Source organism: Neovison vison, chromosome 7 (genome assembly GCF_020171115.1).
Source record: "Neovison vison isolate M4711 chromosome 7, ASM_NN_V1, whole genome shotgun sequence".
Lineage (NCBI taxonomy): Eukaryota > Metazoa > Chordata > Mammalia > Carnivora > Mustelidae > Neogale > Neogale vison.
In genome coordinates, this window is record NC_058097.1 from 197740027 (window position 1) to 197810871 (window position 70845).

The 70845-nt window shown below is 48.3% G+C and overlaps 1 protein-coding gene and 2 long non-coding RNA genes across 5 annotated transcripts in view; 1 reads left to right on the forward strand and 2 right to left on the reverse strand.

The window, feature by feature from the left end:
- Positions 1-485, reverse strand: part of FTH1 (ferritin heavy chain 1) — a 2782-nt gene extending 2297 nt beyond the window's left edge. Inside the window, 2 exon segments of the mRNA XM_044259444.1 lie at positions 91-337; positions 339-485. Coding sequence (XP_044115379.1) covers positions 91-337; positions 339-460 — 369 coding nt within the window. The 5' untranslated portion in view covers positions 461-485.
- Positions 486-31091: 30606 nt separating this feature from the next.
- LOC122912996 lies at positions 31092-51124 on the forward strand. 3 transcript variants are annotated; one of them, XR_006385693.1, is made up of 6 exons: positions 31092-31236; positions 41968-42000; positions 43662-43723; positions 45855-46314; positions 47420-47518; positions 51040-51124. It is a non-coding gene; the product is annotated as an uncharacterized LOC122912996 (long non-coding RNA). The 3 variants fall into 3 exon arrangements; XR_006385692.1 differs by lacking the exons at positions 47420-47518; positions 51040-51124 and having other exon boundaries at positions 45855-46568; XR_006385694.1 differs by lacking the exons at positions 41968-42000; positions 47420-47518; positions 51040-51124 and having other exon boundaries at positions 45855-46568.
- On the reverse strand, positions 49531-50321 carry LOC122912995. Its single transcript, XR_006385691.1, has 2 exons — positions 50059-50321; positions 49531-49811 (listed from the first exon to the last, which is right to left on the reverse strand). It is a non-coding gene; the product is annotated as an uncharacterized LOC122912995 (long non-coding RNA).
- Positions 51125-70845: the final 19721 nt, after the last annotated feature.

The following is a 70845-nucleotide window of genomic DNA, read 5'->3' on the forward strand; positions in this document are numbered from 1 at the left end:
CGCGGAGGCGGGACGGCCAGCGCCTTGGCCACACCCCCGCCCCGCCCCGCCGCCCGGGGACGCCGCCCCCGCCCGCGGGAGAGCGCTCACCATGGACAGGTAGACGTAAGAGGCGTAGAGCTCCAGGTTGATCTGGCGGTTGATGGCGGCCTCCGAGTCCTGGTGGTAGTTCTGGCGCACCTGCGATGGGGACGCGGTCGTCATGGCGGCGGCTGAGGAGAGGCGGCGGCGGGCAGCGGCTGCGCGGCGCTGGAGCGGCGACGGGGGGGCCTTGGAGCGGTCCGAGGACGCTGTGAGGAGATGGCGGAGGGCTGGCTCTGAGCGGCCGGCCGGGGCGAGGGGACGAGCGCCGGGTTCCGTCCAAGCACTGTTGAAGCAGGAACCCGCGGCGACTCTCGGCGGAGATGTGGCGCAGTCGGCGGCGGCCCCTACTTATAGCGGGATCGGGCGTCAGGCTCATCCGGCCAATCGAGCTGCCCGCCCGCCTGCGGAGCCCCGCCTCTTCCGGTGGGCGCGCGGCCCCGCCCCAGAGCCATGGGGGAGGGGCGGCCCCGCCGCGGGAGGTTTTGCGTGTCCCGCTGCGCGTGGGGCTCGGCGGGCGTCCTTTCGAGCCCTGACGTCGTCTGTGGGGCCGCAGGGAAGACGTGGGGACCAACGCGAAGCCCAGCCCCGAGCCCTGGGCCCAGGGCGTCCTGGGTCTCGGAACCGACGGAAAGTGCCCTTGGCCCTGGGGGCGTCGGGGCGAGTCTGAGCCCGCGGGCGGGCTCCCCGAGGCTCTTGGCCAAGGGCATGTTAGGAATCCGAGCGGTAGGGCAGCAGTTACCGCACCCGAGGTGATTTCCTCGTCTTGTAAATTACAAAGTGGAAACCTGGGCCCTACGAGGTCGTGTGAGTCAGAGGTGGAGCTGGGAAAGGGTTCGCTTTCTCTTCCTCAAGGTCTAGCTGGGAGCAAAACGCGGGCGGACTGTCCCCCGCCCCTCCGATCCCCGCGACCCTGTCCGCCTTCGGCTGAAAGCAAATATGGCTGCTTGTGCTGCTTATACAACAAAGGCTGGGCGGGCGTGTTTCCCGGAGACACGAAGAGCGCCTTCCCGGAGGGAGCCGTGGGGGTGAGCCCCTGGGCTTCTGAGAAAATCGGGAGAGCGGGGGTTAGAATCGAAAGGAGAAGCCACTTGGATCTGGAGACAAGTCATGAGGCCTTTCTGCAACGGCCGCCATTGCCCGCCCCAGTCACGGGAGACTCAGCTGAGGGGCCTTGGAGGGAGCCCCCTCCTAGGGTTACCCTTGGAGAGAAGCTGATGGGGCTGAATGTGCCACAGGCTTCCCAGGTGCAAGAAACCCAGGAAGGGCAAGGCCACCGAGCCTGGCTTGCAGCTGCGTCCCAAGCACGGAGTGGGTGTGAATTCGAGGGTGGCAGAATTGCAGCTAGGCCCGGGCTCCTTTCTTCCACTTCCCCCAGTCGGCTGGCTTCCAGGCTCCCTCATTACCAGGCCCTTCCACACAGGGGGGCGACCTGTCCAAGGTTTCAATCATGAAACTGGAAGCTGAACTTCCCAACCTTAAAAAAGGAAGGAACTCTACTAAAATACTAAAAGAAGTTTCTGATGGAATAGTGGTGATTTCTCTTTCTTAGGTCTTTGCTATATCATTTCAAAATGAACATGTGTTGCTCTCAGGGGAAGAAAAAAATTAGTGGGGCTAGAGCTACAAAAAAATAAGCAGAAGGCTGCTGGGAGAGTGTAGACAGGGGTACCTTAGTCTGGGATAGAACGTCAGGAAGGCTTCCCTAGGAAAGTGACAGCTGAGCCAAGTTTGAAGAAAAAGCTGGAAGTGAGGTAGGAGATAGGGAGGGGAATTTCAAGTAGAGAGAACAGCATGTATAAAGGTAAAGGCATGGAAATGCATGGCCTGTCCAAGGTACCTTTAAGAAAATGTGTTGGCCTGGTGAATGCTGGAAAGATGATACAGGATTGTGTACCATAAAAAGGGTTTACATTTTATTCTGGGGAGCCTGGAGACACTAAGGGATTTATAACCAGGGAGATACCACATTTGTTTTATTTTTAGAAATCGTGCACTGTTAAGGTAAGAGTACAGAGTCATCCGATGCAGAGCTCTTCTATATAACCGTTAGAAAATGTAATGAAAGAAACATATTTTTAATTTACACTGGCAACAAAAGCTTCAAATACCTAAGAATGAAGTGAACAAGAAATAGATGAATATAAGAACTATAAATGTTTGCTGCTGGACAGAAAAGACTTGCATAAAGGAAGAAATGCCAGGTTTCTAGATAGCCAACCTCAGTTTTGTAAGGATGTCAAAGAAACTCATACATTCAATGAGATTTCTGTAAAACTTCATGGTGTTTTTTGGAACTTGACAAAATGATCCTTAATTTTTTTTTTGGAAGAGTGCGTGTGTGTGGAATAGCTGACAAGCATCTGGGGGTTGGGGGGGGGGAGAAAAGGTTATGAGGGTAGATCTACCTTCCCTGATTTAAAAAAAAAAGTAGCATAAAGTACTCTAGGCAGTTGGTACCAGCACGGGAAGTGTTAACAATCCTAGCCACAAACTTACAGGAACTTGGTGGATGCTAAAGTGACATTTTGAATTTGGGGAGAAAAAGTGGATTCAACACGATGTTGAAACAATTCATAGTCCTGTGGGCAAAAAATGACTCACTGAATTTCAAAACATATTCCAGACAGTTTAAAGATTCAAGCCTTAAAAAAACAAAGCAAAACACCTATGAATTTACTAGAAGAATGTGTAGAAGATTATCTTTTAGAATTCTGGGGTAGGGAGTGTTCTTTTGAGGTTGTCAAAAGGCATAATTGGGCGGTTGGCCGATTTGACTACTTATAAAGCATGAAAAGTTGGATGACCAGGAGGTTCAGCGACACAGAAGATGGGTGAGAGACTGTGGGCCACACAGGAGCCTGAGTGGTACCTGGCCACCCTGGGATGATGGCAGAGGACAACCAACTGTAGGATTGTGCCAAAGAAAAAAGCCAGAGTCTTCAAAGAGAGAGAATCTGCCAAATAAGAGAAAGTCAATGACACTGCAATTTCTGAAAGAGCTCCAAATCGTAACAAGTTTGCAGAACTGAATTACCAGACCACCTTGGTGACTGGCTGTACTTGATTACCGGAAGGAGGTTAATTTAGAACAGAATCGGGCTGTTGGCAAGAGGAAAATAAAGAATCCAGAATTTCTGGTGTTGAAGTTAGAACTGTTAGTCTTTTTCAACTGGTAAAAAATAAAATTGAATAATACTTTGAGTAACAAAGGCTATTATTACCGTGAATCCTCAAGACAATGACCAAATGAAGGATATGACTGTCACACAGTTTGTGAAAATGAATTAAATTGTTCCTAGTAAGTCCTTTCAGTTGGACAAAGCGCTTAGACAAAAGAACAGGGGGTATGGTTCTACAAAAACTTGATAAGCCCAAGATACATGTAGTTAAATCTTTGAGGGAAGCATACCTAGAAGAAAAATTGTAAGTATAACTATAGGAATATGGAGCAGACTTGAATGAAGTAGGTAAAAAGCCAAAAAAATTGTTTTCTTTGCGAAAATGCATGATTTTTTCAAAATGAATTACAACAAAATGCACAGAATCTTAGATGAGTTTTGACCCTTGAATACAGCTGAAATAAGATACAGAACATTTCCATTATCCTAGAAAGTTCTTTGGTATCCCTTTTTAGGAGATTTCCCCCATACCCTCACCCAAGACAACCACGCTTCTGATATTTTTCGCTATTGATTAACTTTGCGTGTTCTAGAATTTCGTATAAATGGAATCCTACAACAACAAGCTATAGGACAAAGATACCATAAAGCAAGTTAAAATACAGATGATAAACAGAGTTGATATTTGTGTCTCCGTAAGTAGTGAAGATGCATAACTACGCTCGATAATATTTATTTCTATGGGTAATGATATATTCTATACACACAGGTCAGTCTTTGATTGTCCTTCCTGCTACCAGATACCATAAGCTCCCGGAGGGCAGGCGTGTTTCCATGTTCATCATCTTGCACTTTCTGCATTTTTCAAGACGCTTGTTACTGGGGCTCTGTATTTGCTGCGTCAACAGATGGCTTCAGGATTGAATGTGAAGAATGGATTACAGTCAGGCCACAGGCTGGGTACCTGTTGGGAGGCAGCAGCCTTGGTTCTCCACAGAAGAGACAGCACAGACAGGATGCAGTGGCAGACGGGCTAACATGAAGGGTGGAAGTGAGGGGTGAGAGGTGGGCGAGAGAGGCCCCGGGGTTTCTGGCCTGGGAACTGGATAGCTGCTGCATTCACTGAGAAATGCAGGACGAAATGCAGGTTGGGGGGGAAGGTGAGCTTGCTTTTGCACCAGATGTGCTGAGTTTCAGAGCCTCCAGAATATCCAGGTGGACAGAGTCTGCAGGGAGTTGGACCCATCCGAAGGTGGTCATTTGCCAAAAGTCGGTTTCATGAATCAATATTGGCTCCAAGCTGTAGTCGGCCGTTGGAGGAGGCTGACTGAGGAGAATGAAAGAGAAATCTTGTGCTGGGGTGTGTGTGTGTGTGTGTGTGTGTGTGTGTGTGTTTGCTTGGACCATTCCCTACTTTCTGGGACCCCTGGGTGTTAGAACTGCCATTTCCAAGCTTCTAGAGTCTTCCAAAGCTGTGACCTGCTCTTTGGACCTTTGTTGACCAGTAATTGGCCTCCTTCCTCTCCAGCCCCAAGCTCCTCGTGACTTGGAGGAGGCGGGGAGTTTGGCTGGCCTCCCGGGAAAGCCACCTCCTGGGGCCGGCAGGAGGGACTGGCAGGCCAGAGAAAAGCCAGGCTAGGTGTTTTTGCTTGTTTGTTTTTTGTCCCCACCCCCCCCCCTTTTTTTTTTTCTGGAGGACACTGGCTCTTAGAGCTGAAGGGGGAAGAGGCGGGGTGGGGGTGGGGGGGAGGTTGTGGTAGGCAGCCACCATGACTCAGCAGTCTTCTGGGCTGGAGGGTTTTGAGCTTAGACTCCAAAAGTGCTTTGTCATCGAGGGGCAGGAAAGACTGCAAGTCTTGGAGGGCTGTGGTTCCCTGTGAAGGGCTAGTGGGCTAGCACCCCCATTTCCTAATGTGGCTGGCTGCCTAGGTTAGACTGAGAACAAGGGGGTCCAGATCACCCATCCCATTTTTGCTGGAAGGGGGTGAGTGATCATCACTTCTCCTACCTGTTTCTTCCTCAGTGTCTTCCTGCCTCACCGTGAGGTCTCTCCCTCCCAGGGACTGTTACCCCAAGGTTACAATGTGGGATTGCACAGCTGGAAAATCATAGACACTTGCAGCGCTAAGGCTTGGAAATGAGTTTCCACGTCACTATGTTTTACAAACAGAGAGGTGAGAGAACTGTAGAAGGCCAGGCTGGCCCAAGGCCATCGTCATGGGCAGAGACGCAGGCTGAAATGTTGAACAAGGCGCCAGCTGGAATACAGCATGGTTGTTAGAAACGACAAAGTTGTTGCTAGAACGAGGATATCAAATGATGTTATGTGAAAAAGCAGAGCTTGAAATAAGTTCGTGCAAAGCTGAAGACAGTGAAGACACAGTCCAGGGCTAGAAACATCTAAGGTCTGGGAGAGGCTGCGTTGATGTTTTAACTGAACAGCTCGTGTTCTAAGTCTCTGGGATTCGCCCTGAGGTTTGGGAACGTGAAGTGTGCAAGAAGTTAGAGTTCAGAAATTTCTAAACTGGAAAAAATGACCCTGAAACAGATTCAGGTCCATATTTGGATGATACAGCTGTGATTCAGAGAACCTGTCCATAAGCCACTTTTTGAAAACACAGGAGGCAATGTAGACTCAAAGGTAGGGACTCGGGAAACCCCCTTCCCAGGAGATTAAGGTCAAGAGCCATGATCCCGGATATTGAGGATGATTGACAGCGGAAAGCCCCCATGCTTAAGGCAACACAGGCTCTCCCGCTTCTGTGGGAGTTCTGGCTGGGAGAGCCCAACACTCTACTCCTCTCATCCCCGGGGCCCTGGCTGTTGTTTGCTTGTCTGCTTTCCCAACGGACTTTGAGCTCTGTGTTGCACGGTGTCCCCAGACCCCAGTATAGCCCAGGGGCCCTTCTAGTTCTAGCAGCTTGCAGCCCTGGAGCTTTCTTCTGGAATCATCACGCCCAGCAGACAGCTGGCCTCTGTCTTTGGACTAGAGGCCCTTGGAGGTCAAGGATCTGGCCTTCAATGATGTCTTTCCACATGATCCCCTGGGTATCTGCCCCCAATCTAGGCACTTTGGAGAGGTCACCTGGCCTTTCTGAAATTTACTTCCTGTATTTATCGACAGTATCTGGAGCCAGCCGTCCTACATACCACCCTGACTGTCCCTCCCCTCCCTTGGGATCCCCTTATCACCACAACTCATGTTGCACCCCATGACCTGGTACCCAGCCGCATGGGTGCCCCTGTTACCCAGTCCCGGTCCAGCCATGCATACCCCCGTCAAGCCAGGGGAGGCCGTGCTGAGCAGAGGTAGGAAGGGAGCAACACCAGCAGCCTCAGAAAGAGGCACAGAGAAGGGGGAGGCCCTTGCTTTGGTAGGAGCCAAGCAGCCTCGTGGAAGTAGACACTTGCACTGGCCTTGGCATTGGCCTTGACCTTTCATGGTGTCCACATTTTGCTGACCCCTGGAGGAGGCTGTCTTACAGTGACCCTTGAGGAATTGAGGCCTCAGTCTTTCCTGCCTGAGGCTCCATATTTCCTGCCTGAGATCCCACCTGTGGCCTCGCCCTATCTCTTATCTGCCCTTCCCAGCTTTATGAAAGGGAAGCCCCTTTATGCAGGGAAGCACCCCACTCCTCCCCTTATCTCTCCAAGGACTCTCCACTGCCCTAGGGATAAAACTGTGACCCTTCCATCTAAAACTAATACAACAACTATACTTCAATTAAAAAAAAAAAAGAAACGGGAGACTCTTCTGTGTGGCACCCACTGGCTCTCCCACTGCCTGACACTGTCCTTCTCTGGGAAGTCCTCTCCAGCTTTTCCCCATGGCCCCATGGCAGTGCCCTCACACCTGGAGCACTTGGCATTTCTGCCTGAAAAACAACCCAGTGTCCAGAAGCCAGCTCACATATGCTCTAAGAGTCTTCCCTCACTCTTAGTGCTTCCCTTGCTCTTTAGTGCTCCCCATGGGCCTGAAGACTTCTGCCCCTGCCTTGTGCCCTCCGGCGGCTGAGCATTCCCCCAGGACCATGCTGCACGGCAGCGAGCCACTCTCTCTCTCCCTGCCTCTCGCACCTGAAGGGGAGCCCCCGCCCTGTTTCTCCTGGTGATGTTTCTCCCTTGCCCACCTCGGTACCTGGCAAAGCGCCAGGCTCGCAGAACCCCCCCGAGCACCGGCTGCTGGAGGTCACAAGAGGCCCAGGTAGACAGGCGGAAGGATCGGTTCTCTCCGCTAGAAAATGTGCTTGTGCTTCCTGGAAATGGGTCTAGAGCATTCTTGGCATTGTCATCCTGTGACCAGAACATGCCAGAGAACTTACAGAGACTAAGTGGACACCTTATTATGGCTGAAACGGCAACACCTCAGAGGAGGAGGAAGGGGAGGCGGCCTGGTTAGAAGCAGAGGCACAAAGGGCAGGGCAGGGATGGTCAGGGCTGCTCGCCAAAGGTAGCACCGCTGGTCAGAGACAGGGCTGGGGCTGGAACCCGGAGTCTAACTGTGGGATGGTTTTCCAAATCTGGGGCCCTGATGCATCCCTTGAAATTCTGAACATCAGTCTGTGACCCTTAGTCCCAGGGCGTGGAAGAAGAAGATCCATGAAATCACAGTGGTCTGGGCCCTGAGATACCCCTGACGGGGGAGAACAGCTCCCAGAGCCCCAGATCTCAGGCAAAGGCAAGGCAGCCCCCGCCTGTGACCAGCTTCAACGCTTCCACATGGACAGTTGGCACTTTCAAGGGAGTTCCCATGATTTCACCAGCAGCAAACTGGTGATTTTCAAAATCAACAGTTTGTTTAATACCTGGAGTCTGTTTGCTTGGTGGGAGTTTGTGGTTGTTTTTTTTAAGTAGGCCACACCCCTAGCATGGTGTCCAACACATGCTCTGAATTCACAACCCTGAGATCAAGACCTGAGCCGAGATCAAGAGTTAGACGCCCAACCCACTGAGCCACCCTGGTGCCCTGGGTGTTTGTGATTCCTTAGAAGGCACAAGTGGGGATCCTGTGGCAGGCGTCAGGCCGTGGACTTGGTCTTGAGTTCTCTCCTGAGCTTAGCAATAGTGGCTTCCAGGCATAGGAGATGTGAAGCCTGGAGACCCTTGCTATTCAGCAGAATCCCTGAGCAGGGCAGCTGGGTCTAGACCTACTCCTGAGACCTGAGGGTACTTCTAGAGAGTACTATTAATAGGGACCAAGGCTGGGTCCTCAGACCTATAATGCTCCCCATGGGCCTGAAGACCTCTGCTTAGCACTGGTGGACACACTGAGATTGGGGTTTGTGGGTAATGTCTCCTTCAAAGGCTCATCACTCCTTATTCCAATATATGATGTGAGAGCATCAGGCTAACTTTCCTAAAAGTGCCCGGAGCTAAAGCTGACCACTCATTAGGGCACATAAAATGCCCCCCTTCCCAATCTGGGCAATCCTCCAACCTCACCAGGTCCCTGAGCCCATCCTTAGCTTTCTGCTGAGGACTTGCCCACCTTTCTAACAGAGCTTGTGAGCTCTGGGCCAGGTGCTTAGAAGTCAGACCCAGGAGAGCACCCCCCCCCCCAGAGGAAGGCAGCTCACCTGCCCTTTTTCCTTCCCTATTTCTTTGGTTCTAACTGCATAGCTGATATTTCAATGCCCTGTCAAACATCCCTGCCTTTTATAGTTCTCTGGAAAAATTGGTTGGAATTAAGTATCTAATTTGCTTCCTACCTGCCTACCGGTCTACCTGTTCTTTCCATCCTGTGGGTATCTATGTGGTACCAGTGGCAGGAATCCAGATTCTCTGCTTTTCTCTGGAATTGGTGATTCTTCCAAGATTTACACCTACTTCCTGACATTCACCACCTCCCCTTCTGGATAGACTACATCCAGATTCTCCTCTGGGAAACCATATCTTCCTTTCCTGCCCCAACCTCTGTGCCACGATTAGAAAGGCCTCTAGCCCCAGATTCAGAAATAGACCTGTTTTCTGGAAATTGCAATATATTTCCAATCAGTTTGCCTTTGCCATCTTCTCAATGGGAACAGATTCCTTCACGGGTTGCAGAGTTTTCACGCCTGCCACGTGTGCCCTTGAGATTATCTCATCTAATACTTTCATTCTGTCGCTCAGCTAACAAAGCTTTGTTCGTAACTGGTCAGGACACATTCCAAGCGCCTTACGTTTCTAACGAGGAGTCAGACAGAAGGAAGCAAGAGTTGGAATCAAACCAATGAGGAAACCTGTTGAGGGGCCATCCGGGTTCCTCATCCTTCTCCCGGCTCCCCCTTGTCTTTCTGAGTGACATCCACCTTTGAGGGCCAATGCCACCAGCAGCCGCTCCTGTGTGCCAGGCACAGTGGCCTGACAGGTGGTGGAGCGGGCTGGGGCTGCGTGAGGTCTCACTCCCTCCTGTTGTCGCTCCTGCGGGTCCATTAGCTCTGCGTCCTGTGAGGGTCCCAGCCCCGTCCCCTTGCATAAGTCTTTCATTCCCGGAGCTGTCCCCTGCCACATAGCAAAGACCTACCCTTCATGCAAACTCCAGTCCAAATTCTGCCTGTGCCAGGAGTCTTCCAGGATTGGAGCTAATCTCTTTCCTCCTCTCAGAGTGGTCCCTTCAGCCTTTACTGAGTGACGGTGGGCACTCCTGTGTCATCATTCCTCCACTGCCACGGGGAGACTGACGGCTCAGAGGACATTTGAACCTCATTGTCATCTCTGCTCCCAGTACGCAGGCTCAGGTCCTGGCCTGTGATAGGGCCACCAAGCAAACTCTGGGTGGCTGAACTGAGTTGTGGAGAGGAGGACTCCTTGCCCCCAAAGGGTCTTCCTTACACTTAACTAGGGGTAGGGAAGGGCCCCTCCTCCAGCTTCTTCCTAGGAGCCCTGAATGGGAGCCTCAGGAGTCAGAATTGGTCTCTGGAGGGGAGCCTGGGCAGCTCAGTCAGTTAAGTGTCTGCCTTCAGCCCAGGTCATGATCCTGGGGTCCTGGACTGAGTCCCACGTTGAGCTCCCTGCTCAGTGGGGAGTCTCCTTCTTCCTCTGCCCTTCCCTGGGCTTGTGCTCTCTCTCTCTTGCTTGCACTGTCTCTCAAATAAGTAAAATTTTTAAAAAATATTTAAACGGGTGCCTTGGTTGCTCAGTGGATGAAGCCTCTGCCTTCAACTCAGGTCATGATCTCAGGGTCCTGGGATCGAGCCCCACATGGGGCTCTCTGCTCAGCAGGGAGCCTGCTTCCCTCTCTCCCTCTGCCTGCCTCTCTGCCTACTTGTGATTTCTCTGTTGAATAAATAAAATCTTTTAAAAATTTTTTAAAAAAGAAAAGAATTGGAAAAAAAGAAAAGAAAAAAAGAAAAGAATCTGCCTTATGCCCAGTCAGCCTAGTCATCCCTTCAGCCCTGAACTTCTGCATCCCAAGGGAAGGGGTCCCCAGGCCCAAGCTCCATTCAGCTGAGTGGGTTATATTAGTCCTTTCCTTAAAAAAAAGAACCCAATAGTAATAGAAATGAATGCTTAATAATAAAAGCCAACGCTTTTTTGAGCCTTTACTAAATATATGCCCAACATGCCACTTGACAGATGAGGAAACTGAGGCACGGGATCACATAATAACCTGCCAACGACGCCCATGGTTTGAATGGTTGGAATGGTTTCAGAGCCCACAGTCCTAACCATTCCTTGGCCCCCGCCTGGCTTCAGCTCACGCTCGGCTCCTCACCCCACTCTGTTCACCCAGATTCCCCTCATGAGGCAGCCCACACAGAGGCAGGAAATGCTTATGCAACAGGTGAGTGGAATCCGGGAATTCTGCTTACCAGGTTATCCCTAGGAGGGCATGGAAGGCATGAGAGGAGCAGCAAAAATGCTGAAAGCCCAGCTTCCAGGACATTCTGTCACTGTCTACCACATCTAGGGAAGGGATGTTTCTGGAAAGGCCCCAGATTTCTGACTGACTCTCTTGGTTGTCCATGTAAGATCAGAGGGCAGGCGTGTGGTTGCCTCTGGACCAGACCCTGCGAGAGGGAGAGCACCCCAGGGAAAACTACGGGGGAGGGCAATGGCTTTTGAGTTTGTGCTCCAAGTACATGGATGACAGAGCCGGGAGGTCTGCATCCGTCAGGATGACTTTGATTTCAAGCAACCAATCCCCACCCACACTAGCTTAGCAACGAAGGAGATTTATTGGCTCATGTAGCTGAGACATCCGGAAGTGAACTTCAGGCATGGTTTCATCAGGGCTCTGGCCCCATTTCTCTGCAATTGCCTTACTGATCCAGTCCCATCCCCCGTGGATCCTCATCCTCAGGCTCTCTTCCAGCAGCATGGAGGGCTGCAGGCCTCCTTCTTCCGGGGAATGGGGGGGAGGGGAAGGAATGAGAGACACCGCCCCACCCCCACTCACAAACATTCTCTGAAGGAGTCTCGCTTGACCCAGAACTGCCTCTCTGAGGGTCTGATTCTGCACGGCTGCTTAAGCAAACCAAAAAGATGGAGTCAAAGGGTGTTTCTAAGTGGCATTGGGGCCCCAGAGCTCCCTGGAGACAGGAGGAATTTCTGCCAAGCACCCTCTGGTCTGACTTGCTGTGTCTGATTTGACCAAATACTACCGTTATCTCGGCGGCAGGACAGTGGAACTGGGGCACCTGGCCTGTGCCCTTCAGCACTCCATGCTGTATGTGGGTCCGCTGAACACCCACGAGGGGCCCAGCGCTTGCATCCGGGAGGCTCCCTGGCACATGGTGGCAAACATGGAAGCACGCTTACATCCCATAGTCAACAACATCGAAAGATGATCTCCAAAGAGTTGAGTTCCATTGCGATTGAGTAGGCGACAGTGCTAGAACTTGTAAACATTCACTTTTATTGATTTCGCTGTTAAGTTTTTTTACATTTAGGAGCAAGCATGTTTTCTTAGGCCTTTGCAAAGCTCGTGGGTCAGAGGCCGAGTCCAGTTGTGCATAATAAAGGATCGGGCTGGTTAAGGATTTGTACGCGAGTAACCTTGGGCAAGCTGCCAACCTCTCTTGGCCTCTGTGCGGTCAATTGTCCATTTGTTGAGAATAATCGTCGGTTGACATTTCTTCCCTGGGTAGTGCCCCAAGAAGGGCTCTTCCAGCTGGAGGAGCAGAGGGGGTAAGCGGAGTGTTGCTGTAGAGCCAAGTAAACCCGGTTCCTTTAGGGTCTGCTCAACACTTACCAAACTATAGAGTAGTCTAGTGAATTTCCATGTACCCATTGCTCGGTTCCAACAATTAGCCCATAGCCCATGACTACCCCTTGTTCCGTCTCTATGTCCCGCTCCTCCCCTCCCTTTGACCTAGACATGATATGATTTCATTTCTTAATATTCCAGAATGTGTCTCTAAGAGGAAATGGTTGCACTTGTGAAACACAACTCCAGACTACTGTCATTCCTTAATATCATCAACTCTCCAGCCTGTCTTCATGTTTCCCTACGGTCCTACAAAGGCCCTTAAAACAAACAAACAAACAAACAAAACAACTAACTTGTGGGGCACCTGGGGGTCTCAGTCCGTTAAGCATCTGACTCTTGATCTCAGCTCAGGTCTTGATCTCAGCTCAGGTCTTGATCTCAGGGTTTTGAGTTCAAGCCCTACACTGGGCCCCACACTGGGATCCATGCTGGGCATGGACCCTATTAAAAAAAAAAAGTAAAAACCCCTGATCTGTTTATTTAACTCAGAATCCAAAAAAGAAATGTGACTGGTTGGTATGTCTCCTCAGACTCTTTTCACTGCTTTTCCCTCCATTTCCTTCCCCCAACTCCAATGCCGCCACAGGCTGGGTCTCACTGACAGTATCTTTGTGGGGTTATTTAACATGTTCCCTTGTCCCCTAAATTTTCTGTGAACTGAAAGTTAAATCCAGAGGCTTAATCAGATTTTTTGGGACATATCTTCTGGCAAACTGCTTTACGGGTGGTATTTTGTTCTTCCATCAGCAGGCACATAAGAGCTGTTTTCCTGGTTGTTACCAGCTGTTGATTTATTCATTTATTAGGATTTGTGAAATGGTGGTATTCAAATTTATCATTCTTTCTATGTGGACTGTTTCTATAGAGAACAACTTCCCCTTACCAACTACTTGGCTACCCTGAGGTATAGTACTTAAAGAGAAGACAGAATAAATGCTTGGTTCTCTCCCCCATCCCCCCTTTTTTTAAGATTTTAAAAAAAGATTTATTTATTAGACAGACAGAGATCACAAGTAGGCAGAGAGGCAGGTAGAGAGGGAGGGGGGTAGCAGGCTCCCCACTGAGCAGAGAGCCCAATGCGGGGCTCGATCCCAGGACCCTGAGATCATGACCTGAGCTGAAGGCAGAGGCTTTAGCCCACTGAGCCACCCAGGTGCCCCTCTCTCCCTCCTTTATATGCTAGTTTTGCAAATCATACGTGAGCTCTTTAGTGTCCACCAAAGGTGATCAAAGAGTTTTTTTTGAAGACATTTATTTATTTATATTTATAATATTTATTTATTTATTTATTATGATTTATTTTATTAACTATTGGTAGGCTCCACACCCAGCATGGAGCCCAATGTGGGGCTCAAACTCAGGACCCCAAGATCAAGAGTTGCCCGCTCCACCTGTTAAGCCAGCCGGGTGCCCCTCAATGAGTCTTTTTATTTTTATTTTTTTAAAGATTTTATTTATTTATTTGACAGAGATTGCAAGTAGGCAGAGAGGCAGGCAGAGAGAGAGGAGGAAGCAGGCTCCCTGCTGAGCAGAGAGCCCAGATGTGGGGCTGGATCCCAGGACCCCGGGATCATGAAATGAGCCAAAGGCAGAGGCTTTAACCACTGAGCCACCCGGGGAACCCCTCAATGAGTCTTTTTAAAAAAATCATTATGAACTCATGGATTTAAATGTGTTTGACATATTTCAATGAACTGCAATTCTTATGCTTATAGACTTTCAAATGGGCTCTTTGGGCGCAGGGACAGCCCGTCTCTCTCACCCTCAAACCCCATGGACAGCTTCTGTTTCAGAGGTCTTGGATACATTTACTGCTTTCCGGTGTAATGAGCTGTTCCAAGTTCAAGCTCACACTGTACTTTCGCTCACCCAGTTCCCAGTTTTGCAATCTGCCGTTTCCCCATGGCTCCTTGGTTCCTTTCATTTGAACATTGTATTAGGGACCACCACCTGGGTACTGGATGTGCTTGCGTTTTCTAATAATGCTAGGTCTTTTCAGAGATCAGACACAGGATTTTTTTTTTTTTTAATTTTAAGAAAAGCTATGAGTTTGGGGTGCCAGGTGGCTCAGTTGGTTGGGCATCTGGCTCTTGAGTTCCATTTCAGGTCATGATCTCAGGGTCATGAGATCCAGCTCTGTGGCAGGCTCTGTACTCAGCACCGAGCCTGCTTAAAATTCTCTCCCTCCCTCTCCCTCCGGCACCCCCCCTGCTTGTATGCGTTCTCTCTAAAAAAAAAAAAAAAAAAAAAAGAAAAGATATGAGTTCATACTGATACTTTCCATTCAAATTCAGAATTCCAAGGTTTTTGCTTCATCTGATAGTTTTTATATCTGAATTGCCTTCCTCCATGCTTCAAATCTCAGACCTCAAGGACGCTGACATAAATTTAGTTACACTTTCCCACCACATACACAATAGTCTTAAAGATCTCAACACTACCACCAAACAATCATTATTGAAAATAGCTCAGTATTTTGTCTTGTTTTTTTCAGTTTTCTGCTTAGAGTAAACCCCACTAGGACTATATAGTCACATTAATGCGTTTTAGTTTTTAAATTTTTTATTTTATTTTGTTTTTTTAAAGATTTATTTGTGAGAGAGAGAGAGAGAGCAGGGCAGGAGCTGAGGGAGAGGGAAAGAGAGAGAGAGAGCTCCTAAGCAGACTCCCCGCTGAGCAAGGAGCCAGACATGGGGCTCAATCCCAGGACCCTGAGATCATGACCTGAGCTGAAATCAGGAATCAGACACCCAACTGACTGAGCCACCAGGGTACCCAATATCTCACTTTCTGTGCCTGGCTTACTTCACTTAGTGTAATGTCTTTGCGATTCATTCCTATTGTAGCAAATTGTAGATTTTCCTTCCTTTTTAAAGCTGAATAATGTTGATCGTGTGTATAGACCACATTTGGTGTATCCCTTCATCCACCGGCAAACGGCGCAGATTGCTCCGTGTTTAAACTATGGTGAATAACGCTACTATAAATGGGCGTTCATACACCTTTCGAGAACCTGCTTCTGATTCTTTTTAGTAAATACTCAGAAGGGGAATTGCTGGGTCAAATGACAATTCTGTTGTTAATCTTTTGAAGAAACTTCCTCGTTCTTTTTCTGGCTACAAAGTACTCCTTGTGGGGACGTATTATTGTTTGTTCTGCCAGGTCTTATTTATGGACATTTGTTGTTTTCCAGGTGATGGTTTTTTAAAAAAACAGAGCTGCAATGAATAGCCTTATCCCTCCATCTTTTTGTATCATTTCCCGGGTATCTTTAGGTAGATTCTTGGCGGGATCAAACGGCACACTCGTGCAGTTTCTTTATGTATTGCCTAATTCCCTTCCAGGCGGACTGCTCCATTTTGCATTCCCAACAGCGCAGTGTGAGAATGTTTGTTTTCTCACAGCCTGGACAAGAGAGTATTTTGTTAAATTTTGGGTTTTGGCCATTCTGATCAGCAAGAAATAGCTCCCTGGGGCAATTTGCCTTTCTATAACTGTAAGTGAGGTGGAGCATCTTTTCGTATATTTTGGAAACATTAGCCTAGCTTTTTCTGTAAACTGTTCCTATTTTTGGTGCATTTTTCTCACTGGGTGTTGGTCTTTTAATTTACATCAGCAGATATTTTTATACTCAGAATACTAGCACTTTGTCTGTGATGTAAGTTGTAAATCTTTTTCTTAAAGTTTTAACCTTCTACGCTTGCATTTAAAATTTCTTGGGGTACCTGGGTGGCTTAGTTGGTTAAGCACCTGCCTTTGGCTCAGTTCACGGCCGCCGAGTCCTGGGATCGAGTCCCACATCTGGCTCCCTGCTTGTCGGGAAGTCTGTTTCTCCCTCTCCCTCTGCCTGCTGCTCTGCCTGCTTGTGCTCTCTAATCTGTCAAATAAATAAATAAAATCTTTAAAAAATTTTCTTTTTACTTATTTAAAAGTAATTAAAAATTTTTTTTTTCTTACAAAACTTCAATTCTTTGAAACTTAGGCTAATCTTTCCTCTTACTGCCTTTGGGTGTAGGGTCAGAGTTGAGAAAGCTTTCCCCACTCCCAAATTATAGAACTCCCCAGCTGCCCCCTTTCCCTATAGTACTTGCATGGTTTCATGTTTGCCCTTAAATAGCCAGTGCCTTTGGCACGTACCCTGCTATAGGAGAGGAACGAAGGAACATGAGAGGAGGGCCTCCATTCGTTCCTGATTGCACAGGGCTCTGTGGTTACTGGAACATGGACAGTGGAATCACACCCATTCTTCCGCCACGACCTGTGAGGCCGCCTTTACCAAACACGAGCTCTCCATAGGCAATGGTGGGGGGGCAGATTTGGATTGCGTGTTCTGTTCTCCAGAGAAATCACTTCATCTCCCTCACCACAGCTCAGGACCCCCTCTACTGAGGCAATGGCTGAGGAAGGCTGAAAGCTCGTAAAAAAAAAACCCCAACACATCTGCTTCGGGGAATCAGGTCTCTTGTCGGAGTTCTACTGGTGAGAGATTCACGCTCTGGGAGGAGGAGCAGGCCGGGGAGCGGAATGGTGGGGACAAACCCTTAATGACAGGGGAAGCTATCACTCTTTAAAGGATCCAAATGGAGGGGCACCTGGGTGGCTCAGTTGGTTAGGCGCCGGCCTTCAGCTCCTGTCGTGATCTCAGGTGCTGGGATGGAGCCGCCTGTCAGGCTTCCCGCTCAGCGGGGAGTCCGCTGCTCCCTCTGCCCCTCCCCCCTGCTTGTGATCTCTCTCATGCTCTCTGTCTTTCTCTCAAATGAGTAAAATTAAAAAAAAAAAAAATCCAAGTGAAGCAACAACAACAAAAATGCTTCTTAAAAAACAGGCTTGACATTTCGAGGGGAGAGATCATCTCTAGAGTGGGGGGGGGTGTCTCGGGGCAATGTGTTGAATTGATTTTTCTATGAAGCAGAAGTAAATATTTTTTTAAAATGATTTTATTTATTTGACAGAGAGGGATCACAAGCAGGCAGAGAGCCAGGCAGAGAGAGAGGGATGCAGGCTCCCCACTGAGCAGAGAGCCCGATTTGGGGCTCCATCCCAGGACCCTGAGATCATGACCTGAGCCGAAGGCAGAGGTTTAACTCACTGAGCCACCCAGATGCCCTCAGCAGAAGTAAATATTGATGGGGGGTGACAAATCAATTCAATTTGCCAATCCGTCTGCAAGTTGACTTTTGGTGGGTTGGTTTTCAAGGACTTGGTGGGCCTCCAGCAGGTGCTGTGAGAATGGGAGGGTCCTTTGGGAGGGTGGGTGCTCTCACTTCCCTCCAGCACCGGGGAGGCAGACCCTGAAGGTCCAGAGCCAGGTGGGGCCACCGGAAGTGGAGAGCCCCTCTCGCTGGTCTTGCCGGAGGGACACCTGTGTGATGTCAGACCTGCTCTACTCACCTCATGGTGTCCCTATGATGACCGACACTGTAGAATTTGACTTAGAGTCAAGGACCCCACGATATTTTTGTTCGTATAGCCTGGATTTCGTACCCATTGCCCTACCCCCCAATAGCCATTCACAGCTTAGCAGCTCTGACCCCGCTCCTCCCTTAGTACTCTGAGGTGACCTTCATGCCCCAGTCTCCTAGAATCGGACCTTGTTTGAGTTAAAGGGGCCCTAGAAGCCGTGGTGTCCCTCTCGTTGTTGGCACTCTTGGTTTAGGTAAAGAACAGTGGCGGGTGTGGACCCCCAGCACCATGAAGACTTCCTTTCCCAGAAAGCCTGGGATCCTAAGGGAGCCGTCTTGCCCCCAGCTGCGTGCAGAGGGAGGTGGCACCCAGCTTGACTGGTTCTCATAGAGCCTGCCCCCCGGCACAGTTCTCTTCCAGATCCAGGATCGGATCTTCTGGACTGAGCTCAGCGTGGGTGGGGTTGGCTGCTCACCACCTTAGCCCCTTTCTCCCCCCGGGCTGCAGGGGAATTAAGCTGTTCTTAGAACAAAGTGACCTCTGCCCACTCCTCAACCCCGGGGGAGTCACACCCAAGTCCTCTGAGAGAGAGACACTATCAAGAACCTCCCTGAAATGATAAAACCAAGTAGACACCACCCTGTGTCTTGGGAGGGGGCTAAAGTCTTCTCCCCCCTGCCCGCCTGGTAAGCACGATGATTCTTTTCATAGAGAAAACCAAGTCTGTGGGATCGGATCTCACAGTCTCGGTGTCTGGAATTAACTGGGTGTGTCAGCTGGAGCAATGGTAGGGCGACACTGGGGCTCAATGTTCCTAAACGCGTCTGACCTACCCCTAAGGCCCTCGGGCATCTTGTTGCCCGAGTAAGTGAAATAGACCATTGCGAACCCTACCAGCGTCCTGGCAGCTCAGAGGTGGGAGGAAGGAGGCCAGCGCTGGGGCTGAGCTGAGCCCTCAGTGGAGGAGGCCGGTGGGAGAAGGCCTTGGCAGGGAGCCTGCTGGAAGGTTAACCCTCACCTTGCCTGGCTCCACGGCTCCTGGGAGAAGAGATCGAGGCCCCCCGGGGGCCTACCTTGCAAAAGGATTGTTTTGGTTTATAAGTTTCCGAGGCATTTGTGTCCAGAGAGCGGGAAGTGGAAGCGTGTGCACACAGACATGAAGTTTGGTCAACTTTACCCCTGGCCTGTGGGAGTTGGCAGTCCGTACCAGTGCTCCACGAGCTCCTAACATGAGAACACAAGGCTGTCCTCTGTCCTTCTGAAAGCTTCAGGTGACAGTTGAAACAGCCCGCTGTGTGGAGAGAAGCTAGCCCCGCAGGAGCTCTGCCTTGTCAGGCTAGCCCTCAATGTAAATGTGTTTAAATCTCATGCAGATATAGAAGATTTCTTGCTTCCATCGTGATCCCTGCGAGGAACCAGATGGAAGGAAAAATAACCCCAAGAGCCTCCCCTGAGATCTCCCTGGATCTCCCAGCCTGGGTGTATTCTGTGCCCCTGAGCCCTCGCGCATATGCTGTGCCCTCTGCCTGCATGCTTTGGCCCCCCCGATCTCACTGGGCTGGCCTCTTGGCACTGATTAAGACCAGCTCCTACATGCCTTCCCTAACCCTTATCCAAAGTGGCCCAGCCGCCTAGGACTCCATCTCTCCCTATGCCACTACAGTTTCTTCTTTATAGCTGTTAGTATCATTTCTGTTTAATATGCTGACTCCCTTCTCCAGCGTCCACTCACAGGAACGTGAGAGCCAGCCTGCTCCATGGCCATTACTGCCATATCCCAGTGCCTGGAACAGCGCCTGGACCAGTGCCTGGAACAGCACCTGGCACCCGGCGGTGCTCACTCCGGAGCTGCAGAAGCGGTGGGTGGTACTTGGGTTGAGGGAGAAAGGAAATGCAGAGAGGTGATGCCTTTTGCTTTCCATCGGCTTTTTTCTTCGTGTGCCTCTTAAGGGGCTGATCATTTGAAGAAAGAGGCATCCCACGGCACCTGTCCCTTTGAGTGCCCTCACCAATGGGGAGGCTGGGGACAGGCTGAGGGATTGTCCCCCGACAGTCTGGGGGAGCAGGATCCGTACCTGCTACTGCTCTCTGTCTAAACAAAAACACATGTAGCCCTGGGAGCAAAGCCACTGGAAATTTTTTCTCTGTGTGACGCTGGAACCGGGAGCCCCGTGCTGGAAGAAATGGGGTGCGCCCCTCTGACTTGCTGAACTTTAGAAGTAAAGCGACGCAGATGGGAACGGGTGGAAAGAACCAGGTTTCCACAGGCTCCAAGCTCTTCCAGCAAGAGCGGGGGTCCCCTTAAGCCTGCCTCATGCTGGCTCCACCTGCTGCTTGGGTTGAATTCCTTAGAGGCGGAGTCCAGAATCTGGAATCCGAGCTGGAGGTTCTGTGTTGAGGGGGAGCCCTCGGGATGACCGGTGGTGTGGGAGGGAAGCAGGATGGGGCAGGTGAAGAAACCAAGCAAGGCTTTTTTCAGCTCAGGTCTGACGGCTTCTTGATCCTCCTGAGTTCTGGGCTGGGAGCGGCGCCGCAGAGCTGGCCCACCTTGACACAATGCGACAAGGGGACGGGCCCCCATAGTCCTGTGCCGCACCGTCCTCGCTACAGGTGGCCCCCAGCGGGGTATCATGACTAAGTGGCTCCTGTCCACCGTGGCAACTCTCTGGAGAGGCTACGGCTATGGGCCAGCAGCTGACAGCATTCACGGCTGGGATTAGAACCCATGACACCCCTCGAACTCCCCCCTTGCCAAGTGCAGGCACAGGAGAGGGTGTGCATTTTCTAATGTGCTCGCCCGGAGTCTGTGTTTTTGTGTTTCTCCGGGTTGCTTAGCCTTGCTGCTCTCCGTGGTTGGAAAGCTCTCACTTTGTTGACCCGCTGCTCAGAAAACCCATGAACCGAAACTCCCTGGGGAAACACACAGACACCCACGGCAGCAGCCTCAGAGGTCAGGTGCGTGGGACTTCCCGAGGAAGTGAAAGCCAGCCACCCGCGCCCGCTGGCCAGAGCCCACCCCTGCCACTTGCTTTGCCCTGGGACCCAGAGCGAGCCTCTTTGCCCTGAGCCAGTGCTCACAAGCCCCACAGCGGAGGGCAAAGCTAAGCCCCTTATTAGTGCCACTGCCACCATGTGTCCCCTCTGGGCCCGAGAAGTGTTGGAAAGGCCCGGCCACAGACTTCGCACTTAAAAGCAAGGAGGGTCCTACTCCCTCCTCCTCTCCCTCTCTGTCTTTCTCTAATAGGCCGCTGCCTGAGGACCCAGCCCCAGGATACCCAGGAGTGGAGAGAAGGACAGACCAAAGGGGAAAAAGACATTCCTAGGACAACTGGGAGGCCGGCATCGCTGCCGTCCTAACAGTACCGAGAAAGGACGTGCCCGTAGATGCCAAGTCTGAACGTGAGCCAAGGCAGCAGCTGGGCCATGCCTGCAAACCCATCTGGAGGAAGAAAATAGTACAAAAAAGATGTTATTCAGGCCACAAATGGTCTGTCTCTCCTGCTCAATGTCTGCCTCGCCCTCTGAAATTTTTCTTCCTACTCACGGGCTCCAGCCTATTCTGTCCTGTGACTGGTACTTGCGGGGGAACAGGAGAACGGGGGTGGGGGCAAACTCTGCAGGCCAGATGGTGGACACCGCAGGTCCTGGAGTACACAGGGATCCGGGCTCAGTGCCACGCCCCGGACACCAGCGGCCAGCCCCTTGGTGTCTTCCGTTTGCTGCCACCGAGGGGACCAAAGGAATCTTCTCTTCCTCAAACTCTACAGTTGGACTCAGAGCCTTTACGTCCAAGCGGGCTTATGGGAGGCCTGATGGGAAGGGCCGCTGACACAGAGTATGGGGGCCACCAGCTTCCCCAGGGAGAGTGACTTCTAGGCCAACACCTTATAGTGTCCATTTGCATGTGCCTGGCGTGGACAGTTGGTTGGGGTGAAAAATAAGGACACAGTTTTGAGCACGTGTCTACTCCTGGGTGACAGAGGAAGGAGCTATTGGATAAATCACAGAGGCCTCACACTGAGTGAAAACAGCACGTCTCCAGAGCTTACATACCTTCCGATCCCATTTCTCTGAAGCTGTGAATGGGTGGGGGAGGGGGGGGCAGAGGGAGAGCAAGAATCTTAAGGCTCCGTGGGCGAGCGCGGAGCCCGATGCAGGACTCGATCTCATGAGCCTGGAATCATGACCTGAGCTGAAATCAAGAGTCGGACACTTAACCGACTGAGCTGCCGCACACCCTTATATGATATTCTTGAGGGAAAAGCCAGTGGTTGTCAGAGGTCATAAGTGGGGAAGGGAAAGGCCTGGCAGGAAGGAGGTTTGCGGGGGAGGCGTGATGGAACTGTTGTGTAATTTGCTTTTGGGGACAGTTACATGAATCTGTCCATGTGCTAAAATTTAAACAGTACACCCAGAGAAAAAGTCAATTTTAAGGGGTGCCGGGGTGGCTCAGTCCATTAAGCGCCTGCCTTCAGCTCAAGTCATGACCCCAGGGTCCTGGGATCGATTCCCCGCATGGGGCTTTCCTCTCAGTGGAGGGTCTGCTTCTCCTCACCCTCTGCGATCTCTCTCACTTCCACTTTCTCAAATAAAGAAATAAAATCTTTTTTTTAAAAAGTCACTTCTACTGCAGTAACATTTTTTCAAATTAGAAAAAGCTAATGGTGCTAATAATTCCTGACGTTGGCTTCCTACGGCCCCAGCTCTGAGCTAAGTGCAGTACCTCCCCTCCCTCGTTGATTCCTCTCGAGGAGCCCACTTGGTGCTTAGGTGGCACAGCTTGCTTGAGGTCATGTAGTACGTGTGGCAGAGCAGAAACTTGAACCCATGTCTGTCTGACTCAAGAACATGAGCTCTAATTGATGCGCAAAACAAAGGCAGAAGAAACATTATTAAATGTCCTTGCTACCTGCATCCCATTGAGGAGTCCTTGAGGCGGGCGGACTGACATTCTTCTTGGGACTCAATTGCCGGGATGTTAACACTTTCCTAAGGGCAAAAGGCAATCTTCTTCGCCCACCCCCAGGATCCTGTAAGTCAACTTTAACAACATAAAAATTCCTTTGGAAACTTCCTTTATCTCTAGCCCTCCCACCCTAAAAATACTTGGCAATCATCCCCCAAGGATATGACCTGTCGATATTACATCTAAAGGGTCTCATTGAGTCAGGTAAGGGCTAGGTAGGGAGGGATAGGTAGGAGGCTTTGGGATCCAGCTCCCAGAAATCCCAGAAATGCTGAGGCAGCAGGAAACCAGAGATAAGGGAACAAAACAGACCATCCTGCCCTGGGTAATAGAGGTGGGGTTTTTTAATGGCAGTCACGGTAGTCACATTGTGACCAGGCCCCAAAGAAATAAGCCAGTAAAGATGTTTTCACCAGTCCTTCCTCAAACCAAGGCATCATGTGAATGTTAAGGTCACAGGCTTTGTGGTCTATCCCGAATAAAAGACCGGAGGCGAACTGGTCAGAACCCCTCTCACTCCTGAGAGCTTTATCTGTATCCCTGTGTAACAAAAACTCTCTCGCTTTACCCTCTCCTTGGTCTGCAAGATTCTTCAGCTCGATGAGAGAAGAACCTTGCGCTCCTGTGTCATAACCATGGTGCCTCATTTGAGCGGGAGGGCAGCAGTGGGAAATGATCACAGAGTCGGACAGGGGTGAAGACTGGGCTTGCAGAGGGTTCTCTTCTAATGACAGAAACTATCAGGGAAGTGGGGAAGGGCTGGTCCTGGTTAGGGAATAGGCCCCAGGGTTGAATTTGCACCTAGCTGCTTAAGATAACTCTTTGGGAGCCCACCCCATTTTGCCAAGTATTCCCCCAGTGTCGGGGGCCGGGTAGCTAAGTGGAACCACAGTGCCCTTGAAGCCTCCCTCGAGCTGAAGGGAAAAGTGGCAGGACTGGTTAGAGCCTTCTGCCCAGGGCCAGGGGTGGGAAAATGGCGATTGGGAGATAGGGGGTCCTTGTCCAATTTTCCCCCCTATTTATATGTCCCATGAATTAACTTCTTTTCCTGTTTTGCTAAGGAATCTTTCATCTGTTGGTTGATGCAGGAAGGGAGGGATGACTCAGAGCCTGCCATCAGATCACTGAGGTCCCACCGAAGTCAGTGGACCTGCTGAGCCCTCCATCCTGCGGGGTGAGCAGGGGTGACTCAGGGCAGGCTGGACCCAGAGACACCAGAAGCCAAAGCCCGAGGCTGGGGAGGAGCAGCACCTGCTCAGCAAACTGAAGATGTCCATGATCTCAGGATGCTGAGCGTTAAGCTCTAGGAACAGGATGTGGGAGCTGAGCCTGGGGGAGGGGGCCAGAGCCCACCGGGATGCTGAGCTGAGGGCAGTGGGTAGGCAGGGGTGGGGCTGGAGACCCTTAGAAGAAGCTTACTGGAGCCTGGCAGACGGCATGGCTTGCATTCCAGGTGTGATCCAGGTGTGCAACTGAGTGGCCTGGAGTCTGCGTGTGGATAGGTTTGGAAGGTATTTAGCAGGGACCGATGGGGCTTGGAGGCAAATCACATGGGAAGGGGGAGGAAGACGGGGGAGGAAGGGAGGACTAACAGAGGTCCGACTCAATAAGGATGCTTGTTCTTGAGACGGGGATGCAGGAAGAGGTGGGGCTGTGAGCATGAGTTTGCTTTTGGAAACTTTCTATTTCAGGAGCTCCTGGGTGGTCCAAGCCAAGGTGTCTCGTTGGTGGTTAATTGTGACATTCCGGAGCTCAGGGGGGCGGCCCTGCAGTGTGGGCTTGGGGCCCACCAGCATATAAGGGGTCTAAGAAGGCTTCGAAGTACACAGCCTGACCAGGAAAAACTGGGAAGAGAGACAAGAAGGAGGACCAAGGCAGAACCCCAGGAGGGCCCCACGTCCAAACTCATTGACGTATCACCCTCACTGTATGGGCCCTGTCCGCACACTTCTATTGTCTTAAAGTTCTTTACTTCTCTCATTTTCAACGTCATGGATTTATCTCAAAGGAAAATTTACATAATGGGTGAAAAATCAACAGCGTAACCATGAATAACATTGATGATAAATAAAATACAATGGAAACAGAGCCATGCTTCAGGATGCTTAGCTAGAAGAGAGGAAATATGGAAATATTCATCCTGGGTTCGCGACCCCGCTGCCCCAACTGAGACGTGGTCCCTGGAAGAAACCAGGATTGGGAGAGACTCAGAAAAGGAAATAACTTTCTTAGCAGAAAAAGTTCACTGCTATCAGCTCTCGTGACCCCAGCAGGAGGCACGCCCTTTGTTCAGGGAGGGGTCCTCCACCTTGTTCTGTAAAGGACCAAAGAGTCAAAATTTAGGACTCGGAGGGCCACTTACATCCCTGCCCGTAGCCCCTCCCCTTCCCAGCCTTTGCTAGCCATCGTTCCCAACCGTTCTTAGCACAGGCTGGGTAAGACAGGCCCAGGGCTGGGTTTGGCCCATGGGCTGTGGTTTGCCACCCCCTGATTTAAAGGATGGAGAGAAGAAGGACAGCCCCCCAAAAGAGACAGGGTGCTACAAGGGGGTTCCTAGGCGCTCAATTCCTGACCACCAATCAGAGTCGCGGCCCCAACCACACATGACTCTTCTTGGCCTCCTTTTTTTAGGCTCCCATACAGGGTAATTCCTTATCCCCCACGAGTCTAGTGGGCGATGTGGCCACTCCCTCCTTTGCTGATGGTTGCACAGGACCGGAGACCCCTCAGGACCCCTCAGGACCCCTCCTTCAGAAGCCACTCCGGGGCTCGGTCAGCATTTTAGCATCAACACCTCCCTCTTCCGAGGTCACTGCTTGCTTACTTCCCCTTCAGGGCCTCTCTGCACCTCCAATGAAGGCCTCACTGTTCCTCCCTCCCTCACTGAAGATTAGCCACCCTGAGGTCACCTCCAATGCCCCTTCCCTACCTTGGGTCTCCCTTCTGATATGGAAGTCATGGTCTAGGTCTATCAGGGAAGGCCCTAAGAAGCTCAGCACATTCTCCTGGAAACTGTATTTGGACATTTGTTTAGGGGGATGCCAGCTGCCTTGAGAGAAGCTTGATGATCCTAAGACCGCCATGTTGTAAGGACGCCCAAGCGAGTCACACAGAGAGAACTCGGGGAAAGAGGGATGCTTGGCACCCCAGCTGTCCCAGCTCAGGAGCCAGATGTTTAAGCAGAAAAACGTGCAGATGGGCTCCAGCCCGCAGTTAGCCTCATGAGACCCCAAGTAAGAGCTGTCCCACTGAGCCCAGTTGACTCCTAGTACCTGAGAGATAACAAATTATCCTTTTTAAGCCACTACATTTTGGGGTGGGTTTTTTACACAGCAATAAACTTCTGGGACACCACTGGAAAGTGAGGGTTCATCCAGGAAGTTTTCTGTCACACTGAGGCACAAGATTTAAACTCTTAGCCAGTCCAAACCAGAAGAATTTTCCTCAGCTTTGCAAGTCAGTGTCTGGTGCCCTCATCAGAAAGTCGTATAAATTTTGCACCCAAGTGAAGTTGCTCACTCTTGAGCAACAGGAGCTGATCAGTTGGGACAGGTATTTTTGGTAAGCTGACTGAGTCATACCCCAGTCCTTTTTTCCTGTCTTCCTCTCACTGCAAAGCCCGGGATAGCCAGATACACACTTTCTGGCTTTCCTGCAGAAGGCTTTATAAGCCCTGTGGTGGCCAATGTTGTGAAGAAAGCTGTTGAGATATTCAGCTGTTGGGTTCTTGAAAACAGTCTGCTTGCTGGTAAGGAAAAACTCTGCCTGGTATCACCTCCCATTTCCTACTTCTGAGCATGGTGTGTAAAAATGTGGTATATGGAGCTGCTGCAACCATCTTGACACCATGAGGAGAAAGCTAAGAGAACCAGAAAGACCATGGTCCAGAGCCCTGTCATATTATATGAAAAAAATAAACAACTATTTCTATAAGACATTGTTGGTCAGGGTTTATTATTATTATTATTTGTGGCTGAATACTTTTCTAACTGTGGCATCAGTCAACTCCACTTTAGGGACACCTGGGTGGCTCAGCTGGTTAAGCATCTGCTTTCAGCTCAGGTATGATCCTGGGGTCCTGAGATCAAATCCCACTTTGGGCTCCTTGCTCAGCAGGGAGCCTGCTTCTTCCTCTACCTGCTGTTCCCCCTGCTTTGTGCTCTCTCTCTCTCTAATAAATAAATAAAATCTTAGGGAAAAAAATCATGTCTACTCTAGAGACAAAAGGTCTCATTCTGGGACGCCTGGGTGGCTCAGTTTTTTAAGCAGCTGCCTTCAGCTCAGGTCATGGTCCCAGCGTCCTGGGATCGAGTCCCACATCGGGCTCCTTGCTCGGCAGGGAGCCTGCTTCTCCCTCTGCCTCTGCCTGCCTCTCTGTCTGCCTGTGCTCGCTCTCTCTCCCTCTCTCTCTGACAAATAAATAAATAAATAAAAGGGGAAAAAAAAAAAAAGGTCTCATTCATTCTTCCCTATAAAGAGGGTCTGTCTTGGTCTTTCTAATGAGCCAAATTTTGGTCTCCAGCATCCAGACACTCAGGTGGAGGGAGAAGGAAGGTCCCTTTACCTGGGGCTTGAGCTGGGGATTGGTGGGGAAGTTTCTGGCAGTGAAGTCTTGGGGTACAGTTGTGTGCTCTCCCCACTCTAGAGCCTAGGGACCTTCCCTAGCTTCAGCCTGGAGTCCTGGTTATTGGAGGAATCAAAGATGCCACCCTCCGACCTGAGCACCAGGAAGCTCCCCCCGATCCTGGTGATGGGCTGGGGTGGGGGCAGGCTCTGGACGCAGCCATGGAGAGTGGATCAAATAAAGGGATTGGGCTGCTGTCCCAGCTCTGCCACTAACCGTCTGTGTTTCCCTGTATCTCACCCAACTCCTTGAGGGCAAGTGCTCTGAGCCTTCATCCGTGAATAGGATACTCTGTGCTCACAGGGAACTGGCGAGCTTCAGGTCCCTGGTCTCTGAACCTCTTCCCAGAAACAGGTCATCCTGGGCAGTGAGAGGCCCACGGCTAGCTCTTAGCAATGCCATTCTGGAAGCCTCCATCTTCATGGGTCCTTGGAAATGGGAACCTGAGACCCATGAGGGTTGAGAGCAGCTCAGAGTCCCGAGGTTTCTGCAGCACCAGGTGCAGTGGGGAGCCGTGGGCAGGAGGGAGGTGGTGATCTCACCTAAGCAATGCAGAATAGGGAAAGGATCCAAGTTCCTAAGCTCCCTGATCTGCCATCAGCCCCCTCGGGCTTGCTTCCTGATGCAAGGACAGAGAGATGGATGGGCGCCAAGCTACGCAGTGGTACAGGAGATCCCAGAAACCTGGGAGTCTGGCCTCTGGAAAGTTTGGTTTTTGTCCCCCCTGGTTCCCTGGGAGGTTGAGCTGCAGGGAAGTTCCCACCATAGGCTGTTCCTCTGGTTTTCCTGGAACCTTCTGGAAAGCCAGCCAAGAAAGGGTTCTGCCCACAGGGCCCTGGAGCTACAGATCCTCTCTTCCCTGCACTCAGGGAAGGCTGTTCTAGCTCTCCCTGGGGGAACGCCCTCAATGATAATAATAACAGAAGTACCGTCGTGGCCTGTGGGAGTGTTTTCATGCTCTGGGCAATTTCTTCATATCTTATCTCCTCCAGTTCTCCCAACAAGTCTAACAAGTGTTCTGTTGGTCTTACAGATTAGGAAACAGGAGCAAAGAGGCCATCCTACCAGCCCTCCAGAAGCCCGCTCAGCCAGCGCTCCCTCCAGCATTGCAACCAAGCGCCCTCTCTCTATTGAGCATCAAGGAAGGGGGTTCCGGACATTTAGGGGGCCATCAGCTACTTCCGTCCCCCCACTGGCCCTGATGCTCTCTGAGCAGGATGGTGGCCTGTGTTGGAGGCGTGGGGTCACAGAAGCGTCCTGCAGCCGTTCCCGTGGTGTCACACCATCTGGACATGCAACTGTTTTGATTTCAGTGATTCGAGCTCAGCAAAAAAGACACTAAAAGGAGAAAGCTATGAATGCAGATGCTCAGGCCAAATTTAGAAAAATGCTTGAATTCTCTTGAAGAGAGGAGATGCGTGGGGAAGAGCGATGCTGGGGCTTCTACTGAATGTGCAAGTTATTGTTCTGATATTGTACTTGAAAAATGGGAGCCACAGATGGTATGACGATGAGGCTGGTGGTTAGGTCCACCAGTTTCTAGCACATCATTACCTGTCCTTTTCCGTAAACTTGAAATATTTCACAATTAACACTGTTTGTCATGTTTGTCCTTCTGTGGGACATTGGGGTAGGGTGAATAAGGGCCCCCAGAGATACTCAGATCCTTATCCCAGGACCTGGGGGTATGTTAGCTTACCCAGCAAAAGGGACCTTGCAGGTATGATTATGTTGAGGAGTTTGAGACAGAGGGTTATCTGGGTGGGTCCGATATAGTCACAAAGGTCATTAGAAGAGAGGGCCAGTTGGAGGAGACCAAGAGTCTGGAGAGGTGAAGACAGAAGCATAAATCAGAGGGATGTGGCTACAGGTCCAGGAACGTGAGCAGACCCTACAAACCAGAAAAGTCAAGGAACTGATTTTCCCTGGGGATTTCCAGAAGGAACATAGCCCTATTGACATCTTTCTAGCTCCTACAGGACTCATTTTAGACTTGACCTCCAGAGCTGTGAGATAACAAACTTGTGTTGTTTGAAGCCACTTGAGTTTATGGCAGTTTGTCACAACAACATGTACTTGGACGGTCAACAATTCCACCAGTGGGTGGTGGTGGGATTTCTCGAAGTGGGAACAAGACAGACGGGAGAGGCACGCCTCCCACCCAGGATGGCACTGCTGGGATTCCTGAGTCCTGAGTCCCCAGCCCTGTGCTTTTGCTAGAGTCCCATCAACTCTAACTTCAGCAGGAGAGCAAGGATGCCAATTGTTTGTGGAATGAACATCAACACTCTTATCGTGGCCTCAAATACCTAGTTCCTCCTGAGGTTCCAGTGCCAAGTTACAAAATACTTGGTCCAAGGTTTAACTGCCTAGGGCTTCTCTTCTGGGTCTTAACAAACAAACAAACAAACAAAAAGACTGAATTTCCAGCAGGTGGACACCCAAGTGCTTCTAGTCCCTCACCCCATGCCCTCAACTTCCTTGTTCTGTGGCTGCTCTGGAGGTCACTGGGCAGGTGGCTTCTGACCTCCAAGCCAATTCAGTAATTTGTGAGCGCACCGTCTGCAATGGTGTTGGGTTCTGGGGGTAGGAGAGAAGGGGTCCTTTTGGAGATGCCCTGCCCCACTGACCTTAGTCGTTCACAGTCTTTTAGGGGAAACTGTGACACATACCTGGACAGTCGCAGAACAAGGCACATGTGACTGGTAGGAGGGAGGGCTCCAAGATCCCCCATGTCCTGACTGACCTAATGGTTAGGACTCCAAACTCACTGCCCATGGCCCTCCCAGACTTGAAACTCTGCAAATGGGGTCCTTTGTCCTGAAGGGGCACAGAATCTTACTAGAGAGACAAAAACACAGAGAAATAAAACAATCACTCGCAGTACCCAATAGTATTGGTAAGGACGTGAGTACCCTCTTAGCGTCAGGACAGCTCTGGGGACTCTGAAAGGAGTAGTGAAGGCTTTTCCGGGGAGGTGGGATTCCACTTGGGTCCTAAAGGCCCTCAGAACTTGTGGTGGGAAAGGCAAGGAGGCATTTGCTGCTGTTGGGGGGTGCGGTTAAAAATGTGAAGGGAGGGACACCTGGGTGGGTGGCTCAGTTGGTTGAACATCTTCGGTGCAGGTCATGATCCCAGTGTCCTGGGATCGAGTCCCATATTGGGTTCCTAGCTCAGCAGGAAGCCTGCTTCTCTCTATGCCTGCCATTCCCCTTGCTTGTGGGCTTTCTCTTTCTCTCTCTGACAAATAAATTGAGTGGGGGGGAAGGACTCTGAAGGGAAAGGGACAGAATGAGCAAAGATGTGAAGGTGCTGACAACAAAAGTTCCCAGTTGTGAGTTGGACAGGAGGGGCAGGCGTCAGCTGCTGGGAAGGTTGGGTTTTGGGGAGGGAGGGGGGGTATAATCTATGCTCATTCAATGAACCCCACGTCAAACCCAAGTGCGCCTTTAGTGACGCCATCAGTGCCTCCCTAGTACCTTCCCTGGTGAATCCGTCCCCAAGCGTGGAGGGAACCCAGGTATTCCTGAGCTTTGGCCGGAGCAAACAGGATAAGGAGGAAATCTCTGAGAGGGAGGGACAGTCTTGTAACTCAAGGTGCTCAAAGACAGGGTGCGGGGTAATGTGTTGAAGTGATAAGCGTTAACCGAAGAACTCAGTAAAGGAGATTATTCCCGGGAATAATGAGAGACGCTGATTAGGTTTCAGGCCAGTCACCTTCCCTGCAAATCAATCAGAAGTGCCCCAGGAAGCAGACGGGCGGTTCTGTAGCTCACATGCAGATCTGGCCAAAGGATGACGGAAAGCCACTGCTGCCCAGCCAGACCGGACAGTTGGTAGAAACAAGGTAAAGCAGAGGGGCTCCCCACAAGTGGCTGAGTCCACATGGGGGATGGGGGACTCTGGAGCTGGTGGGGACCAGGAGGGAGGGAGGTGATGTGACATTGCACAGAGCCAGCTCTGATTGGGCTTAATATGAAGTGTTAGAGAAAAAACAAGGGGGAAGAATACACCTGCGGATACGATGCCACTGGAACGTGAGAGGGAATGGGGTGGAGGGAACCGGTGAGAGCTGCAGGCCGGGAGGTTGGGGGAGCCATGAGGATAATGCACGGTAGCCAGGATGGGTAAAAACAAGATGATTATGCAGAAGGCAAAGGCTCTGAGAACAATAGGTCATGGGAAAGAGGAACAAAGACCCCAGAGCAGTCCTGCTGTAGTCCTCAGGATTCGGTTACACAAAGGGGACTAAGAGTCTTTGCCAGACACAGTGACAAGCACCCTGCTGTCTGGCTGGGCTGGGAAGCCGGGCTCCATGGAAAGTGTGGACATACAGTGAGCCTTCGTGGATCGGATGGACTTTCTTTGTGGAGTGAGACATGTGGGGTCTTGCAGTTCAGCAGGATGACTATAAGTCCTCATCCAGGCCATTCGGGGCGCTGGAATGTTCCATGGCAGCATTGCTATGACAACGCTTAAAAAAAAAAAATTAGAGCCTAGCTCAGTGGCCAGCATTTTAATTATTTCTGATAGTTCTCCGTGATCTGGATGGTAGGGGTAGGGTATCTCATGGGGGACAGTATGACACAGTGCTTGAAGTATAGTATTTTGGGCTTGTGAGCTCTAATAAATCCTACTTAACAAACATGGGGCACCTGGGTGACTCAGTGGGTTAAGCCTCTGTCTTGGACTCAGGTCATGATCTCAGGGTCCTGGAATCAAGGCCTGCATCCAGCTCTCTGCTCAGTGGGGAGTTTGCTTCACCCCTCTCTCTCTCTGCCTCTCTGCCTACTTGTGATCTCTATCTGTCAAATAAATAATTAAAATCTTAAAAAACAAACAAACAAATGTCAATAAGTTGAAGAGGCCCTAAAATGAGGGAGGAAAAGCTGCTTTTGGGTAGACTGCAAGAAGAGGGAGAATCAGAGAAATGGGAAGGGGCTTCCTACTGGGGGTCTGGGTGTGACCTGTCCTGGGTTCACTGGCCTTTCCTGTTGAACCAAATCTAAGAGACAGAGCCAAAGGCTTCATCTGTTCTCTAGGTGACCCATAGTGCTTGCCCTGGCAGAGTTGTGTGCGGAGCACTGGGCTTTATTGCTCCGGGCCCTGGAGACCCATAACATGATCCGGCTATTTGACACCTGAAGAAACAAAATCAGAGATTGGGCTTCTGCCACTTGCTAGCATTTTGACCTTCTTTGCCTTGGGTTTCCTCCTCTACCCCAGAGAGCCGTTGCAAAGATCTCTAAAAAGTGAAGTCCGCAGAGACAAACAAAACCAGGTCCCTCTTGCGCACTGTTGACAAAGCTCGTGTGCGGATAGACTAGAGCCCTAACTAAAATAGAAACGATGAAATTGAGAGAGACTCTCTGTAAGATAATATCCTTACAGACTTGTTTCCAAAACTTCAAAAGCACAAAGGACTCAACATTCATGCGATCCCTTTGAATAAAGGATTTCTGTAAAACGAAAGACACAATGGCCAAAGATAACGAACAGATAACAGACTGGGCCAGGGGAGTGCAGGATCAACATCTCTAAACCAAGAGGAGACTCAGATCTAGAACAAACAGGACCTCCTGCTCATCCACAAGACAGAAGAACTGAACGGAAACACCGGCAAAGCATGATGGGTAATTTTCAGGATAAGAGACTAAAGATCGGAACAAACACATGGAGAGAAGTTTACTGGGTACAGCGTAATGGCAGGTTGAACTAAGGATATCTCCCTTTCCACCTGTTGGGCAAAATTTTAAAAGCTGAGTGACACCTCCTGGGTCAGGGATGTGGAGCCCTAAGTTCCCTACATGACCAGGAGCGAGGTGTAGGGGGTGTAGCTTCTGTGCAGAGCAATCTGCCCTATTTAGCCAGACTATCTCCACCTACCAGCCGATAACCCATAATCCGCTCCTGGGACTGTGTGTGTGTATCCTGAACCCTCTCGTGCAGGGGGCACGTGCATGTGATGCTCATCATAGCCGAGGGCTCTTGTGGGGGCAAAGAGCAGGGTACAGTCCAGGCTGCTTCGGGGCAGGCATGGACAGGTGTAGGCCTGGCGGTGGCATTCTAGGGCTCATCACACAGCCGCGAGGTGGGAGGGTAGGTGGGTCACACCAACACAGGGCCACGGGAAGAAAGCGCGCATGCGTCCTGATTTACAGGGACATAGCCAGCAGGACTAAAAATGCAAATACATGTGTAGAAAACAAACAGATTCCAACAACACAAAGAGGGGCAAACAGGAAACATGTCAGGGTGGTTGTTTGTGGGGGAAGGGAGAATGGGAATCGCGCTAAAAGGAAGACTTATTTAGAAAGAGGGTTTAGCCCAGAAACTGGCGCTCCCGGAGGGTTCATGATTATTGGCTCACCAAAAAAGAACAGTGCATTGTGTCGACTGTATCTTAATAAAACTGGAGGGAAGACAAGGAAAAGTCTAGACAGTGAGTGCTATTCCCCAAGGGCATAGTTTGGTAATAAGCTCCAGGAGGAGACAGGGTTCGATGAAAATGCACAACTTCAACAATGGTGCAGGCGCTTTGGAAGATAGTTTGGAAGTTTCTCACACAGCGAAACATCCTCTTACCATACGATCCAGCAGTATGCTCCTTGGCACTGACCCAGGGGAGATGAAAACACGTTCCTAAAAACCCTGCACACGATGTTTCTAGCCCTCTGATTCATAATGACCCCAACTTGGGAGCAGTCTGGATGTCGGTCAGCAGGTGACCAGATGAATAACCTGGTCCATCTGGACAACAGGATATTGCTGGTGCTCTCTAGCCATGGAAGGAAGTGGAAGGAACTTCAGAGCATGATACTAAGTGAGAGAAACCCACCTGGAAACCGCATACTGTAATAATTTCAACGAGGTGACATTTTGGAAAAGGCAAAGCTGTGGAAATAATGGAAAAGACAGCGGTTTCCAGGCGTTGAAGTGGCGGCGTAAACCTACAGGGTGCAGAGGGTTATGAGGGCAGTGAAGATACTCCGTATGCATGTCCATATACATTCGTCCAAACCCATAGAATGTACAACATCAAGGGTGACTCCTATAGTAAACCGTGGATGTTGGATGATCGCGATGTGTCAATTAAGGTTCCTCCTTGTTTGTTTTTTTTTTTTACAGTACCATTCTGGTGAGTGAGATGGGTAATGGGGAAGGCTATGCATGGGGGCAGGGCCTGGGGTGTGAGGGGACATCCCCAAAACTTCCTCTCAGTCTATTTGTAAACTTAAAACTGCTCTTGCAAAAATGAGGTCTTAAAAAAAAAAAAAAGAAAAAAGAGGCAATGCGGTCCACACCTGTCTTGTGTCTGCCATTTTTCAGGGGCCTTGAACAGTGTCTGGCAATGAATATGTCTTGAATGATGGAGCAGAAGCGGGTGAGTGTCTCAGCAGAATGCTTGAGTCTTCTACACCACCCGGAGGAACATTCTGGCCCTGTCCTCAAAGGGCTGAGTTAGAGCTGACCACGTTTTTGTATTACTACATCTCGTCCACCAAGATCTCAAAGCCTGCACCTGTCAGCCAGCTGTCCCTACAATGCCACCTCCCTTGAGTTAGACCTCAAGACCCTTGCTGGGAGCTCTGGAGGCTCCCACACCTTTCCATGAACCCTGCTGGAGGAGCCATCCCCTGGGTCTGTAGATCCAGGAAGCGCTAGCATTTGGTTGGCTCAGGGAAATGAGTCAGCCTCTTGCCGCACGTGGATCCAGACGGAAGGGACAGCAGACTCCAGGGCGTGAAGAAACACATCTGACAACTTTGTTATTACATCAAGAAAGCTGGAGTCAGCAGGGGCACTCTGCGGTCAGCAGACCAACAGGATGTGACAGGGTCTGTTCTGACCGCACCCCTCCCAGCACTTACAGGACAAGCCAAAGGGGAAAGCCCAGGCAGCATGACTGGCAGAAAAGTGGCCGTTTGGGCATCTGTTTTTGCTATTTTACAAAACCACGTCTTCAACAGATAAGGTAGGGCCTTCTTCGTGTTACAGCGTGTGCGCCGACCAAAGGCTTCAGGAGAGTGGCTCCTGACCGTGAAAACACCTGCTCGGTGACCCTCACACTTGACACCATCACCTCCTGGTGGCTGGGATTCCTTAGCAACCTTTCTTTCTTTTTTTTTTTTTTTTTAAAGATTTTATTTATTTATCTGACAAAGAGAGACAAGCAGGGGGAGTAGGAGAGGGAGAAGCAGGCTTCCCGTGGAGTAGGGAACCTGATGCGGGGCCGGGATCACGACCTGGGCGGAAGGCAGACCCTTCACCGACTGAGCCCCCCAGGCGCCCCTTCTTAGCAGCTTTTAAGGGACATTTGCTTCTGCTCCCATTTTGCTCATGGAGGCCATGGGCTTCCTCTAGGAACTTCAGGGCAGCGGTGTCAAATGTTGGCTGCATGTTAGAAAGAGGTAGAGAGCTTTCTAAAATCCCAGGACCCAGACTGCACCCAGATCAATTAAACTAGAACCTGTGGGAGTCAGGGGATGGGCATCAGTGCTCCCTAAACTCCCCACGGTGGTCCCCGCGTGCTGCCAAGGCTGAGCAGCACCGTTGTTGTAAAGATCTGTTAAAGTGTGAAGAACCATTCCATCAGTGAAGGCTGGTGCCCCCACTTTCGTCCTGGGCATTTCCTGGGCCAGACTGTAAGGAAGAATCCTCTGTCCAAAGCCCATAGTCTGCTGGCCCTCCCTCTGTGGGTCCCAGGGGACGTGGCTTTGCTGAGGGCACAAGTGTGACCAAAGGCCTTCAAGCCCTACCAGCCATCAGAGCCTCAGTATCTCTCCTCCTAGATCTGCCATTTGCCTGGTGCTGATTGGAGGGGACTCTGGGACCCACACTTTCTCCTCCAGCTCTCCTCAACTCTGCCTCAAGACGGTCTGTCCCATAGTTCTCCTGCCATGGAAGGGTGGGACTAGATTTAAATGGACAAGATAACAGATGTAACTGAGAGGGTGTGAGAAGATTTGACCCTATCTGCCAGAGTTAGGGTCGGCACTGATCCTGGCAACCATTTGGGCTCTCCTCCTAAGAGAAACTCTCCAGATAGCTAAGACTAGAAAGGACAATAGCTAATACTTTCCTTCCTTCCTTTCTTTCTTCCTCCCTCCCTCCCCCTCTCCCTTCCTTCTTATTTTTTGAGAGAGAGAAAGAAGGGGAGAGAGGGCATGTGTGAGAGCAGAGGGGAGGGGCGGAGGGAGAGGGAGAGAAGGAGACTCCCCGCTGATCATGGAGCCTGCTGTGGGACTTGATCCCACAACCCATGAGATCATGACGTGAGCCAAGAGTTGGACGCCCAACTGAGCCACCCAGGCACCCCAGCACTTTCTTTTTAAGTGGTGGTAAAATATATGTGGCCCAAAATTTACAGTTTTCACCATTTTTAAGGGCACAGTTCAGCGGCATTAAGTACATCACACTGGTATGCCAGGGTCACCACCGTCCTTCTCCAGAACTTCTCCATCTTCTGGAACTGAAACTCTGTCTCCATTCAACAAAAATCCCGACTTCCCCTCCCCCCCCAGCCCCTGGAAACCACCATTTTGTTTTCAGTCTGTAAATCTGACAACGCTAGGTACCCCGTAGATGCAGAATCCTAGAGTATTTGTCCTTTTGTGACTCATTTATTTTCCTTAACATCACGTCCTGGAGGTTACTCTATACTGAGTGATACTCCTCTGTCTGAATAGACCACATTTCATCCATTCCTTCATCAGAGATGGACGCGTGGGTTGCTACTACCTTTGGGTTACACAAGAACTAACACTTTCTGAGCACTCTCCACGTGCCAAGCGCTCTGTGAAGTTGTGCGCTCATTTTCACATTCACCTGGGGAATCCTCCCGACAACGTATGAGTTAGGTTCTGTTATCTTTGACATGTTTCAGACGAGGGAACTAAGACACAGAGACGTAAAGTAGCTTGCCTGGGTAGCCAAGCAAGTCAGGACTCCAACCCGGCTTGTGAGGGCAGCAGGTTTCGCTGGGTCGCCTACCTGCGCCAGTTGTCTGTGATATGACAACAGGAGGGCACTGTGGCCACCATGTGTTCAAATTATTTAACAAGTAGGAAAACTGAGGATGTAAGGTGTGAAGTGACTTGCCCTGTAGCTATGGTGACCATATTATCTGAACCCACACACCAAGATGCATGGTTTCATTTTTTTTTTTTTTAAGATTTTACTTAACTTATTTGACAGAGAGAGACAGGGCAAGAGAAGGAACACAAGCGGGGGAATGGTGAGGGAGAGGGAGACTTCCTGCTGAGCAGGGAGCCCAATGTGGGGCTGGATCTCAGGACCTGGGATCATGACCTGAGCCAAAGGCAGACATGTAATGACTGAGCCACCCAGGCGCCCTGGGTTTGATATTTTTAATACATTTTGGTTTAAAAAAAAAAAAAAAAGTCGAGGTAGGAGGTGTAATTTGAACGAACCCTAAACTGTCAGTGGTGCTGAATCATCTTGAAGGTTTATAATGGGCTCACCTAGGCAGAACATTCTGGATCAGCGCTGTTCTGGAGGACTTACGCCCCTCCCACTGCAGTCCGAGTTCCGTCTTCATTTAGAGCTCACCAGACATGGCTGAGGGAGCCCTGAGTGTGACTCCTCCTGGTGGACGTGGGTAATATCAGGAAGAGCTAATTTCTGCTCCTGCACAACACGGCCCAGGGTTTAATCCCGCCTGGTCGCAGCCTGGCTCACAGGACACGGAGTCTCACAGGGAGACCAGGGAGGACAGAGGAAGTTAGATTAGCCCAGTCCATGGGAAGGATGCACAGCAGGGTCTTGGGTCGGAGAGGACAAGGAGACTCTGTTTCCAAGGACTCCTGAGTCACACTTTCCACCTTCAGATTTCATCACGTTCACGGTTCGCAGCAGCCCCCTGGTAATTCCCACCTCAGGTCCCAATGAGCAACTCATTTTCACATCGCTACCACATAGATCTTCTAAGACGGGAGGTTACTGTCCTCCTCAGAAACCCACAGTGGCTCCCCATTGCCTGCAAAGTAGAATTAGCGTGACCCCACCCGGCTTAGGATGTCTTCCATTCCTGAGCCCCAGACTTCCTCCCCAGCCTCATTTGCGACCTACTTCCTTCCCATGCATATGCTCTAAGACACTCTGTGAGCTGCCATGCCTCCCCTGGATGCCTTTTCCTGCTCATCCCACACCTTGGTGCCTCCTCCTCTGCAGACCTGCCCCTCCCGCTCCTTCCTCAATGCCATCACTGCAAATAGCAGGTGGGTCTACGCAGCCCTCGTGGGGTCCTGTCTTGCCTTCCCGTAAGGTGTTTGCAAGCATTTCATAAACACAGTAAGTTCCTTGAGGGCATTGACCATGAACTCACCTTTGTGAGGGCAGAAACCCGAACTCTGCTAGTTCTTGGCAATATGATATCCTCTCTGGGTACAGCATCCTTTCCCAACCACCATCTCTCTGTCCTTTTTTGTGTTACAGCAATTCTTAAAATGGAATTGGAGGAAGGTGAAGAGTGTTGAACAGCGGTCATGGTGAACACTGTTCCTGCCTAGAGTCCAAGGCACTGATGACTTAGGGCAGGACAGAGTCTCGAAAGGAGGAGCACTCAAACAGGCAGCTGCATAAAAGAACAGCCCTGTTTTGTCTCCTGTTGCCTCGACCCATTGCAGATGGAATGTGGTTCCCAAGGAGTCACCAAAATTCCTTTCTCTAAGCAGATCCCCTGGAGCAAAAGCCCAGCACATTCTACTCTAGGCCTCCAGTAGCATTTGCTTCATTCAGCATCAGCCTCCTTCCTTAGTCCTCTCCTCTTGTCCTCAGGCTGGTCCTTGCCTAAATCCCCCAAACTGGATTGTCCTCTTGGGATCAACTCACGTCAGCGATGCTCTGTCTTCATCTGGGTGTGCTGTCCCCAGACCCCTCGGCCCCCCACAGGAGGTTGTTTGCTACAATAATGCAGAAGAACTAGGCCTTGGTCTACATCGGAGATCTTTCTGAGCTCCAGATCAGGATTTCTGACTCCTAACTGAGTCATCCCAGCTGGGCATCCCAAACAGCCACGATGTCCCTCCTAACTCACTGAGGCTCTTACTGGGAGGCATAAACTTACATTATTGGCCCCAATTCCTTACCGCTCTGTCACCATGCAGGCAGAGTAGATTCCCCCAGCCCTTGATTTTGGGCTTGGCCATATGATGTCCTTCAGTCAAGGGCAAAACACTGCCCCGGATGAGCTTCTCACAAATGCCGTGAGACGAGCTTCCTCTGGGTAGCTCCTGCCTCCTGAGTCAAGCTCAGAATGAACACACCTGATAGGGCTTCGGTGGCCGATGTTCAAACCTCGTGTGAGGAGCAGACGGACCAGAGCCAGGGGCCCTGCTGACCCCCAGAGCTGTGAAAACAAAGGACCCTGGTTTTAAGCCCCTGAATATTGGGCTGGTTTATTACACGGCATTTTTGTAGCAATAGCTGACCCATACCGTCTTCCATACAGGTGAATGTATAAAATAGAGGCACACAAATTAAGATTAGTTTCACAGGGAAAACCCACGACACTGCCACCAAGGTCAGGAAGTGAAACATGGCTCGTTGTACCTCCATGTGCCTCTCCCTGATCACCAGCCCCCATTTCTCCCTCAGCCCTTGAAGGGATCACAGTTTTGACTTCTTAAAAAATACAATTTTTTACTTTTCTTCATACCTTAGGGTCAAGATATGCCTCCCTCACTTAGATAGTTGGCTTTTGATTGTCTTTGTTCTTGATATAAGAGAAATCTTCTGGTTTGTGCATTCTGTCCCCATTTTATTGGCTCGATAGGCTTCATCATAACCACCCTTATTGCTACACAGAGCTACGTGTGTTCATTTCCATCACTGTGTGATGTTCGTTATGGGAACAAGCTATACTTTATTTATTCTGTTGATGAGTAGTTCAGATGTTTCCTGTTTTTGTTATTACAAGTAATCCTGTGGGAGCATTCCTATGGATCAGGGGTTGGCAAAACTTTTTCTGTAAAGGACCAGATAGTAAACCTTAGAGGCATTGTGGTCACATATGGTCTCTGTTGCATGTTCATCTTTGTCTTAAAATACACTGAAAAGGCGAGGTCTGGATGTAAGAAAACCAGTGGAGGAGGTGAAGCAGGGCAGTGACAGGGCTGAGCTCTGCTTTAAAAGGATCACTTTGTGGTTTGAAGTGGCGGGGGGGTGGGAGGTTGGGGTACCAGGTGGTGGGTATTATAGAGGGCACGGCTTGCATGGAGCACTGGGTGTGGTGAAAAAATAATGAATACTGTTTTTCTGAAAATAAATAAATTGGAAAAAAAAAAGGATCACTTTGTGGATTTGGGGAGGACAAGAAAGGAGGTGGGGAGACATAACAGAAGGTTACTGTTGGGGTCTCACGACAGTAGTAGGAGCTCAGGCCAAGCTGCCTAAGTTGCCGATCCTCAACCTCCTTCTCCAGCATCAGCCTCTGCTTCTCCCCCTTAGGTGCCCACAGCTCCAGCCACCCTGACCTGAGCCAGTGTCTGGGTCAGCCTGCTCTCTTCCCTCAACTCCTCACACGCCACTTCTGCAATCCCTCTCTGCTAACCCAGCAAGCACTGTTCAGATAGCCTGTGGATCCTTCCAGGGCAGATCTGGAAGGATCTGTCTATCCCACTAGACTCTTCCAGCAGCCAGTGAGGTCATCCCATACCATAACATGTAATGATAAATGTGATACAGACCCTAAATCTGTTTCCTCACTGAACTTTAGACACCTCTTATCTTTGGGTTTTATCTTTATAATTATGCCTACCACAGGCCATTGAGTAGGCACTATAGACAAGAACATGGAGCTCATCCATTATCTGGTAACCCGGTTGGAGATCAGCAGGGGAGATAGAAGGCTGACTATGGCGATTAGGAAACAGGGCCACGCAATGAGCCAGGAGGCTGGGTCACAAGGGAAGAGACAGTTTGGTAAAGGGGTCAAATCACGGGAACTTACAGGGTATGTGGACTTCTTGAAAGAATTGAGGAAGGTAGGGATGTCTAAGCTTGGCTTCCAGAGCAATGGGCCCCCAACAATGCTGGAGAGAGTGAAGCTAGAGGTGTCCAGGGCTGGAAATTTCCTAAAGAGGAAGCTAGGAGCATACCTAATTGCGGCTTAACAGATACATCTCTCTTATCTCTTGTCTTGCCAGTTAGCAAGTGGTTTACAGCCGCCCCCATTGTAAGATGTGACCACAGGCACCGTTTCTGTTCCGTGGTGGTTCCTGGCTCTGTTCCCACCTGTTCTCCAGAGAAGTTGCAACACAGGGCTAAATTAGTGCATTAAAAAAAAAAGGAAAGTCAAACCCTCCAGTTAGTTGGCTATTGAGATTCTAGATAAAGAAAATGGAAGGACAGAGGGAGGAAGAGAGGAAGAAGGAGGTGGAGCTGAGCCAAGGGGAGGGACAGAGAATACTGGGGAAGGATAAGTACATTATTTTGCTTTTTTTTGTTGTTAAATAAACTTTTATATTACTTATAATAGTATAACAATGAGTGTGTTTTACTGAAACACAGAAAATTATTTCAAGATGGGGTTGACCATTGTTTCCCAAACTTTCAGGAACTGATCCATGTATTACCAGTTCAAAAAGAAGTAAGTATAAGAGTGAGGAGAGATTTTCTAGAATGTTTCATAGCAATCTGAGAGAATGATTTTTCTTCCTTTCTCCCTCCCTCCTTCTCCCCTTCTTTTCTTTTCTCTCTCTTCCTTTCTCTTTCTTTCTTTCTTCATCCTTTTTAAAAGATTTTTTATTTTTAAATAATCTTTACACTCAACACAGGGCTCAAATTCACAACCCTGAAATCAAGAATTGCATGCAATCTGAGGGTTTTGAAGGGGCGGGGGGGTGGGAGGTCGGGGTGCCAGGTGGTGGGTATTATAGAGGGCACGGATTGCATGGAGCACTGGGTGTGGTGCAAAAATAATGAATACTGTTATGCTGAAAATAAAAAATAAATTAAAAAATTTTTTTAAAAAAGGAAAAAAAAAAAAAAAGAATTGCATGCTTTACCAACTGACCCAACTGGATGTTCTAGAGAGTGATTTTCTCATTGTTGAGTCTAATAATGACAAGAGAATTTATGTTTTGTTCTTTTTAAAATTTCATTTTCTTGATGCAGGGCAAACAAATTCCTTCTCTAGGTTTTTCAGCTATCCTGTGGGTTACACTGGTTTAATACGGAATAACAGGAGAAAAGTATGCACATTTATTTAATATAAGTTTTCTGCAACCTGGGAACACTGATAAGGGTTCCATAGTAATGAAGACCCAGAGAAGTGACAAAACCTACATGTTTTGACACCAGGTTGAACAAAGAGAGGCAACTGTAGATAAGTCACTAAAACATAGGGGAGGCTAAGGGAAGAGAATTATTTTAATAATGTCTGTACAGAACTTTCTCAACTTCAAATTCCTGCCCTTGATGATAAGAAATATTAAAAGTCTTAGGAACCAAAATGCAACTCTCTGAAGGGGTTTTCCCCAGAACCACATCTGCCCTCCAGGTGACTGTCAAGATCTCCATGGGTGTCAGAGCTGTTGAAGGCAGTTCAGAATGTCCTGGATCCTGCTGAGAAATGTCTGCCACCTTAAGCTTCTATCTCAACATTTGAGGCAGGAGGCTATAAACCAAAACTCAAAAGAAGCACTTCTCCTCCTCCTTCTTCCTCTTCTTCTTCTTCTTCTTCCTCTTCTTCTTCTTCTTCTTCTTCTTCTTCTTTTTAAATATTAAGTACAATATCTTGCATATAGCAGACATTTAGTATTGTTTTTAAAGATTTTATTTATTTGAGAGAGAGCGCAAGAGGGGGGATGTTCAGCAGGAGAAGCAGACGCCCCGCTGGGCAGGGAGCCTGATGTGGGACTTGATCCCGGGACTCAGGATCATGACCTGAGCTAAAGGCAGATACTAAACCAACTGAGCCACCCAGGCATCCCAAAAGAAGCGCTTCTGAAGGAATCCATAAAGTCCACCCATCTACTTCTTCAGGGAGGCCAAGAAGCAAGTCTTCAAGGAACTCTGAGTCCAGCTGGGAAAATGACACAGCACTGAACGTGCCAAATGACAACATGGCGACGGGTACAAATATGGTATAATACATTTGTCAAAGCAGCATGTATGCATGTGGAGTTCAAATTAATGAGAGAAATTACTGTGTGAAGAGAAGCTTCTTTGAAGACGGTGAGATGGGTCTAAAAGGCTGGTAGAAGTTTAATGGAGAGGAAGTGATTTGTTGTTTTGCTTTTTGGCTAGAAGGCGGAGGAGAGAATGGCAGTAGAGTCATGCTGGCCGGAAGTCACCTGCAAATGACTCAGGTCTGTATCTTGGGGTTATCTGCATGCCAAGGAGTTATAAAACCAGACTCAGAGAGCGCCCATGGTGTTGCCTATAATTGCATGAATTGAGATAAGGAAGAGGTAGTCTGGAATTAGGGCTGGCTAACCAGGATGATGACATCTCTGGTCATATATAGTGGAGGAGAAGCAGGAAGCTCGGCATTTCCAAGGAGAATGGACAGTGTCATCTAAACATAAAATGAATGTGAGTGTGACTGTCTGGAATATGCAGAGGGACCTGTCCCCATCCCAGCCCCTCTATAGTCAGCGTGATCTGTGGGTACCTCTCCCGTCCTGAAACCTTGTGCTCTAGGTATGTTCCCAGACACACGACGCAGAGAGAGGGTGGGGGGCTGCAAGGTAGAGCTGAATTCTTTGCCCAGAAGAGAGGCCCCTGGAACACAGCCTGGGTAGCTTCTGGCAAGGTGGGACCATCAGCCATGTTACACCACCTGGTCTCTTTCCAGAACATTCTCTTGCACCCTTCAGTTCATAAGTTAAACCTCTCTCTTTCTGGGAAAAAGGTGAGGTGGTTATTTTTCATTTTCAGAAATCCTCAAGAGACAAAACCAACATTTAAGGACCAGAGGGGAAGCAGAACAGATGTCTGCCAGCTCTCTCTTGCTTAGCACTCAGAGTGGGCCAGTCCTGCAGGAGGCTTGCGAGCCCTTGCTGGACCCCACTATCCAGGATCCTTTGCCTATTCATGTAGTAGATACCAGTGTAGGGAACTGAGAGGTAGGGAGCAAACAGCACAGCCCCCACAGTCCAGAGAGCCTCTGCTCTCCGAGCTCATCACGTTCCTCCATACTGGCTCAGCTCCTGAGTTCTTGCTACCCAACATGGTCAGAAGCCTAGGATCATCTAGATTCTTCCATCTCTTTTGCACTCCTTCCCCTCATCACCCTCCTCTCTCCCTCATCATCTAACTCATCTCACACTCTCCATCTCACATACGCACGGGTGCTGGGTATGGTGGCCCTCCTTGTGTGCAAGTCTGGATGTCTCCAGAGTGTTAAATTTAACAAAAGATAAATAAAATTTCTCAAATTGGTCCCATCGGCTCTGTTTGGAACCCAGAAGCTCCCTGCGTCTTTACTGTCTTGGTGCCTCCCGCCCTTGCCCTGCTTAGCCCCCAGCCTCCATCCCCTCTACCAGCCAACCTTTGAATGACCAATGTTCTTCCCTCCATACTGAATGTACATGGTGGTGGGGGGGTCCCCTCCTTCTACACAATGATTTAAACTGCTTTCAACTCAAGTTGCCGTGAGATGTAGGGCAAGGTTAAGCCCTCTGCCAGGCATGAGTTCTCCTGGGGACCAGGGCTTGGGACCCCGGCTCTGGTCCAAGTCCAGTGGCCCAAGGTGTAAAGAGGAGCCATACCTGTGCTCCAGGTCCTTCAGAATGACAGGCACAAACATGCCACCGATCCTCGCCAGTGCTTTCGCTTTCACTTGTTTGAACCTCAAAACAGACCCATGGGGAAGACAGGGCATGTTTTTGGTTCTTTCCCTCTGCGTGTTCTTGGTAAGGCATGAAATGCACGCTTCCCCCAGAGGAAGGCTGACACATGTCTGCTTCCAGCAAATTAACCAGCTCCTCTCAACTGACTGACTTGTCTGAAACACGGTTCCAGTGCCAAAGCAAATAGAAAAGAGAAGCCCTGTAGGAAAAAGGAAAGCAGACACAAATTCCAGCTCACTAGGATGTATTTTTTTATTTGTTTTTTATTTTTTGTTTTTTTGAGATTTTATTTATTTATTTGACAGAGAGAGACAGCCAGAGCTGGAACACAAGGGGTGGGGGGGGTGCGAGAGGAAGAAGCAGGCTCTCTGCGGAGTAGGGAGCCCGATGCAGGGCTCCATCCCAGGACCCTGGGATCATGACCTTAGCTGAAGGCAGATGCCCAACAACTGAGCCACCCAGGTACCCTAGGATGTATTTTTAAAGGCATGTTATTTTATGCAACAACAACAACAAAAAAACACTGATTATTTGGGTGACCAGCCCGAAATCCCGAGGTGAGCTAATGGGCCCAGAGTGATTTTAGTGGTCAGAGTGGGAGTGATAATAGCAGCGGCAGACTTATCTCCTGATTCTCTTGTACCAGGAGCGGCAAGAAGAGGTTTTCTCATTGAATTCGCACAATGACCTTGACATATGAATTGCTCACCCTGCACATAGATGAGGAAACAGAGAATCCCAAGTCCTGGAACCAGAAATGGGTTACCTGATCCCCCGACTCCGTGGCCCATGTCTCTTAACGGCTGCACTAGAGGTCCCCTGGCTACACCAAATGGTTTCCTGGCTAGGGTCAGAGCTGGGATGACACTCGGGCCGGGGATCTCTGCATCATACCCGTTGTCCTCTCAAATAGTAGCCAACGGCTCTCCTGGACCGATGGGGGTGTAGCCGGCAACATCCAGATGGTGGGAAACTCTTCACGTCTGCTACAAAGAAATGGTAGTGAAAGGAAGGATCCAGAAGGAAGTTCAGAAATTTAAGAGACTGAAAAGACACATGTCATTAAAGATGCACAAGCCTAAATAAAATATAGGAGGCACATCTGGGTAAGAAACTGCCAAAAGCTGAAGTCTTGATTGCTCTACAAGGCAGGAGGAGAGCTCCCGTTGGGGGAGGGGTGTGGTTGGCACGGGGGCCCACAGAAGGGACCCAGGGAGTGCTGGGAAATCTCTCTTGACCTGGGTAGCGACTACCGCCCCGTGTTCACCTTCCACTGATCTGTTAAACCGTATGTTTGCTTTGTGTGGTTTGTTTTATTTTAAAATTCATTTTATTGTTGTGTGTACTTGGGTTTTATTTGACAGCAAAATGAGTTTAAAAATTTTCCCCAGGGCTAGTCCCAGGGCTGCCCCACGAAGGCCCCTCCTTCTGGTGTCTGTCCTTCCATCCTGCCTCGGCCATAATCTTGATCCATTCAGAACTTTTCTAGGGCAGGCAAGGTCCAGACAGACTTATTGCAAGCCCATCTGTGTGTGCGTGTGTGTGTGCGCGTGCGCGCGTGTGCATGTCCCCTTCTCCCATCACAGATGTCCCCGCCTCACTTCTCAGATACACTTTTCTGGGTAGAAGCCTCTCTGTTCACAAGTCCATTTGCCTCTGTGGCCACTTTCAATCTTCACAACTCAGGCGTGAGAAGATCCCCGGGGAGGGAGTCTGACCGGAGTCTCTGCTCTCTGGGAGGTCCTTAGTGCTCCCAAATTGCTTCCTGAATGGAACTTCCCGACATGGCTTGCAGAGACCTTCTCTCTCAGTTGCTCATATTGGTTTCATTGCCTACCTGGTTGTCAGGTAGGCTTCCTGTTTTTTGGGGGGTGTTTTATTTTTTTTTTTTAGATTTGTTTATGAGAGAGAGAGAGTGCACCTGTAGGCACACACACACAAGCGGGGGGGGGGTGCAAAAGGAGAGGGAGAAGCAAACTCCCTGCTGAGCAGGGAGCCTGAGTTGGGGCTCAATTCCAGGTCTCCGGGATCCTGACCTGGGTGTAAGGCAGATGCTTCACCGACTGAGCCACTCAGGTGCCCCAAACCTCCTGTTTTTACCACAGAAAGATCACCTTCCCATCTGCATCTGCTCTTTTCCTCTCTTTCTCTTCACTCTGGTTTCACACTAATTTTTGCTTCTTTTTCTGCTTTTGGGGAAAAAAATGAAAGGAAAGAAAAGGAGCAAGAGAAACAGAAAATAGACAGACCTCTACTGGCTCCGTCCAGGATGCTGTCCGCTTGGCCACACGTGCCCTCCACTGCCCCAGGGTAAGGAAGTCACCCCTCCCTGCCCCCATCCCTCAAACAGGCCCTGGTGGGAGCGGGCGCTGGTGTCCTGCTGTTGTCTGTGGGGAGGGGTCCTGTGTACCTCATGGGGCATTTGTACCGTCTCTTCTCTCCAACAAGGCGAGAAGAACCTCCCTACAGAGGAGCTCAAATGTCCCCAGAGAGGCCTGGGCAGAAAAGATAAAGTGGAAAAACCCACAGTCAAAAAGGAAAGAAAAACAGAGGTGTGGCCTTAGGAAAGGACAAATGTCTGTGTTTCCCAAACATGGCTGCCAGACGCTAATGACACACACAGGAATTCTGTCTGCCTTTGGTGTCCAGGGGGCCATCATCTTTTCTTTTTTTGGTCCGGAACCAGTTTTTACTGGCTAACCAACTCTGAGGTCCTTGCGTTTTCCTTGGGTCTGTTATTTCCCCTGCTGCCTTATGGGCTATTTTGTCCTCTCTGTTTTCTCTCCTGCTGCCCCGTCCTCCTTGGCCTAGAAAGATCCCAGTGAACACCATCGGACTGGGTGTGCGCCAAGAGATGGAGCGAATGAGGGACTGGGAACAGAGTCCCTTCACTTTCCACCATCTTAGCGGTTCCCCTTCCTGCTTTCTGTCATTTTGACAATCCTAGAAGTACCAGTCGGAGAACAAGCCTTAATAATAAGTCTTTGCACTGTAGTGAGGCTCAGGGGGACCAAAGTAGCAGGAGCTAAAGGTGGAGTTTGAGGGATTGCAGACGAGGTGTGGACAAGGTCCAAATGATACCCAGACCTGTATCAACTCAGGGTTTCCGCACGCAGCAAAGCTTCCTGGATCCACGATGACACCTGAGCTGTGGCTTTGTAACCCCTCCCTGTGCAGCGGACGTGCAGATACTCCCCACTGGGGATCAGTACCCCCTGCTGGTGCCTGCTCCGACCCCAGCCCCCTGTGTGGGTGGCACTGAGAACTGGGCCAGGAGCTGCCTTCCTTCAGCTCGCAGCTGGTGGAATCTGACAGGTTTGCGGATGGAAATCACGTCCTGGCTCATACGGGTCATTTAGCCTCAACGTGAACACACAGCATGCCAGAAAAATCCAAAAGAAAGTAAATTTGGGGAGTGCATTCGTGTCCTAAGGCAGCTGTAACAAATTACCGCAAACTGGGTGATTCTGAACGACAGAAATGCTCCGTGTCCCAATTCTGGAGGCCAGAGTCTGGAATCAAGGTGTTGGCGAGGCCGTCCTCCCTCCTAAGGCTCTAACGGGGGAGGATCTTTGTTTCTTCCAGATCCTGGGGTCTTCAGATGTTCTTTGGATTGTGGCAACATCATTCCGCCTCCGCTCCTATCTTCACATGGCTATCTCCTCTATGTCTGTGTCTTCTAGGGACATTTGTCATTGGCTATCCGGCCCACCTGGGTAATCCTGGCTGATCTTACCATGAGACCGTTAGCTTAATTATATCTGCAAAGACCATGTTTCCAAGTGCATGGACCATGGTTCCGCCACTCAAGCCTCTGTCAGTGATATTCCCAGGGTTTGGGAAATGCCCTTGACTCCTTCATGTTGTCACCCCTGTTGTGCACCTACTATGTGTCCGGCACCGTTCTGGATGCTGGGGACACAGGAGTGCAGGTTCCCGCTCTTCATGGAGCTTCCATCCTAGGGGGAGGCGACAGGCCATATCTCATTAGATAAATAAACAAAAAATATTAGGGAATGGCGAGGGCCCTATGGGAAATGCAACGAGGCCCCATAATGGAGCAGCAGGGTGGCCTGTTCCAGACTCAAAGGAGGGGCTTTTGCTGCAGAGGTGATGTGAAGCTGGTGTCCGAGTGTCGGGAAGGTACCACTGTGCGAAGACATGGCAGAGAAGCCACACAAGCAGGGGCCCTGAGGTGGGAGTGAGCTGAGCACTTTTGAGAAGCAGAAAGACAGCCAGTGAGGCTGGAGCTCGGTGATCAGGAAAGCAAGTGACACGCGATGGGGCTGGAGAAGCAGACTGAGATCACAGAAGCCAAGAGGCCAGGTAGGAAGCTTGGCTTTTATTCCCAGAGCCAGGGGAATCCGTTAGGTTTCAAACAGGGGGACATTGTGAGCTAACCTAGGATCTGGCTGTTCAGTAGGGAATGAACCAAGGAAGGGGAAGGTCTACAGAAGAGGCAAGTTACAAGTTAGGAGGTTCCTTCTGTGACAGCCAGAGCAGGGGGACAGGAGTTTGGACCAGGGTCTGGTTATAGGGGTGGAGGGGACGATTCCAGAAGCCTCCTGGAGGTACAGGTGAGCAAACTTCCCACAGATTGGTCCTATGGGGTTAGAAAAAGAGATACTCAAGAATACATCTTAGGTTTTAGAAGCAAGCAATTGAGTTTCCTTCCCCCCGCAAAAAACTATAGTGAAATATGTATAACATAAATGTTACCACTTAATCCATTTTTAAGTGTACAGTCAGTGGCATTAAGTACTACCATGATATTTTGCAAACCATCGCCACTACCCACTTCCAGAATTTTCCTGGGTTTATTTTTGTGGACCGAATGATCTGGTACTCACTGAATTCCATGGAAAGCGGAGACCGGGGATTTTCTTGGCAGTTGCTGCTACTACATGCAAGGACCTGTCTCTGATGTTTCCTCCAATTGTTTCCAGTGGGCTCCTGGGCACCGGGAACATGATGTCATCTTCTATTTTTCTCTTGATTTTGCCTCAGCAAATCCTAGGAACAACCCTGGGCATGGTGCTGAACAGTGAGTTCCTCTTCACCTTGCTGGAGACCAAGCCCTGGGGCTCCATCCTTTCTGCCTCCCTCCCACAATATGCGCAGGGGAGTGTTCTGAGCAGAGCCGGGGTTAAAGTCCCTTTAATATTAACCTGAAGTCTTGCTCTCTCTTGCCCACAGCAGGGAATCGGTTACAGAAAGGTAGGCCGAAGGACAAAGAGGGCAGATGTCTCCAACTGAAACCCTAGAGGAGGGAAAACAGGGTTGCAGAGCCCTGCAGAGAGGGTGGGGAGAGTGGGGAGCCGGAGGGCCTGGTTTGCAAAGACATTTTGGCCTCTAAGAACTGGCTCTAGAGAAGTCTCTAACTATTAAAAAAAGCAAAGGCCGCCTGTGGAGAACTCTCACTTGGGAATGCGGACTAAGGTTGTATGCGCCCTTCCTCCCCGGGAAGAAGAGCTCCATGGAGTTATGTGTGTGAAGCAGTAACATTTTCTTCTAGGGTTTAACTCAGGATTAAGACAGTGCAGATCTCTTGTTTTTGAAATGGTTGCATTTTGATAGCCATCTGGAAAGATGCTTAGTGGGGTATCCTGTAGATACTCCCGGAGAAGAACTGTCATATGGTACGTTGGCAAACTAGTTCAGAGACTGGCACAGGGGAAAACCAACTCATCTTACCATCCTACTGCTCTAAGGAACTTACATAATTTAATGTCTGTATCAGGTTTCACCCAGCCTTTCAAGTAGAAGCAGAATTTATACTGTGTTCACAATGGTCACCAGTTACAGAAATTCAGGTCTGGTCTGTGTTTCAGATCAATTATAAGAGCAAGCGAGGCCAGGCCAGGGTCTTACAACTCCTGCTCCCACCACCGCACGTGAGCTCGATGAGGGTAGTCGTTCATTGTCGGGCGCGTCTGTCCCGAGCACTCTCTACGTGCATACTCCTGGTAAAGACTTATGCAAAAAAGAAGATAGCTTCTGCTTTGAAAGGCGGACAAAGACGCAGACATCATGTCCAGCGTAGGATCTCATCTCCCACAATAATTCGAAAGGTAAACCCCCGGAGACAAATGCAGGGCGAGGGGAGGACCTCAGAGCCAGGTGCACCCCGAGGGGCTTTTCACAAGCCCTCTCAGAAGACCCTCCTCTTAGAGAAGTCTTTCCTACCTCTGCAAACCACTGACTCCCGTCTTCATCTGGCATCAAACCATCTACCCCTAATTCACTTTATAATATTTGGGCAACAACTTCGATCATCCTTTTTTTTCTTTCAAATTATTTTTGGACACGTGACGGATGAAAACAAGCATGTTCATCAACAGCCTTATTTCATGCTAATGAGGATCCGTGGGTGTCAGAATGAGCAACAGCTCAGCGAGAGTAGGTTTCCATCACCCCAGGGATGGGGAGAACCACTACACCCCAGACTCAGTTCTCAAAGCTCTAAGCATTCAGATGGAAAACAGGCTGCATTTCAGGGGCTCCGCAAACCATTACTATATCAAGCCAAGGCCAGTAAAGACACCATGTGCTATGTCCTCCCAAGTCACCCCAGGGGCAAGAACCCACTACTGGTTTACTTGTTAACCAGTGTGGAGCAGGTAAACCTAGCCCAGCCCGTTCCTCTGGGAGAACTGGGGCTCAAGGGCCTGATCTGTCCTCTAGGATCACCAGATGGATATTTAGGGTTAATCATATATAGGAAGTTAAAACCATGCTTAACACTTTGGATGAACTAAAGACTTTCTGCCTCAGTTTCTCTACTAATTCATTTGCCTTCTCTTTATTTATTTTTTTAAGATTTTATTTATTTATTTATTTATTTGACAGAGACACAGCAAGAGAGGGAACACAAGCAGGGGGAGTGGGAGAGGGAGGAGCAGGCTTCCCGCAGAGCAGGGAGCCCGGTGGGGTCTTGATCCCAGGACTCTGGATCGTGACCTGAGCTGAAGGCAGAAACCTAACGACTGAGCCACCCAGGTACTCCTGCCTTCTCTTTAAAGTGACAGTTCACAAAACCAGGATACTCAGAGCAAAGTTTCAGACAAGGGAGTCTACTGTGGCTCTAGAGGGTTAGTCCCCAGAGGAAATATCTAATTTTTAGATATTGTGATAGTTTTTATAATATTTCAAAGCATGCCAAAGAAGTATAGAGGATGATACAACACTCATTTTTTTTTAAGATTTCTTTTATTTATTTATTTGACGCATGGAAGAGAGAAAGACAGCAACAGAGGAAATTCAAGCCCTGGGAGTGGAAGAGGGAGAAGCAGTCTTCCCACTGATCAGAGAACTTGATGTGGGGCTCGATTCCAGGACCCTGGAATCATAACCTGAGCTGAAGGCAGACACTTAACGACTGAGCCACCCAGGTGCCCCAACACTCATGTATTGATGACTTTGCTGAACACCCAAAACATTACAGATTTATTTGTAGCCCCAATTCAATTTCCCTTTCGTCTTGGAGGTAAAATAAAACTCAGGATAGTAATTTGCAGGTCCACGTGTGTATTTATGCTTGTACAACTTGTGCAGGTATCCAGAAGCACAAATAGTACTGATTTGTGGGTATTCAATTTTTCAAAAAACTTGGTGTCATAAGACATCATTCTGAAGGTCTTGCTGTTATTGATCAATGTTGTGTTTACGAATTATTCATACCAATACATACACACGTCTCAACATATTTACATGTGTACACGTTAATACATAGTTGATCCATTTTTTTTTTTACTACTGAAATGTTACTTGTGTAACTCTGCCCATTTTATTTATCTATTCTCCTTATAATGAAGGCATGGTAAGTAAGTAAATAGTTCATCTTTTCCTGATTAAGACATCTGCATTCTTTTTACATTCTGAACAGTAATCCTTTGGTGACATGATTACCAAATTACTTCCCAGTCTGTGGCTGGTCTTTTCTCTTCGTGAATGTTGTCTTTCCAAATACAAGATTTTTACACTTCAAAACCAAGTGTATCAATCTGTTCGTTTATGGTTTATCCAGTTTTGACTCTTTCTAAACCCTTCTCTCTCCCGAGGTTAGAAGGTAGTTTTCTATATTTTTAGATAACCATAAAGATTCGTCTTTTACATTTATTTTATTTATTTTTTATTTTTTAAAAAAGATTTTATTTATTTATTTGACAGATAGAGATCACAAGTAGGCAGAGAGGCAGGCACAGAGAGAGAGGAGGAAGCAGGCTCCCTGCTGAGCAGAGAGCCCGATGCAGGACTCGATCCCAGGACCCTGAGATCATGACCTGAGCCGAAGGCAGAGGCTTAACCCACTGAGCCACCCAGGCGCCCACCGTCTTTTATATTTAGATGCTTCATTCCCCTTGGTTTTATTTATGTGATTGGTACAAGGTGGTATGTATGAATTTCTGGCAGGGTGCACAGTAGATAGCATTGGGAGGTTTTTAGAAAACCGATTTCTGGGCTTCGTCCCCAAATTGATGAGGTCGTAACTTCTGGTGGGTTGTCGAGGCACCAGGATTTTAAAACATCAACTCCCCCAGGTGGTTCTAATGTCCAGCTGGGGCTGAGAACCTGTGCTCTCAGGTCAGACCAAGAGCAGAACTGCTGGGGTGTATATTATATGATTAGTTATATTGGATATTGTCAATGTTCTGTAATGTGGATAACTATTTAGGGTCCTTCTAATAGGACAGTTCCAAGCACTTGACATCTTTGAAAATATCTGGGCATTACCATCCCATTAAGTGATAGGGAAACCGATGCTAAAACAATTTAGGTGACTGGACTTTCTTGAATTCACAAGAATTGCTCCCGTGATCTCCACCTTCTCTGCCGTCCTGCCCTTCTGTTTACCCACATCACCCCTCTTGAACATACTACATTCACTAGCATCACTGGACTGAGACCCCGGTGATATTTTTGGTTCCATGTACCCCAAACTGGCCAGACTCTAAATTCAGCCTCACCTGGAAGAGAGTCACCAGACAATTGAGCTCTCCCTAAATTCTGGGGTCAGCCACTCCCGAAGCCCAGGCTTTCAACACACATGGAAACAACAAATGAGGGGAAGCTGGCTATTGACTAATGAGTTAATCTTCAAATGGCCGTCAACAGCCAGGTCTTTGTCATGTCTACAAAAATGTACGCATTGCTAACTATGGGTCAAGGAGCAGGCGACATGTGCTGAGGGTTTCAGAAGTAGGAGGCACGTTTCTGCTCTTTGGAGATACTGAGACTCTAATGTAAATGAAGCAAGGTTTACAGAACTCTGTCCTAAATGATCAGTAGAGGGGTGCCTGGCTGGCTCAGTTGGTTAAGCGTCTGACTCTTGATCTCAGTTCAGGGCTTGACCACAAGGTTGTGATGAAGTCAAGCCCAGAGTTGGACTCTGCACTGGGCATGGAGCCTACTTGAATACAACTATAATAGAGAATTTTAAGTGATATAATATTTAGAAAGTGATTCACATGAACTAGATGCTTGGACTAATTGATCTTGGATTTTGTTTCCCACTCTGCATCTTTAGGGATTTATGAGATAAGGAAGGCTTTGTGGCTGAAAACAAAACACAACCTTCTCTCTGGTGGCAGTAGCCAGTCTCCAAAATAGTCCCTAATGACCCTTGTCCCCTGGTATTCATGCCCACGTGTAGTCTGCTCCACACCAAATAGGGCTGACCTGTGTATCCAGTTGGATGTTGTGGACAAGATGGGATGTGACTTCTGAATTTAGGTCATAAAGGACATCAAGGCTTCTGCCTGCTCTCTTGTGAGCTGCTTGCTCTGTGGGAAGCCAGCTGCCACGCTGTAGGGACACTCAAGCAGCCCTATGGGGAGGGCCCTGTGGGGAGCAGTGAGACTTCCTGCCAACCATCAGCGCTAACTTGCTAACCTTGGTGCACAAACCACCTGGGGAGCAGATCCCCGGCCCTATCCGGACTTCAGATGGACCCTACCCATGGTTGACATCTGACCACAGCCCCATGAGAGACTTGGGGACAGATCTACCCAGCTAACCAGCTCACCAATTCCTGACCTACAGACATTACATAAGATAATAAAAATTTTTAATAGATTTTGTTTATTTGAGAGAGAAGGAGAGGGTGAGAAAGCAGGGGAAGGAGCAGAGAGCGAGGGATAAGCAGACTCTGCACTGAGCGTGGAGCCCAATGTGGGGCTCGATCCCACCACCCATGACATCATGACCTGAGCTGAAATCACGAGTCAGGCGCTTAGCTGACTGAGTCACCCAGAAGTCCTAAGTTTTTTTTATGTCACTAAGCTCTGGTGTAATCTGTTGTGTGGCTAGAGACAACGAATACAATGGCTTTCATATAGATGCCTCAAAAACTTAAAAACAAGAGAGCAATTCTAATTACTTGAAAAGCATTTAAATATTTTTATTATTCCTACAAACAGTGAAAGAGACAGAGGGTGAAATGAAAGTCTTAGAGAAAATGAATTATTTCTTTAAGTATTATGGGGGTTAGGTCACAGAGATAAAGAGATGTCCCAGATTTCAATGCATTGTGTCCTGTGCTTGTGCTATCGGGTAGATTATAACTATTTCAAAAACAGTCTGGCAAGTCATATGTGGCTTCATAGTGTTAGGGTGGAAGAGCAAACAGAGCATATGTGTGAGTTAGAAAGAAGCCTTGCACCATTTTAAAGGACTGGAAATACACTCACTAGCTGTTCTACGCATTCCCATCATTGCCAGTCTGTGTTTCCAGTTTTATTTTTTTTTTTAAGATTTTATTTATTTGATAGAGAAAGGGAGAGAGAGAGCACAAGCAGGGGAAGAAACAAAGGGAGAAGGAGAAGCAGGCTCCCCACTGAGCAGGGAGCCCAATGGGAGGCTCAATCCCAGTATCTGGGGTCATGACCTGAGCTAAAGGCAGACGCTTAACGACTGAGCCACTCAGGCGCCCCTGTTTCCCATTTAATAAACTGTCACGATTGATTCCTAGAGAAAGGGTCAATATGTGGGTAAATTCCTGTTTGATAGGCCTCCTCAGCTCCAAATACAGAAAAGGAGGAGTGGGTTTAAAATAATAGAAGAGAAAATAAAACGACAACAAAAAACCCTCCAAAGATGGTTTCCTATGGTTGCTTTAACAAATTACTGAAAACCTTGTGGCTTAGAGTGACACGAATTTATGATCTTGTAGTTCTGGAGGTCAGAAGTCCAAAATCAGTGTTACTGAGCTAAAAATCAAGGTGCCATCTGGCCTGTAACCATTCTGAAGACTCGAGGGGAGACTGCTTCCTTAAAACCTCTAGATGCTGCCTGGCGGCCTTGGCTTACAGCCCCTCTCTTCTCCAAGCCAGATTTCTGTCTCTGTTGTTTCCAAGGTCACATCTCCTTCTCCGACTCTCTTGTCTCTCCCCCGGCCACCACATGATCACATCAGGCCACCCAGAGAATCCAAGAAAATCTCCCCATCTCAAAATCCTGAACCCATCCCATCAGCAAACTCCCTTTTGCTGAGTCAGGTAACTAGAATATGGACATCCATCTCTAGGGGCGCGTATTATGCTGACCCCAGGTGGCCTCAGAACCACAATGAAAAACGGAATGGAAATTGCACTGTGGTTAAGTGGGATTCCAGAGCTCCAGGCCCAGAGGGTCCATAGAAGCCCACATTTTCATTCCTGGGTGGTCATGGGGACTGAAGTTCTCAAATTAAACAGAGCCGGATTCCTGCACGAGGTTGTGGGCTGGGCCAGGCCAGACCAGGCCAGGAGCAAAACTTCATTGCTGCCAAACACTATCTAGGCTAAGATGTATAACAAGCTTCCAAGTCCAGAGAAGTGGGAGGACCACTGGCTCAGTGCTTGGATCTGCATCATCCTTAGTCTTGGTAGGGGGTTAAGTGGGGGGGGGGCAGAATTTCCCAACTGTCATAATGACAGCCTGTTCTGGACTGGAGCCATTGAGGTTGGAAGTGAGGCAAGTGCAAAACCATAAGACTGGGAGAGGTGAGCACCGAGCAAGAGAGAGATGAGAAGAAACAAACATACAATAAACTCTGAACCTAGTCCCTAAACATAAACATAATAAAACCCTGACAGAATGCAATAGTAAGGCCATCAACAGAATCAGTCATTAGAATTCGAGTTTATTCTGGTGAAATGGATCTAATAAATTAATCAGACAAAGAGTTTATGGTAAGTATATTTAATTTGCCTGAAGAGATAGACAAAGTGGTTCTGGGTGGTTCTGGGTGGTGGTAGGTTGCTGAGGTGTTGCCTGTGTTTGGGAGAAGACCAACACTACAATTTGTACTTTGTGAAAGGAGTGTGTCCCTACTGTGGAGGCCTTTTGTGAGGATCTCGCAACTGGGATATTAAGGCCCATGCTTGAGAAGGTGGTTCCTTTGTCAAGTGTATTGAAACATCATGGGAGGCCATGAAGACCCAGAGGTGTCAAGTTCAGATGGGGAAGCAGTTCTGAGACCACAAGACTGACATTTCCCACTACATATTTTATCCACAGCTTATTGGCTTTTCTGTAATAAAAGAGTCTTTCAGAACAGCAATTCTAATGTCATTCAGGTCATTCTAAAGATTTTTAAAGTGCTCTAATCCACTACCCCCAATGTTCAGCTAAGCGAGCTTATAGTTTGTAGGCAGGCAGAGAAATGGCCTCATTTGGAGACATAAAATCTTTTCCATGAGTAACCCCCTTTTTGGTCAGTGGGTTTCTAATAAGCAACTACTGTATACAAATGTTGGGCCATCTTGCCTGACATTTAGGAATAGAGTGCTTTTATTCATAGCCTCTAGGGTTAAACTGCATGTTGGTAGAGACATATTGTGGTTGCTCTGGAATCAGAAGGATGAGCGTTCACGTCCATATTGTTCCCTAGGGGCCTCTTCTGGGTCCAGAGCAAGCTGGCTTTTGTCTTCGGGACTCAATATCCACATTTGTAAAATGGGGAGTACAGTAACTTCCGGATAGAGTGCTTAAAACACTGTCTCACAGCACCAACCTTCACTGAGTAATGCCCATCACATATCCAACAGGTGTTAGTGACATAAAGCAAACATAACTGATCTGCAAAAGAATCTACAGTGCCAATAACTGAAAAGATGAAAAAAAGGGACAATGTGGCAAAACAGTAAAACCAGTCAGACAGCCTTCCAGTTGGAGGTGGGACATTTCAACATTTCATTGATAGGAAAGGACCTAAGCTTACACATTTGGAGTCTTTGGATATGTGAATCCTTTATTCTAAGGGGCCCTTGATTAATCGCATTGTATGCAGCTGCTTTCTGATCTTCACTTACTAGAGGAGGAGTTAGACAAGGAGATATACCGAATGTCAAATACATACGCTGAACCAAATTACAACAATCCTCGGAAAGAAGAAGGAGAAGTTCTAGTCTTCTGTTTTTAGATGACATTTCATTTACTTATAATTTTATTTTTGTAGAATATTTGATCATCACAATGGAGTGTTTTGCCCCTCTCGCATTCTCTGCAGAATGCTCCCCCTTTGAATAGTTACTGCTCATCTCTGAATGGTCATCGATGGGAAGCATCATTCTAACTGGTTCGGCCCGAAGGACTTAACCAGGATGTCACCAAAACAGAAGGTAGAATGAAAGGCTGGGGAGAAGTGTTTAATTTCACTGTAGACAAAAGAAATAGATATAAAGATGAGCTGCTGTTTGTATCTGTTCAATTAATAAGGATTTTGAAACATAACGATGGCCAACATAGGCAAGGCCTTGGCAAAACGGACACATTTTGTAGATTTCTAGGCGGTAACGACAAAACAAAAACCTCATTGTCCTCAAACTCATCAAAGGGAATATTTAAGTAAAACATGTTACCCACAAGAAGGGATTCCATAGCCCATAAAAGGGAGACTCGTGAAGTGGTAGCATGATAAGACACACATGCATTAAAGTAACGAAAGAACACAAGGTTGTTGGGACACCCTGATTACGGCTGTGTTTGAAAGAAACAAAGACACAGAGCCACAGGAAAAAAATATAGCCACAGTGCCATCAGGTGGTGAGAGTCTGGTGATCACCATCTAGTTCTATATTTCTCATTTCTTTAATAAGGATATATTGTTTTGACATTTTCTTTTATTTCGAAGTTTATTTATTTATTTATTGTAAGTGATCTCTACACCCCATGCATAACTCGAACTCATGACCCCGAGATCGGCAGTTGCACACTCCTCTGACTGAGCCAGGCAGCAGCCCCTATCTTATTTTGAAAACTGGATGTTTATGATGTAAACATCCAGAAGGGGGACCGTCACAGCTCTCACGGTGATGAAAGCCTAAACTGCAGGGCCGGTGGAAGTCTCCACAGCAGTCTCCTGAAGGATTCTAGAACATCCCTAAGGGCCTCAGAGCATACGAACCCTAGTGAAAAAGCCTTTGCCAGTGATCCACACTGAAATAACCAGGGCTTTATTTTCTATAAGATACCAAATAATCACTTTGATGCGATTCTTTTCAGCCACTTGTTCTGGTGCCACTTGAACCCAGCATTTTCTGTTCTGTTGCCCGACTTGTGTGAAGCCACAGAGCCTAGACTCCCAAGCTCCTGCCTCTTGAGGACAAAGAATAACCACAGTTTTGGAGAAAACTGTGTGAACCCACAGTTTAATAGCACATAAAGTCCTTAAACTTTTCTTTGTATTTTACCTTCTCCCCCTCGTTCAGCCCATCTCCAGCCAAACCCAAGTTCGTCCACCTGATGCACCGCAAGCAAACAAAAACCGACACCAAGCTTTTGCAGTGAGGAAGGTAGGCTGTTTTGTTGCTGTTGTTGTTGTTTTAAAGATTTATTTATTTATTTGAGAAAGAGAGAGAGAGAGAGAGATTGAGAGCACAGAAGGAGAAGCAGACCTCACTAGTGCAGAGACCCCGATACGGGACTTGATCCCAGGACCCCAGGATCATGAACTGAGGCAAAGGTAGACATTCAACCGACTGAGCCACCCAGGTGCCGTGAAATAGGCTATTTACTGGTATGGTACCACCCAGGAGAATGGGGAGCTCATACTCAAAAGTCCCAAAGGCCCCGATGACTTACAAGCAGGGGTGCAAATTCATGGTGAGGGTCTTGGATCGTGCTGATGGGTTAGGGACCGAGTCAGTGGTAGTATTTCCTTTCTCGAGGCCCTGGTGCCTGGCAACTTCTTGCTGGTTTCAGTGTGATTGCAGTGAGGAGGCCTTTCAACTTAGGGACCTGGGAACTGCTAACCCTCCTGGGCTGTTTGCATTCATGACGTCATCTCTAAGCGGACAAAGGCAGAAGTCCTATATCCTGGGACTATTACTAAGCTACAAAATTACTATTTTTTTTTTCTTGCAAACACTGCACATTACATTTGCTATTTCAGGCAGGACGGCATCGTACAGACCTCTGGGAAGGCAACTTCGGGTTATTGCCTGAGGCCGGTTTGCCGCTTTCTCGGACAGTGACTAGAGGCTGAGCCCTGTGTCTAAATTGTGGGGTCTGCAGGGGCGTGCACCCCCCAGTTTCACACCTAGAATGTTTTCTTTCAGCTTTTCTGGGGACAGGAGATCTTTGGGTATAACTTCAAGTCCAGGAGTGATGTCATGACAAGAACCGCTCTAGCAGTTAGGGTTCCAAGCAGTTCCAAGCAGTTAGGGTTTCCTGTTTTCCTGCAGAAAGCCTAGAGTTCCTAGTTTTCTCAGGAACCCGCAGTGCCTGGGGCGTGCCCTGAATGCCCCTACCATCAGGAAGAGCTCTACATTGATTTTCTCCTCTTAGAAGAAAAGGAGCAGAGTATAGTTAAGAGATAGCAAAATGCAACATTATTGATAAAAACAGAACATGGGTACAGTCTTTTTTTTTTTAAAAGAAATTTATTTATTTATTTATTTGAGAGAGCGAGAACGAAAGAGAGAGAGAGAGCAAGAGACAGAGCAGAGCATGAGAGCAAGGGCGGGCGGCTACAGAGGGAGAAGCAGACTCCCGCTGAGCAGGGAGACTGATGCGGGACTCGATCCCAAGACCCTGGGATCATGACCTGAGTTGAAGGCAGATGCTTAACTGACGGAGTGACCAGGTGCCCCATGGGCACAGTCTATGACTAAAAGGGAGTTATACCCTGACTCGTATGTACCTAGTAAATCCCACAAGGGGATAAAGTTTTGTTTTTTTGAAGTATATCTTTTCTCAGATAACATAATGTAAGAGATGGAGAAAGTGGAATAAGTGGAGAGCCTGAATTGCTGTGAGGAACACTGATTTGCAAAACTGTCACATTGTTTAAAAAGAAATTCTAGCATTATCCAAGTGGCTATTGCTGGCAACCTTATAGCACCCTTTAAAACCTTGGACTGGGATTAGACAGTCTGCCAAAAAGCCACTGAGTAAATAAAAGCAGGAATTCTGGCTTCTCAGTTCATTGCGGAAGGGGAGTGTGAGCGGCCCACAGGGCGGCGGTCCCCAGTCTAGTTCTAGGGTACGACCCCCACCTTCCTGGTCCAGAATGTTCTCATTCACAGAAGGAAATATTCTTAGGCCTCAAGAGTGCTTTATCATATAGGAATAGAATTCCCAAATCTTTTCCCAGAAAGTTCTTCCTAAATTCAGCTTGAACAGACATATTTTCCCACCCTCCTTGTTTTCTCTTACCAGCTAGGATAAGTTGTCAGCTTCCCCGGCTCTTGAAAGGAGCCATTCATAGGCAGAAGGGCTCTTTGTAGAGAAACTTGTATAACGCTGGCCAGTTCCTTGCAGCCGTGGTTGCCGAGGCTGATCCGTAGGCTGGCTTCAGTGAGAGACAAGGATTTTACTGACTTGGACAAAATGAGACAGATAACAATGCCAGAGTTTTCCACATGGGAATGTATTTATCTCAATGGGATGTATTTGGAGATTGCGCACCCTCTAGTTAAAATCTCTCTTCTTTTATAATAGCAGGATCACAGTAAGAGGTGGGTTTAAAATTCAAACCTGCATATTTACTCAGTAAAATGAACCTGATGTAGATGACCAAACATTTTTGTTAATTTTACTGCTTTGTGACAAGCCCAGGTCCAGGGAACCACTGTTGTCATGGATATCATCAGAGCTTTAATTTGAGATAATGGATTTAATGGGATATAACTGAAGCCCATTCTGATGAGGAAGGTTTTGAAGACTACATCTCTGTACATTCAGAAGGTCAACCTACAAGAAGCGATTGAGATGTGCTCCAGCAGGTGAACACATGAATAGATATACCCCGACTGTGGGATGCTATTCAGTGCTAAGTGAGCTATCTGGGCGCCTGGGTGGCTCAGTCGGCTAAGCGTCTGACTCCTGATTTCGGCTCAGGTCACGATCTCAGGGGTGTGGGAACGAGCCCCATGTTGGGCTCCACGCTGCGCCAGGAGTCTGCTTCCCTCCCTCTTCATCTGCCCCCTCCCTCTGCTCATATACAAGTGCTCTTTCTTTCTCTCAAGTACAGAAAACCTTTTTTTTTTTTTTTTAAGAAATGAGCTATCAAGGCATAAATATTGCCAGGTGAAAAGGGCCCATCCTGAAAGGTGACATACTGTATCGTTCCAACTATGTGGCAATCTGGAAAAGGCAAGAGCTTAGAAATGGTAGAAGGATCCGTGATTGGCAGGGGCAGGTGCCAGGCAAAGCACAGCGCATTTGGGGGGAAGTGAAACTGCTATTCTGTGTGAGACTCTCACGGTAGATACATATTATTATAAATCTGTCTAAATCCATAGACTGTGCAACACCAAGAGTGAACCCCATAGGGTCAGCAGTTACAGCAAAAGTACCACTCTAGAGGGGCATATCGACAACGGAAGGTCGCTAGGCATGCTTGGGGCCAGAGCGTATATGGGAAATCGCTGTACCTTCTACTCAATTTCGCTGCATGCCTAAAAGGGCTATAAAAGAATAAAGTCTATATTTTAAGAAAATCAACCAGCCAAGCAAAATGTAATGCTTAGTTAGAACCACCACGGGGAGCAGGGATCACTGGTCAGGTGATCCAGTCAGGCCTGAAGGAACCTGAGATTGATTCTCCTTACACAGCAGAGGAAGTTGATGTTGATGGTTTCTGGTTCTGGCCCTGCCACTCTGTGACCTTGAAGTAGCCACTCACCACTCTGGTCTGTTTCCTCAACTGCAAAGAGTCCTTCCTTTTCAGGTCTGAAATTCTTAACAAGTCTGTGATCTCCAAGTTCAACATATGAGGAGAAAGAGATGATTCTTTATGGGTGACGGGCCAGTTCTTCTTTTTCTTCTTCCTCTTTTTCTTTTTAATATTTTATTTATTTGAGAGAGAGAGAGTGAGAGAGCCCAAGGCAGAGGAAGGGGGAGAATCAGACTCCCTGCCAAGTAAGGAGCCCGATGTGGGGCTTGATCCCAGGACCCTGAGATCATGACCTGAGCAGAAATCAAGAGTCAGATGCTTAACCAACTGTGCCACCCAGGCACCAGGTGAGGGGGTCAGTTCTGGGGAAATTCAGTCTGATGCAGAAAGCAAGAGAACACACAGTTTTTCTTATTGCCAAGGCTGTGACTTACAAGTCGTTCTTCTAGAGTAGTTTGGTATTGAGGGGAAAACTAAAAAGAGATTCCTTATCTGACCCCTTTTTTCTTTTTCACCAACGGACATCAAGTTAAGGTGAGGCATCTGTTCAAAGAGCCCTGGATCCACACACAGACAGCTACTGCCTCCTAGTGGACACTGGCACGGCGTTCATGTCTAAATTCAGAGATTGTAACTCAATTCCCCAGATGCTCCAAGAATTCGCCTTACAAGCCGCAGGGACCTGAAGAAGCCACCTGTTTCACTTCCTTCACTTCGATGGGAATGTTGAGGCTTGAAGTCACTCAGTGGGGCCCAGGTTTTTTTGTCCCATTGCATCACACTCCATCTCCATCCGGCTGCCTGGGCTCCACCTCCCCCTGTAGACCTCATGTGTGCTGAGAACTGCCATAACCAATGGCCATGAAAGAAAGATAGTAGCCCCTCATGTTGGTTTGCCTCCCCCTGAAACTTCAGTTGCAGGAGGATGTCTCAGACACTGTCGGGTGACCTAAGAAGGCAAGGGCACGGGAGAATGCCGTGGAACATGAAGTCAGAGATTAGGGTATCCCAAAGACCAGGGGCCAACCACCAGAAGCTTCTGGAGAGCATCTCGGATTCTCCTTTCAAGCCCTCTCAGGAGGGACCAGCCCTGCCAACCCCTTGATCTTGCACTCTGACCCCTAGAAAGGTGAGGCAATACATTTCGGTCACAGAAGTCACTCACTTTGTGGGACTTTGTTATGAAAGCCCCAGGAAGCTCACACAGGGTTCGCAGAGCATTCCCTGCCGAGCCCCTTCCAGTCAGTCAAATACACTTTGATGCTGCAGAACCAAGTTAACTTGCCTTTTCTCCCAAGTAGCCCATGAATGGTGACATTTCAAAATGTGAACAGGACCTATGTTCTAACCATTTCAGAACTTAGCATTTCAGAATCATTAGCTGGAAGGAATGTGGTCCAACTAGTCATTATGAGTAGGAACACCTTATACACTATCTCCTTCGGCCAACACCAGAAAGGAAGTAGGGCAGCCCAGAGCCACACAAGAGAGTCTGTAAAAGAGATGAAGACTTGGAATGGAGCAAAGAATTAATGCACACGAGACCTTCAATCATTGGAGCTATGGTGAGGTGCTCCTTATGGATCTTGAAACGAAGGAAACAGGATTGTGAGGTCAACTCGAAGATACTTGTTGGAGCAGAGAAATTCAAAGTCACCCAAACAGCGCAGAAAGAAGGTCTGAGCAGCAGATGCTAGCATTTCCTTCCCAGGGCACTCCCAGGAGAGACTGAGTGATAGTCACCAAATTTTGAGTATTTCCTGTTCCAGAGGAAAGGATTTCTCTTAGGTGGAGATGGATATAAGGATTATGGCTGACCTCGTGCATCTCTCTCTCTCTCTCTCTCTCTTTTTAAAAAGAGTTTAAGTAATCTCCACACCTAAAGTAGGGCTTGAACTTACAACCCCAAGATCAAGAGTCACTTGCTACAACGACTGAGCCAGACAGGCACCCCACGACCTCATGCATTTCCAATCCTATTTGTAAGACTCTCCCCATCAAGCTCTCAGCTTGATGCCATTAGGCTGTGATTCATTCATCTCCCAAGCCTTCCCACGTGGATTCCAGTAGCAGGACAACTTTCAGATTACATCTGGCTTCCATTGTGCTTCAGGGAACGAACACATATAATTACATCCAGGCTCATTCTGGCTGCTCAAGACAATGGTTCCTCATTAATAAATCCTCCGTGAAAGAGTTTCGGGCTATTTCCCTCTGTGCCTTGCTTCTCAGGGAGACTGCACAGATAATACACAAGGATTTTAGTCCGGTGAGGTTTATCTTTCACTGCAAATGAATAGACAGACACTCTCTTATTAACTTTCCTTCAGCCATTATCATAAGGCGGCAACAAAAAAAGAGTCTTTTTTTTTTTTTTTTTTTTTTTTTACGACCGCAATACAGAGTCTACCCAAATAAAACACACATCACAGAGGACATCCTCTACCAGCTGTGATGAAGGAACAGGACAAATTCCTCTACTAGCTGCGATGAAGGAATAGGGCAAGGGACAAGACCTGTCTTAAGCAATGGTAGAAATGGACCTCCACGAATGAGACCTTTCTTTTTACGCCTTGGACCGAAGGAAGAGCCAGAGCATAATCACTGAGGTAAGGAAACATCTGGGATTGATACCCGGACTGCTAGGTCTCTCTCTCCTGAGGTGATGCCGTGAGCCGAAGCCCCATGGAGCTGCAGATGCAGAGCTTTGACCCACGGGCAGCTGCGGTGGTTGGAATCTTTGGGACAGAACAGCGCTCAGGCCGGGTATACCAGCTGGATGATAAGATTGTTGGTAATACCTGTACAATAACTTTGAAGAATCTGGTGGTGCCCTTGAGAGTGGCCTTTGTGCGTCAAAAGGTAAATCGAGAGTGACTGGGTTTTGTTAAAATATTCAGTTTATTCAAGTTAGATGTTAAAACCCTGATTCGCCTTGAAGTTTTAAAGTTCATTTTACATGTATAAAGCTAGTAAATTTTAAATATTTAAAAAATATTTTTAAAATTTATGTATTTATTATTTATTCTTAGGGTGCACCAAGGACTCCCTAACTTAGAGCAGGGGCTGGCCGTGTAGTCCCATCCTTGTAATTGCGGTTGCACACATCTCAATTATTATTTCTGGTCCCAGAAGTCAGAAATCCTCTAGCCAGGCACCACAGTTAAAACCAAACCCAGAAAACAAACAAACAAACAAACAAAAAACCAAACCCAGGCAGACGTGGACATGACTCCAATGTTACCACCTTGCTTGGCCTTACATGCTAGGTCAGGATACTCCTTGCCCAGCACACAGAACAAAGGTTGTTTGATTTCGGTAGTCATTCAGCGCTCACGTTGTATCTTTGAGGACAGCTTCTACCCCAGAGGCTTTCAGTGTAGGGAGGAGGCTACATGCAGGCTGGCGGTCTTTGTGCATCAAATTGGGAAACACTTCCCACAGTGAGGGTAAAAAAAAAAAAAAGAAAAGAAAAGAAAACAGAAAAGAAAGAAAGAAAGAAAAAAGACTTTCTGAGAGTTTTTAGGGAGCCCATTTTATATTCTCCTAGATTTGTCCTGTATGTGCTTTTCTTAAAATATATTTTTAAAGATTTTATTTATTTATTTGACAGAGAGAGACACAGCAAGAGAGGGAACACAGCAGGGGAGTGGAAGAGAGAGAAGCAGACTCCCCACTGAGCAATGTGGGGCTCCATCCCAGGACCCTGGGATCATGACCTGAGCTAAAAGCAGATGCTGAACGACTAAGCCACCCAGGCAACCCTCTCCAGAAAATTCTTGAGCACGAATGGTCAAGTCACACCTGACTCTTGGTTTCCTCTCCTTTTGTGATCTCACAGACCTGAGATTGAGACATGGGTCAGGCTCAACGTTCAGCGGGGAGTCAGCTTGGGATCCTCTCTCTCTCTCTTCACTCCTCCCCTTTCTCTTTCTCAATCTCAAATAAATAAATACATAAATAAATAAATATTTCAAAAGAAAGAAAACAATACAATTCCCAATAGCAACGGAGAGAATTAAATGCTTAGGAGTACACTTTACCAAAGAGGTAAATGACCGGTACACTGGAAATGATTAAACTTTGATGACAGGAAATAAAGAGACATTAAAGAAATGGAAAAACATCCTGTGCCCATGGCCGGGAATACTTGGTATTGTTAAATGTCTGTTCTTTCTGGGGTAATCTACAGGTTCAGTGCAATTTCTACCAAGTTTCAATGGCATTCTTGATAGAAATAGGAAAAATAATCCCAAAGTTCACACGGAACCACAAAAGACCAAATTGCTCAAATCAATCTTAAGCAAAAGAAAGTTGGAGGCATCGCCCTTCCTGATTCCAAAATATATCACAGAGCCTAGTAATAGAAAATGTGGTACTGGCACAAAAACAGATACACAGACCAATGGAACAGAATAGGGAACCCAGAAATAAGCCCACACATATATGATCTACTAATCTTCGATGAAGGCACCAGCAATGCACAGTGGGGACAAAATAGTTTCCTCAATTAAAGGTACTGGGAAAACTGGATATTCACAAGCAAAAGAATGGGCCCCTATCTTTTTTTTTTCTTTAAGATTTTACTTATTTATTTGAGAGAGAGAGAGAGGGAGAGAGCGAGCACGTGTGAGCGCGTGAGCATGAGTGGGGGGCGGGGAGGAGCAGAGAGAGAGGGAGAAGCAGGCTCCCCCTGAGCAGGGACACCACACCCCAATCATGACCTGAGCTGAAGGCAGATGCTTAACTGATTGAGCCACCCCTATGCCCTGAAACTGGGCCCGTATCTTAAAAATTAACTCATTAACTCAGAAATTAACTTAGTTCCTGGGTGGCTCAGTGGGTTAAGCATCTGACTCTTGATTTCAGCTCAAGCCATGGTCTCAGGGTCGTGGGGGTCAAACTCTGCATTGAACTTGGTTTTCAGTGTCTGCTTGTTTCTCTCCCTCTGCTCCTCCCCCCACCCCCGTGCGCTCGCGCTCTCTCTCTCTGTAAAATAAATAAGTAAATAACTAAATAAATAAAATCTTAAAAAGAAATTAACTCCTAAATATTAACTCAAAATGGAGTAAAGACTTAAATATAAAACCTGAAATTGTAAACTCCTAGAAGAAAGCATGAGGAAAAACTCCTTGGCAGTGGCCTGGTGATGATTTCTTGGGTGTGACACTAAAAGCACAGGTAACAAGAACAAAAATAGACAAATGGGACTACCTCAAACTTTATAATTTCTGCCCAGTGAAGCAAATAATCAATAGAATGAAAAGGCAACCTACAGAATGGAAGGAAATATTTGCAAACCACATATCCGATGAGGGGTTCATATCCAAAATATATAAGAAAATTCCCACCACTCAACAACAATGAAACAAACAGTCCAGTTTTAAAACGGGCAAAGGGGGCGCCTGGGTGGCTCAGTGGGTTAAAGCCTCTGCCTTCGGCTTGGGTCATGATCCCAGGGTTCTGGGATCGAGCCCCAAATCGTACTCTCTGCTCAGCAGGAAGTCTGCTTCTCCCTCTCTCTCTGCCTGCCTCTCTGCCTACTTGTTATCTCTATTGAACAAATAAATAAAACCTTTAAAAAAATAAAAAATAAATGGGCAAAGGAGGATGCCTGGGTGGCTCGGTTGGTTAAACACCTACCTTCAGCTCAGGTCATGATCCTGGAGTCCTGGGATCAAGTCCCGCATCGGGCTCCCAACTCCATGGGAGTTTGCTTCTACCCCTGACCTTCTCCCCTCTCATGCCCTCTCTCACTCTCTCTCAAATAAATAAAATCTTTATTTTTTTTTAAATAAAAACTTAAAAAAAGAGTAAGTTTAATTCTTCTTTTTTTGGGGGGCAGGGTAGTCTTCCTGTGATTTGAAGGCATCTAAACACATCTCTTTTCTCACATCTGCCCTAAATAATTCTTCCTAAAGAGGAGGTAAGCTCTTCCAGATACTTGAGGGTTTTTTTTTTTTAAGATTTTACTTATTTTTATTTGATAGGGACACAGCGAGAGAGGGAACACAAGCAGGGGAGTGGGAGAGGGAGAAGCAGGCTTTCTGCCAAGCAGGGAACTCGATGCAGGGCTTGATCTCAGGACCCTGGGATCATGACCTGAGCCAAAGGCAGACGCTTAACGACTGAGCCACCCAGGTGCCCTAAGACTTGAGGTTTGGTTCCAGTTCTTTAGCTACTCTATCTCCACAGGTTACTTACCCTCTTTTTTCACCAGGTAAAAGGGGGATAAAACTCTACAGCCTGTTGTGAGGAGATAATGCATGGAAGAGTGTGGGAATGAATATAGTCGCAGAGTGGGCGTTCAGGAAATGGTAGCTTGGAGGTAAGTTTCCGCTGTTATTGGCCAGGTTGTTCCTCCCTGTGTCCCACAGGGCAGTGTTCCAAGGTAGACACGGGCCTCTCGGGCTGGGTGAAGTAGAACAAGACTTCTCCTTACACACACTTTCCTCCCACGTTCCCGCCTCTCAGTTTGCTTTGACATGATTTGGGGGTTGAAATGGGCAGTGCTGGACATCTCTAAAGGAGGCTAAGTAAGACAAACATGGGGGGCCAAAAAGGCATCCGGGGGTGAAGGCCATTGTTATTCCCCTGTGAAAGGAGGCAGTGGAACTAGACTGGGTAGGAGGTTCAGGGGCACCTGCCTTCTGCTGGGGTTGTGATCCCAGAGTCCTGGAATCACAGCCCCCAGGCTGGGCTCCCTGCTCTGTGGAGAGTCTGCTTCTCCCTTTCCAACTCCCCCCGCTTGTGTTCCCTGTCTTGCTATCTCTCTGTCAAATAAATAAATAAAATCTTAAAAAAAAAAAAAAAAAGCTATGCCACAGAAACATAGGAACTGGAAAGATGATCCAGCTTAACTTTTTTTCCCCCCAATCTTGGTCAAAACATAAAAATTTACCATCTTAACCATTTTTAAATGGACATTACAGTATATTAACTACAAGCACATTATTGTGCAGCAGATTCCTAAAACTTTTGTAATTTTCCATCTCACAAAACAGAAACCATATTGAATAATTCCCCTCTCCCCTCCTCCCCCCCAGCACTTGGCAAACACACCACTCTACCTTCTGTGTCTAAGAGTTTGACTGCTTTAGATACCTCTTGTAAGCAAAATCATGAAATGTTGGTCTTTCTGTAACTGACTCATTTCACTTGGCATCGTGTCCTTAAGGTTCACCTGTGTCATAGCAGATGACAGCATTTTTTTTTTTTCCCTGCAAGGCTGGGGAACAATAGTCCAGTGTATGCCTATGCCCCATTTTCTTTATCCAGTCATCAACTGATAAATATTTAGACTGCCACCACCTCTTGGCTATTATTCATAATGCTGCAGCAATGAACACGGGTGATGAGTACCTCTTCCAGATTTAATTGCTTTGGCAACCCTGACTCAGAGTAAAGTGAATGACTAAAGAAATTTTTCGACGTGGTAATATTGCCATTTGGGGTTGAGAACACTGTTCCAAAAAAACACTCAAGGGCCAGTATAGGTAGGACTCAGGCTGCTGGGCTCTGGAGAAACACAAAGTCT